We start from the raw sequence: 70,920 nt of genomic DNA, 5'->3' as shown, positions 1-70,920 counted from the left end.
ATAAAACTAGTAGCCAATTTCAAAGCATTAGAATCACATGAAATGTGTTCTTAATAACCACAGAAAAGTTAAAATGGAAATCAACAACAATAAGATATCTATTACCGAACCAAAATTTGGGTCCACTTGCCTACACACAGGAAAGCCAGTCTGCTGACACCAGGTTGTGATGAAGCAAATTGCAGCATGTATTGTAAGGTGCCATATAAGGAACCCTGGAGGAGGAAATGGCAACCCACTCCAGCATTCTTGCTTGGAGAATCCCCATAGACAAAGGAGCCTGGCGGGCTACAGTCCATGGGGTCACAGAGTTGTACATGACTGAAGCAATCTAATTAGCATGCATGCATATAAGGAACCCAGGAATAGTGCTCAAAAAGCCTAACCTCCCTGATGGGTTTCAGCAATGTAATTTTAAAGACAAGGTGAGGGAGTGGCAACCCATCGTAAATGACCAGCCCCTGCAGAATTCTCTGATTGGCTGATGGTGAGATAACAGGGTGGTGTCACAGGGGTTAACATTATCAATCCGTAGGCCCCAGTAGGTCTACAGGTTACAGGCTTATGGTCATCAAGTTAATTTCTTCCATTTGGTGGGAGTTTTAGCATCTGTAAAGCAACTTAGGAAACGTGTGTCAGATATAATTATCTAAATACTTCAGAGGAGCTAAAACAGAGGATATGAGGAAGGGGGTTGTCAGGAGAATGACCCATAGGGTCCTGCTTGGTTACATATCTAGAAAATCCCAAATCATCTGGAAATTAAGTAACTTACTTCTAAATAACTCATCCATCAAAGATGAAATTACAATAGAAATTATAGAATATTTTGGAAGTAACAGTAATGAAAATACAACATCAAAATTTGTGAAATGTGGCTGCAGTAGTTCTTTAATGGAAACTTGATGAATTAATGATCTCAACAAGCAAAAAGAGGATAAAAAGAAAATCAGAAATTAATGAAACAGAAAACAGATATAAAATAGAAAAAATCAATGAAGGCAAAAGATTGTTCTTTAAAAACATTAATAAGATTTAATGACAGAATTAATAAGGAAAAGAGTGAGAGGGAAAACAGATATACCTAATATCAAAAATGACAAGGCCATGACCCACCTCCTAGAGTAATGGAAATAAAAACAAAAATAAACAATTGGAACCTAATTAAATTAAAAGCTTTTGCACAATGAAGGAAACTATAAGCAAGGTGAAAAGGCAGCCATCAGAGTGGGAGAAAATAATAGCAAATGAAACAATTGACGAAGAATTAATCTCCAAAATATACAAGCAGCTCATGCAGCTCAATACCAGAAAAATGAACGACCCCATCAAAGAGTGGGCCAAAGAACTAAACAGACATTTCTCCAAAGAAGACATATAGGTGGCTAATCAACACATGAAAAGATGCTCAACATCACTCATTATCAGATAAATGCAAATCAAAACCACAATGAGGTACCATCTCACGCAGGTCAGGATGGCTGCCATTAAAAAGCAAACAATAAATGCTGGAGAGGGTGTGGAGAAAAGGCAACCCTCTTACACTGTTGGTGGGAATACAAACTAGTACAACCACTATGGAGAACAGTGCGGAGAGTCCTTAAAAAACTGGAAATAGAACTGCCATACAACCCAGCAATCCCACTACTGGGCATATACCCTGAGGAAACCAGAATTGAAAGAGACACATGTACCCCAGTGTTCATTGCAGCACTGTTTACAATAGCTAGGACATGGAAGCAATCTAGATGTCCATCAGCAGAAGAGTGGATGAGGAAGTTGTGGTACATATATCCAATGAAATATTCAGTTCAGCTCAGTTCAGTTCAGTCTCTCAGTCGTATCCAACTCTTTGCGACCCCATGAATCGCAGCATGCGAGCCTCCCTGTCCATCACCAACTCCCAGAGTTCACTCAGACTCACGTCCATCGAGTCAGCGATGCCATCCAGCCATCTCATCCTGGGTCGTCCCCTTCTCCTCCTGCCCCCAATCCCTCCCAGCATCAAAGTCTTTTCCAATGAGTCAACTCTTCGCATAAGGTGGCCAAAGTACTGAAGTTTCAGCTTTAGCATCATTCCTTCCAAAGAAATCCCAGGGTTGATCTCCTTCAGAATGGACTGGTTTATTCAGCTATAAAAAAGAACTCGTTTGAGTCAGTTCTGATGAGGTGTATGAAATTGGAGCCTATTATATAGACTGAAGTAAGTCAGAAAGAGAAACATCAATACAGTATATTAATGCATATATATGGAATTTAGAAAGATGGTAATGATGACCCTATATGCAAGAGAGCAAGAGAGACACAGATGTAAAGAACAAACTTTTGGACTCTGTGGGAGAAGGCAAGGGTGGGATGACTTGAGAGAATAGCACTGAAACATGTATATTATCATATGTAAAATAGATGACCAGTGCAAGTTCAATGCATGAAGTAGGGACCCAAAGCCAGTGCTTTGGGACAACCCAGAAGGATGGGGTGGGAAGACAGGTGGGAGGAGGGTTAGGAAGGGGGGACACATGTACACCTGTGGTTGATTCATGTCAATGTATGGCAAAAACCACCACAATATTGTAAAGTAATTAGCCTCCAATTAAAGTAAATTAATTAATTTCTTTTAAAAAGGAATGATAGAGGCAATATCACTATAGATGCTGCATACATTAAAAAATTATATGAGGATTCATGAATAACTTTATGTTAATAAATCTGACAACCTAGATGAAATGGGAAACTTTCTAGAAAAATACAACTTACAAAAATTTTGAATAATCCTGTAACTTTTAATGAATTAAGTCCATAATTTGTAACATTCCATTAACAAAAATGTCAGATCCAAATGGTTACACTGGTAAATGCTACCAAACTTTAAGGAAAGTGATGAACAATTCTAGAAAAAATCTTTCAGAGAAGCCAACAAACCTTAATGCCAAAGACCTACCAAAGACATTACAAGAAAAAAATTACAGACTAATATCCCTGGAGACTTCCTGGTGGTTCAATAGTTAAAAATCCGCCTTACAATGCAGAAGACATCAGAGATGTGGGTTGTATCCCTCAGTCAGGAAGATCCCCTGGAGAAAGGCACTGGCAACCCACTTCAGTATTCTCGCCTGGAGAATCCCATAGACAGAGGAGCCTGGTGGGCTGCTGTCTATGGGGTCACACAGAGTCAGACATGACTGAAGCTACTTAGCACACACACAAGGAGAAATAAAATCCCATCTGTCTTGAGGCAAGTAAGCCAGTGAGCTGCAACTACTGACTCATACGACCCAGCATGCACTCTGTAGCCCAAGCACCAAACCTAGAGAAGCCCTTGCACCACACTGAAGACCCAGCATGGCCAAACTAAAAAAGAAAGAAACAAAGAATATAGATGGAAAAAAATTCCAAATGAAATACTAACAAATCAAATACAGTGTTATGTAAGAATGATACATATCATGGTTTTGTGAGTTTATTCTAGAAAGACATAACTGGCTTAACACTTAAAAAAATCATTCAATATAATTTTAACAATGTGATCATCTTAAAAGATATGCAAAAGGACTTTCCTGGTGGTCCAGTGGTTAAAAATCTGCCTGCCAATGAAGGGGACATGGGTTTGACTCCTGGTCCAGAAAGAGTTCACATGCTGCAGAGCAACTAAGTCCATGTGCCATAACCACATTGCTCACATGCCACAACTTTTGAAGCCCCTGTACCCTAGAGCCTGTGCTCTGCAACAAGAGAAGCCACCAGAATGAGAAGCCCATGCACCACAATCAGATTAGCCCCTGCTGGATGAAACTAGAGAAAGCCCACATGGCAATGAAGACCCAGTGCAGTCAAAATAAAAATAAATTAATTAGTTAAAATTTAACAACAACCAAAAATGATAAAGAAAAAGCATTTTATAAAATTTTACACCCATTCATAATAAAAACTATTAGCTGACTAAAAATAGAAGGAAACTTTCTCAATTTGATAAAAATGATTTACCTAAAACTTACAAATAACATCACAATGGTGAAATAGTGGATGTTTCCCTCTAACAAGACAAGGTTATCTGTTATCACCACTTCTATTCAACACTGTATTGGAATTCCTGTCAGTGTAATAGGAGAGAAAAAAATTTAATTGCAAAGGAAATAGTAAAACTGTACTCATAAATGACATGATCGTGTACATAGAATATCCAAGGAACTTGCAAACTACTAGAATAAGTGAATTTAGCAAGGCCATGTGATACAAAGTCAATATACAAATATTAATAGTATTTCTTTATACTTGTAACAAACAACTGAAATATGAAAATGTAAAAATAATACCATTTACAATGGGATATGAGTTCCATCCCTGTCAGGAATGCAACCTGGTCAGTTCCATCCCTGCCCACATGTTGCAGAGCAACTAAGCCCATGTACCACAACTGCTGAGCCTGGGCATCACAGCTACTGAAGCCTGCATGTCCTAGAGTGTTGTCCACAACAAGAGAAGCCACCGCTATGAGAAGCCTGTGTGCCACAACTAGAGAGTAACCTCTACTCACGGAAACAAGAGAAAGCCCACGTGCAGAAATGAAGACTCAGCACAGCCAAAAAAAAATAATAATAATTGACTATTTTTAAAAAGAAAGTAAAAAGTTAAGTCACAGACTGGAAGAAAAAATTTGAAATACATATATCTGCAAAGGATTTGAAACCAGATTGCACAAAGAATTCTTACAACTCAATTCTAAAACCACTGAGCTTTTTTAAAATGGGCAAAAGATTTTCACAAACACTTTGCAAAGAAGATATATAAATGGCCAAGAAATTAAGTGGAAAGAGGTTCAATATTATCAGTCATCAGGGAAATTCCAATTAAAAACACCATAAGATAATACCACATGCCCACAAGTATGGGTAACAGTACAAAGTGTTGAGAGGCTATGGAGCTACTAGAATTTTTATATATTGCTAGTGAGTGTGTAAATGGCACAACCTTTTTGGAAAACTTTTTGGCAGTGTCAACTAAAGTTAAACATTATACCTACCTATTACCTATAAAATTAAACATTATTCCTACCTATGACTCAGCAATTCCACTTGGGCACACAAGAAAACTGAGACTAGAAATTCAAAAAGAAAAAAAGACTTGTTTAAGAATAAAACACCTTTTTCATTACACCAAAAAGCGGAAATAATCCAAATATTCATCAATAAGAGAATGGATAAAACTTAAAAACACTACATTGTGTAATGATTCCAAGCACAGAAAGTATATATTGTACAATTTATATGACGTTCAAGAACAAATTAAAGTATCAGATGTTCTCCAGACTTATTGTGGTGATCATTTCACCATTTCACCATATACAAATATATTCAGATGTATAAATTCTGTACACCAGAAACTAAATATATGTCTATTACACCTCAGTAATAAAAAAACAAACAAAAATGAAAGGAATCTATGGTGATAAGAGAAAACAATGCCTGCTTCTAGAGGTGGGTATTGGCTGGGAACATTCACAAGAAAACTCTGTACAACTCCTCTGCTCCACATCCATCTTGACGGCCATTCTACCTCTGAACCGTTCCTAGAATCATCTACTTCTCATGATCTGCACTGTCCCTACCCTAGACCACATCTCAACAGTCTCTGATGTGCAGGTCAGCAGGACCCTGTGTCTGAGGAATGAACGGAAAGACAAGAGCCCCATAGGCTCATCTGATACGACTGTTGTTCTTCTCTATGTGAATGAGCCATTACCACAAAATTTCCATTCCCTACTGATCCAGAATTTTAACTTTCTTTTGTGCCTCAGTTGGTTTTCACAACATTTCCAGGGCCTTAACCATGGGAAAAGATATTGTTTCTATGGGGAAATGTATTCCGATTTTCAACAATTTATTAAAATTGCTTAACTTTACAGAACCCAGCCATTTCTTCATTGGCGACGTTCCACCTGCTTTTTTCTTAATGGTATTTTTAAGTATCTTTAAATCTTTTTGATGGGTTTATAGTCCGTGTTTCCAATCGTCTCTGAAAATCACAAAGGGAAGGTCTTCCACTGCTTGTTTTTGTGCACAAGAGCATGGCATGCCGCACTGGATGCATAGGAAACACAGTTGAAACAGGACACCCCAGCATGTCCTCTGCCTGCCCTTCACCTGTAGAAAGACTTTAGTCAAAGCTGAGCATATATATGTGCTGTGCTGTCGCTTAGTCATGTTGGACTCTTTGTGATGCCATGGACTGTAGCCTGCCAGGCTCCTCTGTCCATGGGGATTCTTCAGGCAAGAATACTGGAGTGGTTTATCATGACCTCCTCCAGGAGATCTTCCCAACCCAGAGATCGAACCGGGGTCTCCTGCATTGCAGGCAGCTTCTTTACCAGCCGAGCTACCAGGGAAATCTGAGTTTGTATATACTCACTTGCAAATTTGCAGTTAGCCCAAATAGAGAGAAAATTTGAGTTAAGGTTTAAAACGTTTCACAAGAATTTAAAAACGACATCCATGCCAAGTTTGAAAGTAATTAATTACAAGATGGTGAAAGTAGTAGAGCATTAAAATAAAATTACATTTTAAAATACTAACTTTTAAAGGTAATTCTTGTATTATTCTGAAATGGTAAAACTGATTCAGTAGGGAGAGAGTACCATTCAGTTTATAAACATATTCATCAGTTTTCCTATAACTAGAAATCTCTAGTAAATTCAAATTTATCCAATTTATAAATAAGTTAATTTTAGGTTACACTCCCGGTATATAAAATGGTTGCATTAAAACACTTTTTAGAATTTTATGTTTAAAAGTACCTATTGTAAGTTCACATTTATAACTGAAAACTTTTATGAATGATATCAGTCTTTAAAAAGCTACAGGTCCAAAAAAATATTGATGCTAAGATTAACTGTAAAAGTTAATTGTTGTAAAAAGTTGTAAAAGCAGTTTTAAAAAGCAAAATTGAAAATTCAACAGCACAAATAAAATAGCAATTTATTTATCTCTTATATAACTGACCAAGATTAATAGATCAAATTAGGAGATCCAGTCATTTAGAGCCTCAATCTGATGATGGACCTACTTCAATACATAGTTTCCAAAGGTCTCTCTAGTTATCAATATTCTAGGCCACAGGTAAGAAAATAGCTCAGAAGTTCAGGGCAAACCAGGGCAAACTAGTGCCTTTTAAATAGGCTGGACAGAACTTGCCTAGTCACCTCTTTTCACATTCCTAAGTGAGGACTTGGTCATACTTAGACAAGTAGCTGCAAGGGAAACTGGGAAATACAGTTGTTATTTGGGTAGCCCCATCCCACCTACAGTCCTATAATGCTATAATACGAGAAAAACAGATTTCAATGAAGAGTTAGCAGTCTGACACCCCTCTAGTCACTAAAATTCTTTCTTCCTTCTGTTCTGCTCATCCCCACCCCAAGGGAGACAACTCCAAATTCCATCCAGGTGCCAAATCCATCTCAAATTCAGGGATCTCTGGGCAACTTGTAATTACCTCCCTCAGACATGGGTTGGTCTTGTGGTTGAGCACCTCACTGATGCAAAGGAAGTCACTTGCTTCTCCAATACCCAATAAATCATGGTCTAGTAGAAGAGACAGGATGATTATATCAGAACTTCTTGTTCTTTAGTATTCAGTGGCCCTTCCACCACCATAAATTTTGGGCAGTGATAAGATGAGAGGTTAATATTTTGAAATCTCAATGAAGATGCGTTTAGGTAACTGAAAAAAATAAAAGACCCTGCTTTTTCTTTCTAGGAGAAAGTAGCGTTAGACAGAAGAAAAGATATTTGGTGACAAAAGGCATTCTATTTTGTGGTATTTGATGGTGAGCACACTAGTTAAATACAATATTGTAAAGTAAAAAAAAAAAATCTACAAACGATAAAAAAAAGATTTCTGAAGCAAAGTGAGAAAAGAATCCAGAACAGTAGTTAATAGTGGCTTTTTTAGAAAAATGAGAAATTTTTGACTAGCTTATCTTAATATCACTCTTGAGAGATAAATGGTATTTTGATAAATAAGAACCATATCAAAAAAGACAGAACCACATAAAAAAACCCACTTTTTAAAATTACTGAGAATTTAAACTCTATCCTTAAACTCCTTTCCCTTTATTCTCCCATTAGGCTATGTTGATGCCATGTGTTTCCCACTGTGCATGTATGTGTCTGTGTGTTCATATAATTCAGACCATATTGTGGGCAGAAGTCTTTCTGACAAAGCCAAATGATTTCCCAAACCAAAGGTCTATTTTTAAACATATTTTAAAGTAGTCAAAATAAGACAAGCTATGATCAGCTAGGAGAAGGCAATGGCAACCCATTCCAGTACTCTTGCCTGGAAAATCCCATGGACAGAGGAGCCTGGTAGGCTGCGGTCCATGGGGTCACTAAGAGTTGGACACGACTGGGCGACTTCACTCTCGTTTTTCACTTTCATGCATTGAAGAAGGCAATGGCAACCCACTCCAGCACTCTTGCCTGGAGAATCCCAGGGACGGCAGAGGCTGGTGGGCTGCTGTCTATGGGTTCGCACAGAGTTGGACACGACTAGAGTGACTTAGCAGCATGATCAGCTAAAAGCAGTTCAATGAAAGTATAAACTGTAAAGGCAGGATTTAGGCAAAGAAAAGAGAGATGAGAAATGGAAGGACTTGTGACTAAATTAGAAGTAAAAAATATCCTCATAAAGGAGAATTATATATGGTGATTGACACCTAGGCCCAAAGCCAGACTGCCAGTGTACTCCCCTGCATTTTCACTTCCAAAACACACACATTATGAAGTTGCTCAGAGGATTACATGCGTCCATTCCCAATTACATCTGTTGCACCATACAAGGTAAACCCTTGAAAAATAACCATTGGTCTGGGAAGGATACTTTTGGGGTGAGGTAAGTCAAAACCCAGTGTTGGTATTATTGGCATCAAATCATCTTCAGTAAAGTTGACTCAGGCAGTAGTACAGGGTGCACAAAGATGCATGGTATCAGCCATAACCTACCTCTCCCAGAACCCCTTACACCTGTCAAAACAGACTCCTGGGTTGAATGGACCCTGATTCTGACCCATTGTGTGAAGTCCTATATCATTACATTGGTCTTTTCTGCATGATTTGAAAAAATCTGTTACTTTTTAAAAGTGGATATTTTGTGTTTTTAATTGCACAGGTAACTGTGTGAGAAAAAGAGCCTTTTAAAAGTATTTTTAGTTTTTTGAAATTATGTTTGTGTATTGTCCTCCCTACTAAACTCTGCTGCTGCTGCTGCTGCTGCTGCTGCTCAGTCGCTTCAGTCGTGTCCGACTCTGCGCGACCCCATAGATGGCAGCCCACCAGGCTCCCCCATCCCTGGGATTCTCCAGGCAAGAACACTGGAGTGGGTTGCCATGTCCTTCTCCAATGCATGAAAGTGAAAAGTGAAAGTGAAATCGCTCAGTCGTGTCTGACTCTTTGCGACCCCATGGACTGCAGCCTACCAGGCTCCTCTGTCCATGGGATTTTCCAGGCAAGAGTACTGGAGTGGGGTGCCATTGCTTTCTCCACTACTAAACTCTAAGCTCCTCTAAGTAGAAAACAATCCACTCACTCCTCACTGTACCCCAGCACCCAGGTCAGTGCATGGATATTTTAAAGAAAATTTCTATCAGTAGCATAGAACCATTTGAAGTGAAGTGAAAGTTGCTCAGTTGTGTCAGGCTCTTTACAAATTGATGGACTGTAGCCGGCCAAGCTCCTCTGCCCAAGAGATTCTCCAGGCAAGAATACTGGAGTGGGGCAGCAGGGGGGGGGGGGGGGGGGAGGGGTAAGGATACTGGAGTGGGTTGCCATTTCCTTCTCCAGGGGATCTTCCCAACCCAGGGATTGAAGCCAGGTCTCCTGCATTGCAGGCAGATTCTTTAGCCGCTGAGCCATGAGGGAAGCCCAAATAGCAGAGGGGGCATCCCTGGGTGGGCACAAAGAATTGATGCTTTTGAACTGTGGTGCTGGAGAAGACTCTTGAGAGTCCTGTGGACTGCAAGGAGATCAAATCAGTTAGCCCTAAAGGAAATCAACCTGATTATTAATTTGGAAGGACTGATGCTGAAGCTGAAGCTCCAATACTTTGGTCACCTGATGCAAAGAGCCAACTCATCAGAAAAGACCCTGATGCTGGGAAAGATTGAAGGAAAGAGGAGAAGGAGATGACAGAGGGTGAGATGGTTGGATGGCATCACCAACTCAATGGACATGAGTTTGAGCAAGCTTTGGGAGATAGTGAAAGACAGGGAAACCTGGGGTCCTTAAGTCCATGGGGTAGCAGAGAGTCAGATACGACTGAATGACTGAATAACAAGCACAGAACCAAAGATCCAGTTTTGGGTGTTGAGGCCAAAAGGTGGACGAGGGGGTCCCAAAGTGGTTTATCAGATCTCCCGACAGCCAGATGTTCTCCACTTAAGCTTTTGGAGCAAGACTTGCTTGGTGGTGGTGTTGACAATTTCCCTTCACCAGGAGGCGTCTGTCACTTTAAGATAAACACCAGGAAGTTCAAAGTGAATGGGAGAGGCGAACGACGGAAGACGGAAATTCCGGCTGCTTGGATCTCCCCCTGAGAGTATTTGAGAGTTCGAGCATCTGTAGCTGAAAAACCGAGAGGCTGTAGGGTTAATCCTTTCTGCTTAAACTGGGTTGGCCCACTTTTTATTCCGTCAGCTGGGGAAAAGGTTGCGGCTGAGTGGGCGGGGTGTTGGCTGAGAAGTGTGGAGCCGAACAGCCCTCCCCATTGGCTATTGCTGATGTTGGTATTTTGTTGCTTTATATATCTTTGAAAAGAGCCAGACTTGCAGTGTGCTCCAGATCGCAGCTGTAGGATCTGCTGGTGTTGAGGCAAAGGCATTGAGTTCAGGTACCATAGCCGACCTCTCAGCTCTGGGTCTCAGATCTGGGTCTTGCAGCCGCAGGGCTCTCCCATCCAAGGTGTAGTAATTCCCTGTGGCTAGGAGGACACTGGTATCTGGTTTCCTCAAAGGTATCTGCTGTTTCAGCCTTTATTAATGCCATGTCCAAGTCTTACTGAAAGATGTTAATTGATGTGTGTTTTCTATCTTTTGTCATCCTTTCTTTTGGACAGGTTCCACTGACCCAGCCCTGTGAAGATCTCTGGAGACCATGGCCAAGAAAAGAATTGCTGTGATTGGGGCAGGTGTGAGTGGGCTCACGTCTATCAAGTGCTGCCTGGAAGAAGGCTTGGAGCCCCTCTGCTTTGAAAGGTCTCATGACATCGGAGGGCTGTGGCGGTTCCAGGTAAATCTCCTGGTTCCTTAATACTTGGAACTCTGGCTGTAACTAGGTGCAAAAGATACTTTATCTTGTGTCAGGAAATATGATGGGCTTCATAGTGATTCAGCCTGCTAGACTTCAGTTTGCTGATCCCTTCTCAGCAACCATCACCTCAGGTTCTATGCAAGCTCCTCTTTCCCAAGCCTGGCAGCAAAAATGGGACAGAGATATCACTTTTTTTTTCCCCTTTACTGATGACTATGAAAATGGCACAGAGATCATTTTCATTTACAGATCTTCTTTGATTGACAATGAAATTATATCTTGATAAGCCCATCATAAATTGAAAATATCCTTTGCTTAAAATACATTTAATACACCTAACTTGGTAAAGAACCTGCCTGCTATGCAGGAGACTGCCTACAATGCAAGAGCCCACCTGCAATGCAGGAGAGGCAGGATTAATCCTTGGGTTAGGAAGATCCCCTGGAGAAAGAAATGGCAATCCACTCTAGTACTCTTGCCTGGGAAATCCCATGGACAGAGGATACTGGTGGGCTACAGTCCCTGGGGTTGCAAGAGTTGGACACGATTTAGTGACTAAACCACCCCCTAACACCATAGCTGCACCTAACCTACCTTAAATGCGCTCAAAGCACTCATCTTAGCCTACACAGGCAAAATCATCTCACACAAAGCCTATTTTGTAATAAAGTGTTGAATATTTTATAATTTGTTGAATACTGTACTGAGCATGAAAACCAGAATGGTTGTAAACTGATCAGTTGTTTACCCTCCTGATCTGTGACTTGGGGGAAGCTGCCACTGCCCAGCAGCACCAGAGTATGGCACAAAGTATTGCTAACCCAGGAAAAGATTAAAATTCAAAATTTGAAATATGGTGTCTATTGAATGAATATTGCTTTAAAACTATTGTAAAGTCAAAAAAAATCACAAGTTGAATCATGGTAAGTTGGGGAGTGTCTGTAATAAGTTTTGCTGCTATCTGGAAGAGGGCAACAATCTCTGTAGTGGCAGGGTGTAACAAAATGACAATATGTGAAGTGGCTAGAAAATTTAGAGTGGTTACTCTTGGTCTGCATTAATCAGTAATTGATCTAGAATATAGGTTACAGCTCCTTCCAGTAATTCCTCTTTTGAGTCTTTTCTAATCTTACTGTTTTGTTTGTTTGTTTGTTTATTCCTTCCTTCCTTCCTTTTAAAAAATTCTAGTAACTTTAAACAATTCTATAATAATTCCAGTCCCTGAATAGGATATAAAATCTGGCTTGAAAGAATCAAAAAATTCTTTGAACTTTTTCTTTGCTTGAGAAGTCAAATCAGTAGTCATATCTTCAGAGGAGGCCAGAGGGTGCATGCAACTACATTTTCTTGTCCTGCACAGATAAAGTTGTTGTTTTAATATGCACACCCAGCCCTGCAACTAACATAATAAGGTATCATCTAACTTAAATGATAGTTAAGCTTACTATATGTTAAAGAATATTAACCTCCTTAACTACCTCCAAAGCAACATCCATTGGGTTTGCTTTTCAGCTCATTTTTTAGAGCCAGTGAATGGTATTAAGGTGTCCAGCTTTGTTTCCTGTTTCATAAAGACAAACATAGTGTTTGCCAGTTACTTTAAAGTGGTTTCACAGTATTCCTTAGTTGAACAACAGCGCCGCTGTTTTGCATCTTGGCTCTGTCTTGGTGACTAGCTCTGACAGTAGTTCTCATTCAGATCCAGGGTGAATACCCCTTAGCACACCACCATGCCTCGGTCATAATCAGTCTTGCACGTGGGCTGAAAAGACTGTTAATTAATATTTTGTAATCAATAGAAAATTTTACTTTAGAAACCCAGCCACAACATAGTGTAGAGTTTAAGAGCACAGTCTGAGTTCAAATCCTGTGTCTGCACCTACTAGCATTACTGTGACTTCGGGGAAAATCATTAAACCTCTCTGTACCTCTATGTTATCATCTTTAAGAAGGAGATACCCCCTTCACAGAGATATTGTAGGAGGTTAAGTGAATAATTATGTCATCACTAGTAACAGTGGCACAATAAGTGCTACACATCAGTTGTTATTCAGTAGGCCAAATGTGGGGCCCACACATTTGATGTCTGATAAGCATCCTAAGCAACTACTGATTGGGTAAGAAATCGGTTGAAGGTTCACCATCCTACCTGATTATCAGGTTTATAGCTTTTATCTCCAAAGTGGCTTAAACTTCTCTGTTAAAAACTCAACTTGAAGTTTGTTCTGATGATACTCTTGGCAAAATTTCAACACCTTATAAACTGCTTACTTGAAAATAAATAAGCTATATTTCATCGTAATGCTCTGACTTCTGTTAAGACAGACCACATCTATGTCTATTATATATAACACATATTTTTACATATATTATATGCACACACATACACACCACTATAATTCTAGAGCCAAAGGCCATGCATGCCTGGCATGTATTAGGCACCAAACATTTGCATTTTATAAATGAATCCTTGAGATGGAAAATTTCTTGGGTGGCTGCTTAGACTGCTTGTGGAAATAGACCTTCATTTTCACATATTCCAGTTACACAGTTGTGAAGTCTGAGGTATTATAAACATTTGTTAATTGCAGATTAAGCATGTTTCACATGTTGATGCTGGTTTCCTCAAACATTCCTTTGAGATCTGCTTTTCTTTCACCTCCTTGCTTGTTATTTGGAGCCTTTTCTCCCACCCTACGCCTCTCACATTTTTATAATTTCATTGGAGGTTTCATATATAAGATCATCCCAAGCACGTTGGAATTCCACTGTTGCTACGAGGTGTCCAGTAAGTCACTGGGGACTCAGGGCTTCCATTTTCTTTCTTGTAATAGGTCTCAGGGATTCAGTATGCATGCCTTTCTTCTTGACCTCTTCATTAATGTTAGGTCAGACTGAGTGTGAAACATAGGTAGTGACGTGAGACATATCGCTTTAACGTTCATTACTACAGTATTACTTTATAAACAAAGTGGCTTAAAATGATAAATTGCTTGGGAAATGTTGAGGTTTTAATAAGTATGCAATGCTGTAGAATAATTTTTAATTTTAAATTTAGTTTAATTTTAGTTAAATTTTAAAAATCTCAATGCATACCATAGCAGTGCTTCTCAAACTTGAAAATGAAAATGAATCACTGGAGATTTTGCTAAAATGTACATTCTGATTCATTAATCTGGGGGTGGTGCTTAGATGCTATATTTCAAATAAGCCCCCAAGTGTTGTTGCTCCTGCTGATAATTACATTTTGAGTAGTAAAGTTCTAAAGTGTATATGTTATACAAAGGTACCATATTGATACAATATAATGTAAAATAAGGCATATTTAATACATTTTGATTTAAAATATAAAATTAAGTAATAACCACTCTTAGATGGATAGATCTTTTAATTTCTTAAATATATCTCCCTCTAAAAAAGACAACTGAATGGATACAAAGTTAGAAGGTTAACTATAGAGCAGTGGCTGTTAACTTTGGCTGCACACTGAACAGTCACCTGGGAACTTGAATAAACTTTAGCAAATACTGCTATCAGCCCATCCAGATTCTGGCTTTATTGGCCTGGAGTGCCAATAAAATTCTCCACTAGTTATTTCTAATGCACAACCAACATGGAAACCTTTGACCTTCAGCCTTTACTCCTGCTTTCCCGTGTGATAAATGAGGATGACATTGCATCTTTAAAACAAAATCAATAATGGTTTATTGGATAAACATTTCTGGACCTCAGACTATATTAGATGATGAGGAAACAGAGTTATATAACCTCTTGCCTCTGCCCTTAGATATTTTGCAATTTAGCTAAGAATGTGTGGAGAAAGGACTTCTGAGGTGGATGGGATAAACTCTGGTTCCCTGAGCCTTCTAGGGCCAGCACATGACCTCTTATCAGTACATTTCAACCTTATCTATATATTGCTGCTGCTGCTGCTGCTGAGTCGCTTCAGTCATGTCCGACTCTGTGCGACCCCATAGATGGCAGCCCACCAGGCTCCCCGCCCCTGGGATTCTCCAGGCAAGAACACTGAAGTGGGTTGCCATGTCCTTCTCCAATGCACGAAAGTGAAAAGTGAAAGTGAAGTTGCTCAGTCGTATCCGACTTCACCACCCCATGGACTGCAGCCCACCAGGCTCCTCTGCCCATGGGATTTTCCAGGCAAGAGTACTGGAGTGGGGTGCCATCGCCTTCTCCATAGACAGGGAGTAATTAAAACAGGGTCTCTGGTACAGATGTATAGAACGGACTTTTAGACTCTGTGGGAGAGGGAGAGGGTGGGATGATTTGGGAGAATGGCATTGAAACATGTATACTATCAGGTAAGAAACGAATCACCAGTTTATGTTTGATACAGGATACAGGTTGCTTGGGGCTGGTGCATGGGGATGATCCAGAGAAATGATATGGGGTGGGAGGTGGGAGGGAGGTTCAGGATTGGGAACTCATGTATACCCGTGGCTGATTCATGTCAATGTATGGCAAAACCAATACAGTATTGCAAAGCAAAATAAAGTAAAAATAAAAATTGAAAAATAAATAAATAAAAATAAAACAGGGTCTCTGGGAGAAGGGACCAGGCATTAGTATTTTAGAGTTCCCCATGTGATCCCTGTGTGAAGACAACATTGAGAACAGTCCTAAGACAACTGGGGTCCAATGGGATTCTGAGAGTCTGTCAAAGGAACAGAAGGTCCACACTGTTTTCATTCCTCCCACTGAAGGTGAGTCATTTTTCTCCATTCTTCTGCCCTTACTATTGCCTCTGATCCCTTCAGTTTAAATTACACTACCCTATGTCCCCATTATTTTTTTTTCACATGAATTTCCTATTCAATGCAAGTCATGTGCTTAGGCAGGAAGTATGATCAAAGTATGTCTGTATAGGGAAGATTATTCACTGACGGTAGAAAATACTAAAATGCAGGAGTGGAAGCTCCTTTTTCTACTCACTGACCTGATACTGCTCTGCCCACACTTATAAAGTAGTGAGCTGACAGTAATAAGCACTACCAATGGGGTGTTTAGAAGGGCTTGAAGGTTTTTGTGGAGATACAATATTTCATTGTCTTAATTATTTGAAAATTAATACAAATATATTGTCAAATATAAAGGGTAAGATCTGTGATTCATTTAGCTCAGTGACCCCCAACAGACCTGCTGTGGAAAGCATCAGTCTACTCCTTCTATTTGGAAACTTCGAACCTTTGGAAAACAAGACAGAGTGTATTTTTTAGCATTAAGATCATGAGGTTTTTTGTTTTGTTTTGTTTTGTTTTATTTTGGCAGTGCTGGGTCTTGGTTGCAGCATGCAGGATCTTTAGTTGCAGCATGAGAACTATTCGATGTGGCATGTCAGATCTAGTTTCCTAACCAGGGATCGAATCCACGGCCTCTACTTTGGTACAGTGTGGAGTTTTAGCCACTGGACCACCAGGGAAGTCCCTGCGGCTGCTGCTGCTGCTGCTAAGTCGCTTCAGTTGTATCTGACTCTGTACAACCCCATAGACGGCAGCCCACCAGGCTCCCCTGTTCCTGGGATTCTCCAGGCAAAAACTCTGGAGTGGGTTGCCATTTCCTTCTCCAGTGCATGAAAGTGAAAGTGAAGTCGCTCAGTCGTGTCCGACTCTTAGCGACCCCATGGACTGCAGCCTACCAGGCTCCTCCATCCATGGTATTGGAGTGGGTTGCCATTGTCTTCTCCGAGGGAAGTCCTTAATATAGTGTTTTTATTACTTTAGAAATATCTGCTGAATGAATGAAGTCAAATTTAATAGTTAAGAATATTTCTACCCCTGCCCTCACAAACACCTTGTTTTCAAAAGGACCTAACCACTAATTAATTTTTTAATGTGCTATTACAAATAATGTGTTTAAACAAACTTTAATTTTAGAACTGTGTTAGGTTTACAGAATTATTAGGAAAATAGTAGAGTTCCCATATACCTCATGCCCAGATATTATTAACATCTTACATTAGTGTGATAACATTTGTTGTAATTAATGGACCAATATTGATACCTTATTATTAACTGAAGTCCATGCTTTATTCAGATTTATTTAGGTTTATTTTTCCTAATGACCTTTTCCTGTTCCAGCTGTCATGTCTCCTTAGGCTCCTCATGGCTGTGTCAGTTTCTTAGCCTTTCATTGTTTTTGATAACCTTGACAGTTTTGAGAATCACTGGTTAGATATTTTATAGAAAATCCCTCAGTTGGGATTTGTCTGATGTTTTCATCGTGGTTAGACTGGGGTTATGAATTTTGGGGAGGAAGACCTTAGAGGTAGAGTGCCATTCTCATCACATCATATCAATGTTACACTCTATCACACTTATCACACTGATTGATGTTAATCTTGATGACCTGGCTTGAAATGGTGTTTATCAGGGTTTGTCACTGTGAAGTTTCTCTTTTTTTCTCCCATGTCATACTGTACTCTTTGGAAGAAAGTCACTATGCACAGTCCACACTTAAGGGCAAAGTTGGCTATTCTAGGCTTTTTGTCTTTCCACATAAATTTTAGAATCAGTTTGTCAACATCTACAAAATAGCTAGCTGGGAGACTGACTAAAACTCAGCATGTTGCATAATCCTAATCCACTTTATTATCTTCATTTATTGTTCTCCTCAGTTAACTTCAAGCTTCTGAGGCCTTAAATTGTTTTTGAAACATTCTAGACTCTTTTACAACTTTAAACTTTTGTAATACTACTTCTTCTTCATTTGGAAAATTCTTATCAGTCATTCAAGAGTCCCATCAAATGTGACTTCTTGGGAGAAGTATTTCTTGTTCTCTCCACTGAGTTAAATGCTCCCATTCAATCTCCAAACTGCCAAAACTCTCTGCTCATATTGCCATCAAGGCGACTTAGAATACACAGTAGTCTACATTTGTTACTATCACTGTGAGATACCCAAAAGTAGAGTTTGTGTCTTATTTTTTGCATTTCTGATGTGTGTGTGTGTGTGTGTGTGTGCACTCAGTCGTGTCTGACTCTTTGCAACCGCATGGACTGTAGCCCACCAGGCTCCTCTGACAATGGAATTTTCCAGAATACTGAAGTAGGTTGCCCTTTCCTACTCCAGAAAGTATATATCTTCCCAACCTGGTATATAGTGGATGCTTAATAAATGATTTGAAATGAATTAATGAGTGAATTATAGAGATTGAATTTGAAGACACTTAAAAATGGATTTTGAAATCTGTAAAGGAACACTGAAAATAGCCTATGCTATAACTTTAAGTGGAAAAAGTAATATACAAAATTAAATTTACATTGCAATCATCAAATATAATATTATGTATGCCTGGGACAACTATGCCTGTGTCTACCCATGTTTACATAGTTACACATTGTATAATCTCTACCCTGTTATATGCGTATACTTTATTTATTATAAATCAATAAAACTTGAAGGTAGGAAAAACAAATTGGTTTATTAAGGAGGTAGGATTTTTCTTTTATTTTTGTAGAAATATTTATATCACACCTTCACGATAAAACCCTTCAGCAAATTAGGAATAGGAGGAAACACCTTCAATTTGATAAAGAACATCTACAAAATACTTACAGGTAACATTATACTTTGAAGAAGGGAATGGCAACCCACTTCAGTATTCTTGGCTGGAGAATCCCATGAACTGAGGAGTCTGGTGGGCTACCATCCATGGGGTCGCAAAGAGTTGGACATGACTGAGCGACTAACACAACATTATACTTAATACTGAGAAAATGAACAATTTACCCATAAAACTGAGAACAAAGCAAGGACAGCCTCTCTTAACACTTCTATTAAACACTGTATTAGAAATCCTAACTAATGTAATAAGGTAAGAAATGGCAATAAAGGTATACATATTGGGTAGGAATAAGTAAAATGATTTTTATTTGAAGATGATATGACTGTCTGTCTATGTAGAAAATTCCAAAGAATTTTTTAAAATCCTTGGAACTAATAAGCAATTATAGCAGGGCTGCAGGCTACAGAGGTAATATACAAAAGCCAACTGCTTTCCTATATACCAGAAATGAAAAATTGGACTTTGAAATGAAAAACCATACCATTTATAATAATATTCCCCAAATCAAATGCTTACCTAAAAATCTAACTGAGGAGAACAATAAATGAAGATAATAAAGTAGATTAAGATTATGCAACATGCTGAGTTTTAGAATAAGAAATCTGGTTTCCCACATGGAATCAGTAGAAGCCAGTAAGCAGTGGGCTGACAGGATCTGCTTTGAATTTATCAGGATACTTAAGAAGTGGTGTGGAAGATAAATTCTACATCATACTGAGATCATAATTTATTAAACCATTTGCCTATTGGAGGAGGGGCCATTTAAGTGATTTCTAATTAATAGCTATTTTAAATAATATAAATTGAATATCTTCATGCATCTGATTTTATATTACTTTGCAATTTTCCTTACAACAAATTTTATAAGATAAAAATATCTTATTCAACTCTTTTTGAAATGAATTTGATGTATTTCATTAGTTTGTTATGCATTATGTGAAAGTTACTTCTTTTTTCTATATGTACTTTTCTCAATGTAATTCACCATACATCTATTAAATATCTACTAAGTGCTAGTTATAATTTTATATACTGTGGGAAAGATCATAAATATAAGTCAAGGGGTTTACAATCAAATTGGGGAGATAAAGAATATATAAACTATAAGACATCATGGAGGTCTCTGAATCCTAAACTGAAAAACAAACTATAGAAAATGGAGCAGCATCTAAAAGTTTAATTAGAGAAGAGGTACAACCATACACTAGAAAGAACACTTTGGTTGAAATTTGTAGGATAGGTTAGAAGAGACTTGAAAAGAGACTTGTGAAAACATTATTAGCAGCCAACAAGAATGAGATCCTGAAGTATAGGGCAAAGAAATGGGAATGATCAATCCAGGATTCTGAAATTCAAAAATTCTTCTCTAAAAACCAGGGGAAAATCATCTCTAATGTGGGCAAAGCCAATGAACACTCTCCTTTATGGCCATTGAATGCTCAGTAATACCCAACATCCAAATATCTGTTTGTTGATGGACAAAAGGGAAGACTGTCTCTGCATGATAAACAACCATTTGTTGTTTAGTCTTTAAGTTATGTGGACTCTTTTGCAACCCCATGAACTGTGGTCTGTTAGGCTCCTCTGTCCGTGTGATTTCCCAGGCAAGACTGCTAGGGTAGATTGCTATTTCCTTCTCCAGGGGATCTTCCAACCCAGATTTGAACCTGTGTTTTCTTCATTGGTAGGCAGATTCTCTACCACTGAGCCAGCAGAAAAGCCCTAAAAAGGAAGTGCATGGGTGCGTGCTCAGTTGTGTTGGAATCTTTGTGATTCCATGGACTTTAACCCACCAGGATCCTCTGTCCATGGGATTTTCCAGGCAAGAATACTGGAGTGGGTTGCCATCTCCTATTCCAAGAGATCTTTCCCACCCAGGGATCGAACCCACATCTCTTGCATTGGCAGGCAGATTCTTACCACTGGGCCACCTGCAGAGCCCAGAAAGGGAAAAGGGGGTACAAATTGGTTAAGGTAATTGTCCATAATCAAAACAATTTTAAAAACAGTTAAAAAATCATCGTTTGTGATGTTTCAGTTAAAGCTAATATAGCAGTCTGGATAGATACTGTGCTATTTTATGTGGTCAGTACAACACCCCTGTTTGTGTGTGCTAAGTCACTTCAGTCATGTTCAACCCTTTGCAACCCTATGGACTGTAGCCCACCATGCTCCTCTGTCCATGGGATTATCCAGGCAAGAATACAGGTATGGGTTGCTATGCCCTCCTCCATGGCATCTTCCCAACCCAGAGTTTGAACCTGTGTCTCTTGCGCCTCCTGCATTGGCAGGCAGATTCTTTACCACTGAGCTACCTGGGAGAATCTTGAGGATTTTGCTAGAAAGGCAGGTTCCAATTCAGTAGGTCGGGGTGGGGCCTGAGATTCTGCATTTCTAACAGTCTCCCAAGAGATATCTCTGCCTGCTAGTTCTTCAGGTAGCAAGGATCTAGAGTAGTGATTCTCAAATACAGTGTATTTGTTGGGCATTAAATGGTTCTGAGACCAAAGCAAGTGTGTGTGGGTGTGTATGTGCATGGGTGGGGGATGGTCCCCAGACATCAACAAACAACATTCAGATACTAGCAAGATATCCAAGAATTAAACTCAATTCTATTTACCCAGAGATAGTTTCAGACTCCACAAATTGAGAGCTCAGTCCTATAAGACTGCCCCCTCTGCCCTACTGTAGACACCAAGTCATAAACTCAGGTTATTACCAGTGCTTCTGACCAACTGGCTACAGTTTGAAGATTCCAATGGCCCCTCCTTGGACTTTGGACTTCAGATGCCAGTCATTACCAGGTTGTTACCTATACTTCTGACCAACTGACTATAAGTCAGAAATTCCCATGACCCTTTCCTTGGGTTTGCTTAATTTGCTAGAGCAGCTCACAGAACACAGAAAACCCATTTACTCACTCAATTACCAGTTTCTTATAAAAGTATGTAGCTTGGGAACAGCCAAAGAGAGAGATGTACAGGGAAAGGACACTGAGCTTCCATGCCCTCTCTAGGCACGCTGCTCTCCTGATCTTCTCAGGTTCACCAACCTGGAAGCTCCCTAAATCCTACTCTTTTGGGTTTTTATGGCGGCTTCATGACATAGGAATGATTAATTAAATCACTGGGCATTGGCTACTGATTCAACTTCCAGTCCCTCTCCCCTCCCCAGAAGTCAGAAGGGGGCAACTGAAAGTTACAACCCACAGGGTTTGCTCCATTGGTAACCAGGCCCACTATTATTTGCCTTCTAAGAGTCACCATACTAACACAACAAAAGACTTTGATCACTCTCAACACTTGGGAAATTACAAGAGTTTTGGGAGCTCTGAGCCAGGAACTGTGGTAGAAAGACCAAATATATATGAGAAATATATTTTGACCATCTGGATGACCAAATATATATTTCTTATAAATCACACTATCACAGACATTTAACTTATTTCATTTTTATATTACAAATAATGCTATCAACATACATTAACATAAATTTTTGTCTGAATACTAAATCTTTCTTTAAATGGCCAAGTGTCAAGGGTTTTCATGTTCTTGCCACATTACTCTCCAGAAAACATTGTACTGAGATTTCATTTTTGCTAACACTGAATAATTGTCTTTTAAATTAGTGAAAATAAGGTAAAACAGGAACACATAGTGGACAGAATTATAAATTAGTACAGTGTTTCCTGGAGAACGGTTGTTCCAAGTACACGAAAAACCTTGAAACTAGTACTCAGATGGGCAGTTCTCACTTGGAGTCTCTTGTCATTTTAGTCTAAGACTGGACACATACTATGACCTCTTTGTTTCCATGTTTAGAACATCAGCTGGGATAACTAGGACTTCTGGGGGCTGGCTGCACATCTCTCTATCACAAACATGCTCTTCATGTGGATAGCTTGGGCTTCCTCACAGGATGATGGTCTCAGGGTAGCTGGACTTGTTACACAGCTGCTGACTTCTATGAGAGGAAGCTTTCTAAGAAACCCAGGTGGAAGCGGCAAGACTACTTACCACTTAGTCTTGGAAGCCATCCAGTATCATTCTAACTGCATGCTGTTGGTCAAAATCAAGTCATAAAGACAACTCAGATTCAAGGGGAAGAGACAGCATGAGGGTGCAAATCCTGGGAGATATAAAGGGATGTGTGTGTATAACTTTTTTTAAAAATTGGCATTTCAGATAACTTTTCAAATGTTAATTGGCTGTTTATAAACCACGACCTTAATTCTCAAGCTGTTATGAATGCTTTTTATTTACTGCAGGAAGAACCTGAAGAAGGAAGGGCAAGTATTTACAAGTCAGTGATCATCAACACTTCTAAGGAGATGATGTGCTTCAGTGACTATCCCATCCCAGATCATTACCCTAACTTCATGCACAACTCCCAGGTCCTGGAGTATTTCAGGATGTATGCCAAAGAATTTGACCTTCTAAAGTACATTCGATTTAAGGTAGGGAATTTTGTGGGTATCTCTGTGTTTGAAGTTGTTTGCAAAGTAAATGAATAATGTTTCATTTAGCGGTGCTTATGTGTAGCTTGGTTTGGTATGCTCATGTATCTATCCAATAGACTCTACACTGAGTCTTCTCTCTGACTGAAAAGTATCAATAGGAAAGTCCCTCTTCTATATATTTTGACTACAGATCCAGGAAGCAACCTTCATTTCATTGCCTTCATTCTGTATCATTTGATTACAATAAACAAATGAGAACTGACAGGTTTAGGCACTTTGAAAACTTCTGGTGCCACAACTTGTTCCACAACTTGCCACTTAGCCTTTTATGCTTTCTGAGGTGCTTTCCAATGCATTTTTTATGTGACGACAACAACCCCATGTATTAGTTATTGAACAGTTATGAGAAAGCAAATAAGTCAACTCTGGTGTAGAGGAAAGAACACTGAATTGGGAAAAAAAAATCTTAAATTCTAGTCTTTGTTCTGCTGCTAATCTACTTGTGACTTCAGGCAAGTAAGTTCCTCAACTTTGACGTGTCTTAGTTTTATTTGTAAAACAAGATGATTGTAGTATATCACCTCCTTGGTTCCTTCCTGCTGTAAAATCTTCCATGATATTTCTATTATTTTAAGCCATGACCACAAAAGAACCAGTATTTCTGACAGCTGGCAAAAAGCCCTAATCTTCTACTTTCTGATCATTCTACTAAATCATGCCTTTTTCTATTTAACAACAAAATTAAAATGGCAATATCCAGTGACGACTTCCAAAGTCAGTCATTTATAGTCTAGTGATGCTTCTCTTCACTTTTTAAAAACACTTAGGTTTGTTACCACACTAATCAGTGAAGAAACACCCAAAAAAACAAAACAAAACAAAAAAACAGTGATTTAACAGTCTAGTTAGGAGCCAGAAAAATGAAAATTTCATTGTAAGCATAATTAATAAAAATACAGAGTTACAGGGTGATAAATGCCCTGAGATCTATACATTGCAGCTCAGAGGTGGGACACTTAATCCCTTAGAGCTTGAATTATCAGGTACCCTTGGACTTCCCTGCTCAGATGGTAAAGTGTCTGTCTACAGTGCGAGAGACCCAGGTTCAATCCCTGGGTTGGGAAGATCCCCTGCAGAAGGAAATGGCAATCCACTCCAGTATATTGCCTGGAAAATCCCATGGACAGAGGAGCCTGGAAGGCTACAGTCCATGGGGTCGCAAAGAGTCGGACACGACTGAGCGACTTCACTTCACTAAGGATGTTTTCTTAGAGGAGATTATACCAAACTAAATGTTGAAGGGTGAGTATCTCCAAATGAGGAAAGCATAAAAGGATGGTCCAGGCAGAAGCACTGGCGTGTGTACAAGTAAGAACATGATAGAGAGGAACTATAAATAATATAGGATCACTTGGGTATATAAGAGTGTTATTAGTCCACCAAGACATTATGGTCATAAATCCTAGAAGCACATAGGACATACTCTTAATGTTTCCTTAGACTAGGTAGAGTAACCTGTATTTGTTTTTAAAGCTAAAAACTATACCACTGACTATCCCATCTTTTATCTTCTTTCTTTCTAGTTATTTGTAAAATGGGCATTTATGGGAGTCAAAGAAGTTCATTTACACAAAACATGAGTCACTGAGATGTTTTTCTACTCTATTAGGAAAGGGAGCCTTATTAGCTCAGTCACACATTTAAGACTAGACAGTGAGAACGGAACTTGAGATAAGAAGGCATCGGAAGATCTCAGGATGTCTGGGAGTATGGGGAGGAATAGGCATTTAGTGCATCAAGTGTCTTAGAAACACAAGGGAAGCCCACATCTTATTTAAGTATCATATTGCCCTAGGGTATGGTCCAGGGCATATGGTACAAGAAGGGCTTCCCAGGTGGCGCAGTGGTGAAGAATCCACCTGCCAATGCAGGAGACACAGCAGACTTTGATCCCTGTGTCAGGAATATCCCCTGGAGGAGGAAATGGCAACCCACTCCAGTATTCTTGCCTGGAAAATCCTGTGGACAGAGGAGCCTGGTGGGCTACAGTCCAGGGGATTGCAAAGAGTCAGACATGATTGAGTGACTGAGCATACACACACGCGTGACCTAATAAAACTAGTAATTTGCACTTTTCTAGAAGAGGACAGTGCAACATTAATTTGCCAACTCATTTGAACTAGGTTGCCTCATGAAAGTTTTCTCACTCTGACCACGGTGGTGGTGGTTGTGATGGTTTAGTTGCTAAGTTGTGTCCTACTCTTGTGATCCCATGGACTGTAGCCTGCCAGGCTCCTTTGTCCCTGGGATTTTCCCAGGAAAGAATACTGCAGTTGGTTGCCATTTCCTTCTCCAGGGGATTCTTTCCGACCCAGGGATCAAACCCTGGTCTCCTGCATTGCAGGCAGAATCTTTACCAACTGAGGCATGGCCCAAGAAAAGTAGTCATTTGTACGTTTCTAGAAGGAGAGGATAGTGCAACATTAGTCTGCCAACTCTGTTTTATTTAGCTTCCCTCGTGAAAGTTTTCTCACTCTGACCATAGCCCCAAACAAAAAAAAGTTTTTATTTGTAGAGTATGAAAATCAAATATCCCTGCCTTAGCCCTCTTATGTGGTATCAGCCCTTTGTGTAAGCCCCTGCAAAGACAGACCTGTCAGGGAAGATGACCACTGCATAGGCTGTGGCTACAGTCCCCTGTGGTGATCCCTTTTCTTCTTAGACCACTGTGTGCAGTGTGAAGAAGCAGCCTGATTTCCCCACTTCAGGCCAATGGGAGGTGGTCACGGAATCTGAAGGGAAAAAGGAGGTGTATGTCTTCGACGGAGTTATGGTTTGCACTGGCCATCACACCTATGCTCACTTACCCTTGGAAAGCTTCCCTGGTAAGTAGCCTACTAAGCAAGAAGACCCTTGAACCATGCCTGTGACCTGGTCCCTAAAGAATGGTCTGAGTGATTCCTACCTTGGGATGAAATAAGGCTTATCCTAATTCTGCATATTCTACTGAAAAATGTTGCAGTAACTTGTATTAATAATATTGGGGAGGTAGAAATAACAGTAACATGGGGGACTAGAGGAAAATTAGAAAGCTTTATATTTAGTTTCACGATGATTATAGTTTTTCTAAGGATAAAAAGAGTTGATCTGCATTAGACTGAACAAAGGCTTTAAAAAATTTTTATTGGAGTATAGTTGATTTAAATATTGTGTTTTGAAACATTTCTGCTATATAGCAAAGTGAATCATATGTCCACTCTTTTTAAGATTCTTTTGCCACACAGGTCATTACAGAGTATTGAAAAGAGTTCCCTTGCTATACAGCAGGTCCTTATTATTGCTGTTTTGCCAGGGTCCAGACCCGGTGGATCCAGGGAATTCGAAGGTGGGGATGGTGTTGGCGTCCTTGGAAAAATACATATTTAATTACAGAGATATAGAGAAATTAGAAATGGATAGTGTAGTAGAAAAATTAGTGGAGAAAAAGAGGCTGAATAACTTGGAATTCAGCCAGAGAAATGGGGAGCAAGAAAGAAGCGACATGGGGCTATCAGTCTTTCCAGAAACTGATCGGATTTCTTTATTTTTGGGTTTGCTTATATTGGGTATATTGCTTATTTGGGTTTGTTACATATAGGGATGAATATAAAGTCACGCGGGGGTCAGTAGTCCTGACCTTTATCAAAATCAGGTGCGTCACATAAATGTATTAAAAAAAGGTCTTAGGGATATTGCATCATCTTCTGGCCATGAGTGAGACCTGCTGACATTTTATGATCCTTTCTTTCTGATAACCAAAAAACTTATTTCTTCCAAGGGTGTTTTTTCTTAAACCACGCACCACCCTCCAAATAAAGTTACATTCCTATAGGGTGAGGGTGTAGTGAGTTACAATCAAGAAAGGAATTTATTTAACCCAAGGTTAACATGATTAATCTTAAAGGTTAATATTTATTTCTCCTATATGCTTAAAGGTTAATACTTATTTCTCCTATATGCTAGTTATATTCATTATAAGGGCAGGGAACATGGAGATTTAGCAGCAAACATCAACCCAACAAATGAAAATCCTTTCACTAATGTTCCCCTTAAGATCTATTTAGTCTTAAGATAGTGATGAAGTTACATTTTTACATAGCAAGGACACAGTGATTTATAACAAAGTACAGTGATCTATTACAAAAGAGAAAATTCATTAACTAAAAAAGTCTAGTATTGCTAACCTTAAAACTATTATATTTCCCTTTCTATATTCCAAATACATTGATTAATATATTCCCAGGTGCCTAAGGATATGGAGGCCTGGCGGCAATCATTGACTCAATAATGAGAAAAGCCCTATGCTAATTAAGACTCTCAAAATACTCCAAAACTCTCTGTGCTTATACTTATTAAGTATTAAGTATATAGGTAGTAAACAATCATGTGCGTAGTGGCAGGAGTATGGATAATCCTGTCACACAAGCTAGTCTGTCAGCAGAGAGGTTTGACCTAAGACACCCTTGTCACACTCAGGGCAGGGAATTAGCAGCAATTATTGGCACAACAAATGAAAAACCCTTCACCAATATAATTCCTAACCAAACCACTATACTAATAATTTCCAAATCCCCAAAAGAATTTGCCTTTAGTAAGTCTAAAACATCTCATGCCTCTCAGATTGGGAGGCTGTAAATAATCACATGTGGCCGGACGAATATACAGGTGGGCTAGATAACCTTCAGAGGAGTCCGTAAGCTGAAACACTCTTGTCATGCCCAGGAGTTTTTATTGCCTTGAAGCTGCACGTTTACTCCTTCTCCGAGAGAAATGGTTATGGGGGAGAGCCTAAAACAGACTCTGGTTTTGGGGTAGATGCTCGGAAACAGGGGGTTTCCTGAGGCTTGATCACGCCTTTGCGTATGCCAAGCCTCCTTCCTCATGACCTTTGCCATGGGCAGAGTTCCTCACTCGGGCCCCCGGCACTGTTTAGTTGTCAAGTTATGTCAGACTCTTTTGCGACCCCATAGACTATAGCCCACCAGGATCCTTTATCCATGGGATTTCCCAGGCAAGAATACTGAAGTCAGTTGCCATTTCCTTCTCCAGGGCATCCTTTCACCCAAGGAATTGAACCCATGTTTCCTGCATTGGCAGGTGAATTCTTTACCACTGAGCCACCAGAGACCCCTTCTTACAGTAGTGTGTATATGCCAATCCCCGTGTCCCAGTTTATCCCTCCCCCACTTTTCCTCCCTATAGAAAAGTTTGTTTTCTATAACTCTTTCTGTTTTGTAAATAAGTTCATCTGTGCAATTGTTTTAGACTCCACATATAAGAGATACCATATGATATTTGTCTTTCTCTGACTTACTTCACTCACTTTGACAACCTTTAGGGGCATCCCTGTTGCTGCAAATGACATGATTTTGTTCTCTTTCATGATTGAGTAATATTTCATTGTATAAATATACCACATCGCTTTATCCTGAATGAAGGCTTTTTTTTTTTAGCAACGGAGGAAACAAACAGAAATACTGAGTTTCTAAGCAAGAAAATAAAGCTTAAAGAAAGAGTTAAATTACAGTCTTTGGCCTGGATTTTCATTTTGAGGGAAAAAAAATACTATGTATGTGCTCAGTTGCTCAGTTTTCAACTCTTTGTGTTACCACTGGAGTGGGTTGCCACTTCTTCCTCCAGGAGATCTTCCCAACCTAGGGATTGAATCCATGTCTTCCTGCATTGCACATGGATTCTATGTATACTCTAGAGTATATAAAAACACGTATACTACAATTGAAATGGAAGTAGGTATTTACAGAAGATGAAGAGAGGGTGGGGTGGGCAAATAGGTAAAGGGGATTAAGAAATACAAACTACTAATTATAAAATCAGTCACAAGTAATATAATAAACAGCACAAAGAACGTAGTCAAAATACTATAATATTATTAGAGAAGGAAATGGTAACCCACTCCAGGGTTGTTGCCCAGGGAATCCAATGGACAGAGGAGCCTGGTAGGCTGCTCTTGGAGGGTCACAAGGAGTCTGACACAACTGAGCATCTAAACCACTATAATATTGTAATAAGTTTGAATGTTGCCTAATCTATAAAAGATTGTTACTATGTTATACATCTGGAACTGATGTAAGTCAACTACAAAAAAAAAAAAAAAAGGGAAGAAGAAGATGAAAAGACAAGAGAATGTTTTCTGAAGTAGTTTGGATTTGTGAGTCCACAGGCCCAAAGTACAAACAGATCCTGAGTTAAGCAGACTACTTATGATAAGGAAATCACAAGGTTTGACTCTGGGGCTATGGGAAAAGAAACCAGGCAAAAATATTAAAAAGGTGACAGTGCACTTGAATAAAAGGAGAACACATGGAGGATGTGCACACTGCAAAAAAATTCAATGACCATTACCCAGTAATTATTTTTCCTTCTCTTGTAGGAATTGAGAAGTTCAAAGGACAATACTTCCATAGTCGAGATTATAAGAATCCAGACAGTCTCACTGGAAAGAGGGTCATTATAATTGGCATTGGGAATTCTGGAGGAGACCTGGCAGTGGAAATTAGCCACAGGGCCAAACAGGTTTGAATTAGTAAAATTATTTACTTTGCTTCACTAAGGAAGCTGCAGGACCCAACGGAGTGTATATAACTGCTCACAGCCCATCAGTGCCAATGGCAAATATAGGGATTGGTTTTGTTGCCTCAGTTGGCAACATCATGATTGATGATGTGACTGAGCCAGGTTACAAGTTAAGATTTCCATCATTTATCTGGCCTCACTCTAAGGAATTTAGTTATGACCAAGGACTGTGCCCATAATCTCTCTCAGCTGTCTCTTTGGAGGGTGCCTCTGGCTTTGAAGAAGACCAAGTGATTGCTGGGAGAGCCTGTTAGAATGCAGCATCCACAGTGCGGACCACTTGTTGGCCAGCAGAAATGCCATGCTCTTATTTTGAAGGAAAGTGTACTGGGTCATTGAAAGCTTTTCACTCATAGGCTGGTAGGGGAATTTTCCCCTTCACTCTTCTTCACTCCCCAAATGAAAAAGAAAAAAGAAAAAAGAAAAAAAAAGCAGTCTAATCCTCTGAAGATAACATGGACATCAGTATGAAAAGCATCCACATTGTAGCACATGCAAGCAGCTCTCCCCAGCTTCTGAGTACAATTAGTTAACATAGAATATCATCCACAGTAAAGCCATTTCTATGTCCTTGAGGGTTTTTTGGTTGTTTTGTTGTTGTTGTTTTTGTATCATAGATTTTGAACTGGGAAGAAAGTATCTTCATTATAAATTCCTAGAAAAAGACATCATCTTTCTGGAATCATAACTTTTTTGGCATAGTTAAATGGTTGTTCTTCAGTAACTTTAATTAAACATACATTTTAAATTACTTTTAAAAAAGGAAGTTTAATGCCACAACTTTGTTAAATAACCTTTACCCAGAAACTCCATTCAATAACACTTCTTCTCAGGTTTATCCTCATCTATTACCACAAAACTGATTTCACATGTTACTCCATGAATTAATTCAATAAGCATTTATTAGGAAACAGTTAGGTAAATAATAAAGGGTAAAAATGTATGTGGGTGATGTATTAAAAGAATGTTCAAAGTATGTGGTAGGGACCCAAGGCATGAGCTATCTTTAATACCATTGGCTTGTTAAATTGTCAGCCATAGAGAAGCTTGGCCTTACAAGCACTCAGTTCAGTTCAGTTCAGTCGCTCCGTCGTGTCTGACTATTTGTGACCCCATGAATTGCAGCACGCCAGGCCTCGCTGTCCATCACCAACTCCTGGAGTTCATGCAAACTCATGTCCATCGAGTCGGTGATGCCATCCAGCCACCTCATCCTCTGTTGTCCCCTTCTCCTCCTGCCCCCAATCCCTCCCAGCATCAGAGCCTTTTCCAATGAGTCAATCTTTGCATGAGGTGGCCAAAGTATTGGAGTTTCAGCTTTAGCATCAGTCCTTCCAATGAACACCCAGGACTGATCTCCTTTAAAATGGACTGGTTGAATCTCCTTGCAGTCCAAGGGACTCTCAAGAGTCTACTCCAACACCACAGTTCAAAAGCATCAATTCTTCGGTGCTCAGCTTTCTTCACAGTCCAACTCTCACATCCATACATGACTACAGGAAAAACCATAGCCTTGACTAGATGAACCTTTGTTGGCAAAGTAATGTCTCTGCTTTTTAATATACTATGTATGTTGGTCATAACTTTCCTTCCAAGGAGTAAGCGTCTTTTAATTTCATGGCTGCAGTCACCATCTGCAGTGATTTTGGAGCCCCCAAAATAAAGTCTGACACTGTTTCCACTGTTTCCCCATCTATTTCCCATGAAGTGATGGGACCAGATGCCATGATCTTCGTTTTTTGAATGTTGAGCTTTAAGCCAACTTTTTCACTCTCCTCTTTCACTTTCATCAAGAGACTTTTTATTTCCTCTTCACTTTCTGCCATAAGGGTGGTGTCATCTGCATATCTGAGGTTATTGATATTTCTCCCTGCAGTCTTAATTCCAGCTTGTGCTTCTTCCAGCCCAGCGTTTCTCATGATGTAATCTGCATAGAAGTTAAATAAGCAGGGTGACAATATACAGCCTTGACGTACTCCTTTTCCTATTTGAAACCACTCTGTTGTTCCGTGTCCAGTTCTAACTGTTGCTTCCTGCATATAGGTTTCTCAAGAGGCAGGTCAGGTGGTCTGGTATTCCCATCTCTTTCAGAATTTTCCACAGTTGATTGTGATCTACGCAGTTAAAGGCTTTGGCATAGTCAATGAAGCAGAAATAGATGTTTTTCTGGAACTCTCTTGCTTTTTCGATGATCCAGCAGATGTTGGCAATTTGATCTCTGGTTCCTCTGCCTTTTCTAAAACCAGCTTGAACATCAGGAAGTTCACAGTTCACGTATTGCTGAAGCCTGGCTTGAAGAATTTTGAGTATTACTTTACTAGCATGTGAGATGAGTACAATTGTGCAGTAGTTTGAGCATTCTTTGGCATTGGAATAAAAACTGACTTTTTCCAATCCTATGGCCACTGCTGAGTTTTCCCAATGTGCTGGCATATTGAGTGCAGCACTTTCACAGCATCATCTTTCCGGATTTGAAATAGCTCCACTGGAATTCCATCACCTCCACTAGCATTGTTCATAATGATGCTTTCTAAGGTCCACTTGACTTCACATTCCAGGATGTCTGGTTCTAGGTGAGTGATCACACCATCATGATTATCTGGGTCATGCAGATCTTTTTTGTACAGTTCTTCCGGGTATTCTTGCCACCTCTTCTTAATATCTTCTGCTTCTGTTAGGTCCATACCATTTCTGTCCTTTATTGAGCCCATCTTTGCAAGAAATGTTCCCTTGGTATCTCTAATTTTCTTGAAGAGATCTCTAGTCTTTCCCATTCTGTTGTTTTCCTCTATTTCTGTACAAGCACTGAGGAACCATAATTTGCCAAAGAACAGGGCAGCAAGAGTGGGTGGAGGTAAGGTGGATATGTTTCTGATAAAGGTTTGTGACATATGTATTATTGTCACTATTTTATATAGAGAGAACTTTTTACTATTTTTTAAATGGAAGATAATTGCTTTATAATGTATTGGTTGAGAACTTTTTAACTGCAGTTCTGAGCATTTACATTACTTATAACCTATATTGTTAAAGTTATATAGATTGTACACAAAATAATTTGATTCCTAAGACCATGCATGCTCTTTCAACTGTGACACATAAAAGTAGTTAATTATGATAGTGCTTAAGGTCACCATTGGTGAGAATACATGTATGAAGTATATGATCATCCCTCTGTAGACAGGTCACCTTTTAACGGAGGACTTAAACAAAAAACCATAAAACAAGGACTTCCCTGGCAGTACAGTGGTTAAGACTCCAGTGCAGAGGGTGTGTGTTCAGTCCCTGGTTGGGGAACTAAGATCCCACTTGCTGCAGGGCATGAACCAAAAAAAAAAAAAAAAAGAAAAGAAAAGAAAACCCACGAAACAATGTACTTAAATAGCTTGCTGCTGCTACTGCTGCTGCTGCGTCACTTCAGTCATGTCCGACTCTGTGTGACCCCATAGACGGCAGCCCACCAGGCTCCCCCATCTCCAGGATTCTCCATGCAAGAACACTGGAGTGGGTTGCCATTTCCTTCTCTAATGCATGAAAGTGAAAAGTGAAAGTGAAGTCACTCAGTCATGTCCAACTCTTAGCGACCGCATGGACTGTAGCCCACCAGGCTCCTCCATTCATGGGATTTTCTAGGTAAGAGTACTGGAGTGGGGTGCTATTGCCTTCTCCGCTTAAATAGCTTACAACCCTGGAAACTATCTCTAGAGAGTGTTATAACATAGACAAAGTGATGCTTTTGCCAAGTAGCCAAATACCAAACTTTTATTAGCTCTGGTGGACTTGAGCCAGCAGATGACACAGAAAGAGTGACCAGCTCCTCTGTTGCTCTACTTGCAATTTTCAGTTTTTCCCTTAAATAACTGAAACATTTCTTAAGCACAAGCTTTGGCGTAGGTAAGACTTAGGTTAGAAATTCAGCTCTACCACTTAGTAGCTATATGAGTTCAGGCAAATTATTCATCTTCTCCATGTTTCTCATCCATCAAATGGACATAATATTACCTACCTCAAGAGGTATTTATTTATTGATCAAATAAAAATACAGATAAAGGACCTAATACAGTGACTTACAGGTTACAATTCTCAATAAATGGACATGTTGATGATGGTATGTTGGGAACTTAAAGATGTATCTGATATACCCTTCCACCTTGGAGAAAATACATTAGGAAAGACAAAAATCAGAATATACAATGTTAAATATCAGTATAATTGATGTTTTTTTTTTTGTAATAACGCAAACAATGTCAAAGGCCAAGAATAGATTGAAGGTTTTAAATTAAATGATGTCCACTTCCTGTCAGCTTTACTGTTCCCTGATTTTAAATGAGTTGAACAGGTGATAGAGAAGTTCAGAAAATGGAGAGAAAATTATCAGCCAGAATGATCAGTGGTATCTTATGGAGGAGAGAGACTTGATTCTGGATCTTATAAAGGAATAAGCTTTAGAGAATCTAGGGAATAGGGGGCCTTTCAGGGAGGCATAATGACATTAAACAGAAATGCAGTGGTAGCTTACAGCAAGATATATTCTTGTTCAGTGAATATACCAATTTAATTGTAAGCTTAGTGTTTGAGAAGAAAATGGCAGGAAATTTAAATAAATAAAGAGATAGGCAGGGAATAAAAAGCCAGATTAATGAGTTTGAACTTCATCTTGAAAAAAATGGGCTCCCATTTCTTCAGAGAATGGCAAAAGCAAAAATTATTTTTTCCCCATCCCTCAGGTTTTCCTCAGCACCAGAAAAGGGGCTTGGATCCTCAATCGTGTAGGAGACTGTGGATATCCTTTTGATACAATTTTGTCATCTCGATTTAATCATTTGCTGAAGAAGATTACTGGTGAATCAGCAGCAAATGCATATTTGGAAAAAAAGATTAACCAAAGGTTTAATCATGAAATGTTTGGCCTGAAGCCTAAACACAGGTATGTTCCAAGGCTTGGAGTTGGCAGTGATGGCCAAGGCAAAGTATAAGGGCTGTGCCCACAGGCTAACAGTAGAGCTTACCTCTACCTGTACATGAAACAGATGCACAGAATCAGAAATCAGATTTCTACCTTGCCCCACAGAAGTCCAAGATCTACTGGTCTGTAATTTTCCGTCTAGAATTCTCCTTGGCATTAATCATTTTATTATTCTCCAAGGTACGAGTTCTTTTTACGTGATGCCCAACAGCGACAATAAAATGGTAGTAGAGGGCAGTGCATCCTTCATTCATCTAACAAACAACTGAGCATCTGAGCCAAGCATTAAACTGGCTTGAGAATACTGAGACTCAAGACCTAATAGTAGTACTAACATCTTACCTTTTTGAAGACTTAATATAAGACAGACACGGTGCTAAATGTGTTACTGCATGATCTCATTTAGTCCTCACAGTAGCCCTATAGGTTGGTACTATTTTGATCTCCATTTTGCAAATATAAAAATTGACAATTAGAGAAACTAACTTGCCCAAGATCACGTAAGCAATAAATGAGAAATGGCTAGTTCTTTAAATACTCTAACAAGAAGACAGGCGGTAGAATATGATGTTATAAAAGAAATGCATGGAGATTATGAAGAACAGAAGTCTTCACACAGAAGTGGACTGTGATAGCATTTCCAGATTTTAAATGCTTTTTACTCCCTCCAACTTTTAATTTTTTTAATGTTTAGATTTACTTGCTATAAAATAGTAAGTGCAATGAACACCCATATACCCTTCATTTAGACTGACCTATTATTAACAGTTCACTATATTTCCTTTCTCTCTCTTTCTGGAGGTATATAGATCCATACATATATAGTATCTTTATATCCATGCATGCATTCATACATTTTTTCCCTGAACTATTTGAGAGTAACTACTTGTAGTCAATAGGACATTTTACCCTACATTCTTTAGCATACATTGCCTAAGAAAAAGGGCATTCTTCTACATAAACATAATATAATTACCACACTTAAGCAAACTGAACATTGACAAAGTACCATTATCTATTGCTAATATATTGCATATTCAAATTTCCCAAATTGTCTCAATAATATTTGTAGCTTTTTATTTTGGGGCCACACTGCATGGCTTAAAGTGCAGAGTCCTAATCACTGGACCACAAGGGAATTCTTTGTAGCTTTTTTTATTTTTAAAATCTAGGATCCTGTCAGATAATACACCATTGCATTCAGTTGTCATCTCTCTTTTATCTCTCTTAATCTGAAATTATTCTCTATTTTTTTACATGTTTTTTTTTTTTTTTTAAGAATTGAAGCCATTTGTTTTGCAGGAAGTCTCTAAATTTGGACTTTCATAGTTGTTCTTCCTCTATTATATTTAGATTAAATGGTTCTGGTGCAAATGCTCATAGGTTATGTTGTGCCTTCTTGGTGGGTCACATCAGGAACCAAATGATAGCAGTTTATTGCATATTAATGATGTTAAATTTGATCACATGGATTTGGTAGTAGCTACCAGGTTTCTCTTCTGTAAAGATATTTTTTTCCTTTGAAAGTAATCAATGGGGTGATACTTGGAGAGTGTGTTTCCCAACAAACTTTCAGCCATTCATTTGACCCAGTTATGGAAACTGTAGCATCCAAAACTTTGGGAATCACAAAAATAAACTGAGTCTTTATGAAATAATAGGAGATAGTCAAACAAATAGAGTAAGGAAGTAGCATTCTAATTATACATACAAGGTCTTAGAATAGCAAAAAATACATTATGCTGTAAGACCTGCACATAGTTTCGTTGGGCTGGCCTATTAGGCAGAGATAGAAGAGTGCCTGAGTACATCTCCAGGTTCGCTGGAGATAAATAAAACGAAAAGTTTAGAATGAAGACAGTCCAGAGCCATCATCAAGAGGTTTTAAGTGAGTGACATCATAATAATAAATACATTTTTGAACAATCACTCCCAGAATAATGTAGAACATAGATTGAGGGGGGATGGAGCAGGAGACCCTAAAGACAACTATAACAGTTCAGGTGAAACAGAGAATGAGTAAAACAATTCTGAAGCTGTTTAAAGGAGAAAGGGTGGCCTTGGTAACCAGATGTAAGACTCACAGTTTTGTGATTTGGGCAACAGTGTGGAATTGTGGTACTGTTAGTGAAAAGGAGTAAGTTTGGAGAGAAAGATGAAATGATGAGGTTGGAGTGAGAACAGAATCACAAACCTAAAGATTTGAGTCAAGGAATTACTAAATGCAACAAGCCGGTAATACTGTTTAAACAGACCAGTTCCTGAGAAGAGGCCAGCTCTGTCCGAACATGGCAGGCTGAGGATTCTCAGTCTGTTAACACAGTATCCAAGGGTTCAGACTGTTTTTAGAAAGGTCCAAATTCTGCAAATCTGTCATTTTTTTGTCACCTTATCCTATGCTATTTCTAGGAAACACTACTTACCATGCCCAGAGGATCTCAAGGGAGTTCATGAAAAACCATTTTGATATAAATCCTGAAGTCCTAGGCTGCAGGACCTTAGGCAAGCCACTTAACTTCTTTAGTCCTCAGTTTCCTCATCTATAAAACCTGGATAATGGTAACTGTCCTGCCTTCTTCATTAGGTTTATGTTAATGTATGTAAAATCAATTTATAAATATAAATTACTATGCACACGTAGTTCATTATACAGTTTGGAAAATGATGGTTCAAGTCTACCTCGTGGGCCTTTGAAACTAAAATGAGGCTCAATAGGATGCTGATAATACAGTTCTGCAGACTTTCTGGCATATGGATAGAAACCATGAGACTGTGGCCTTATTAGGTCACCAAGAGCATTATTATTCCTTGAGAAACCATACATCTACTTTTCAAATAAGACCATTCTTCCCTTACTTCTCCAACATCTTCCCTTTCAATGCCTTCCACAGTCCAACATCTACTCTGAGATCATCCTTATCTTTATCAAGCTGGTATATATTAGACCCTTCCCAAATGTCATGAATAGAGGGAGACTATTGGCATATTGATTAACCACCTCAATCAAAGCAGAATTTTACTTACATGTTAATGATTTCTCTCTCTCTCTCTCATGATCTCTCTCCTTTCTCCTTCTTTATCATCATTCACAGAGTTTTCAGCCAGCATCCAACAGTGAATGATGACCTGCCAAACCGTATAATTTCTGGCTTTGTGAAGGTGAAAACAAATGTGAAGGAGTTCACAGAGACAGCAGCCATATTTGAGGACGGCTCCAGGGAGGATGACATTGATGTTGTTATCTTTGCTACAGGCTATAGCTTTGCATTTCCTTTTCTTGAAGATTCTGTCAAAGTAGTCAAAAACAAGATATCCCTGTATAAAAAGGTCTTCCCTCCTAACCTTGAAAAGCCAACTCTTGCAATCATAGGCTTGATCCAGCCCTTGGGTGCCATTATGCCCATTTCAGAGCTGCAAGGACGCTGGGCCACTCAAGTATTTAAAGGTAAGTGACCATGTAAGATGATTACCTAATTACTTAGCAGTGTGTTTAATTATGTTTATGTTCTTGCTTGTAAATAGCCAGATAGTATATATGATTATAACAGTGCCTGGCACAAAGTTAGTGCTCAAAAATTAATTGTTGAGGGAATATAAAGTAGTAATTTATAACCATGGACCTACAGCAAAATGTCCTGGGAAATTTTCCCAAAATAGGCTTGTTTTGCTGGTGGTATTTAATTAATAAGTCCGAGATGGAGCTGATATAAAATCATTGAGAAAATTGTTCTCCAGATGATTATAATGTGCACTCCAGATTAAAATCCACTCTTTTAGATTTTAGAAAATGGATACATATTTGTGAAGCAGTCTTCTTTTATTATAGTTAGAGAAAGTCAAATATAGAAGTGCTGTGACTTGATTTCAGCAAAAAATTAAGACCTGGTAAAGACTAGTCCAGAATATAGAATATTCAGCCACTCAAATTCTCAATTTTCCCCCTTTATATTCCCTTTTTCAGAAAATTTTGGCTATGAGAACATGAGAAAAAACTTTAGGGTTTGGGATAGTAGGTTCAGTATGAATTAGCAGAATAATGTGGCTTCTAAAGATTTAATTATACCTGACATCATTAAAAAACTATAATATCCTGGAATTTACAACATTCTTCTCTAAGTCAGACCACACTGTGGTCAGACCACACCTAAAGATATTTTAAAAGTGAAACTGGAGTACATTAAAAGGAGAGAGATAAAAATGGTTACGGGATTTGAAAATGTGCCATTTGAAGTACTAAAAAGGAGCTGACATATAGATTCAGGGATCAGATCTGATAGACAGAGAAGAAGAACTATGGATGAAGGTTCATAACATTGTATAGGAAGCAGTAATCAAAACCATCCCTAAGAAAAAGAAATGCAAAAAGGCAAAATGGTTGTCTCAGGAGGCCCTAAAAATAGCTGAGAAAAGAAGTGAAAGGCAAAGGAGAAAAGGAAAGATATACCCATCTGTATGCAGAGTTCCAAAGAATAGCAAGGAGAGATAAGAAAGCCATCCTAAGTGAACAATGCAAAGAAATAGAGGAAAATAATAGAATGGGAAAGACTAGAGATCTCTTCAAGAAGATTAGAGATACCAAAAGCACATTTCATGCAAAGATGGGCATAATAAAGGACAGAAATGTTATGGACCTAACAGAAGCAGAAGATATTAAGAAGAGGTGGCAAGAATACACAGGAAAACTATACAAAAAAGATCTTAATGACCTAGACAACCACGATGGTGTTTTCACTCACCTAGAGCCAGACATCCTGGAGTGTGAAGTCAAGTGGGCCTTAAGAAGCATCACTACAAATAAGGATAGTGGAGGTGATGGAATTCCAGCTGAGCTATTTCAAATTCTAAAAGATGGTGCTGTGAAAGTGCTGCACTCAAAATGCCAGCAAATTTGGAAAACTCAGCAGTGGCCACAGGACTGAAAAAGTTCAGTTTTCATTCCAGTTCCAAAGAAGAAAAATGCCAAAGAATGTTCAAACTACCACACAATTGCACTTATTTCACATGCTAGGTAGGTAACGCTCAAAATCCTTCAAGCTAGGCTTCAACAGTGTGTGAACCAAGAAATTCCAGATGTACGAGCTGGATTTAGCAAAGGCAGAGAAACCAGAGATCAAATTGCCAACATCTGTTGGGTCACAGAAAGAGCAAAAAAATTCCAGAAAAACATACTTCTGCTTTATTGACTATGCAAAAGCCTTTGACTGTGTGAAAAGTGAAAGTTGCTCAGTTGTGTCCGACTCTTTGTGACCCTATGGAATTCTCCAGGCCAGAATACTGGAGTGGGTAGCCTTTTCCTTCTCCAGGGGATCTTCCTAACCCAGGGATCGAAGCTAGCTCTCCAGCATTGCAGGTGGATTCTTTACCAGCTGAGCCACCAGGGAAGCCCCTTTGACTGTGTGGTTCACAAAAAACTGTGAAAAATTCTTAAAGAGATGGGAATACCAGACCACCTCACCTGCCTCCTGAGAAATCTGTAGGCAGGTCAAGAAGCAACTATGAGAACCAGACATGGAACAACGGACTGGTTCCAAATTGGGAAAGGAGTATTTCAAGGCTGTATATTGTCATCCTGCTTATTTAACTTATATGCAGAGTACATCATGTAAAATGCTGGGCTGGATGAAGCACAAGCTGGAATCAAGATTGCTGGGAGAAATATCAGTAACTTCAGATATACAGATGACACTGCCCCAATGGCAGAAAGTGAAGAACTAAAGAGTCTCTTGATGAAAGTGAAAGAGGAGAGTGAAAAAGTTGGCTTAAAACTCAACATTCAAAAAACTAAGATCATGGCATCCGGTCCCATCACTTCATGGCAAATAGATGGGGAAACAATGGAAACAGTGACAAACTTTATTTTCTTGGGCTCCAAAATCACTGCAGATGGTGACTGCAGCAATGAAATTAAAAGATGCTTGCTCCATGGAAGAAAAGATATGACAAACCTAGATGGCATATTAAAAAGCAGAGACATTACTTTGCTGACAAAGGTCCATCTAGTTGAAGCTATGGTTTTTCCAGTAGTTATGTATGATTGTGAGAGACCATAAAGAAGGCTGAGTGCCGAAGAATAGTTACTTTTTAACTTTGGTGTTGGAGAAGACTGTTGAGAGTCCCTTGGACTGCAAGGAGATCCAACCAGTCCATCCTAGGGGAAATCAGTCCTGAATATTTGTTGGAAGGACTGATGCTGATGCTGAAGCTGAAGTTCCAATACTTTGGCCACCTGATGTGAAGAAGTGACTCACTGGAAAAGAGCTTGATACTGCATTGAAGACAGATTGAAGACAGGGGGAGAAGGGGATAACAGAGGATGAGATGGTTGGATGGCATCACTGACTCAGCGGACATGAGTTTGAGTAAGCTCCGGGAGTTGGTGATGGACAGGGGAGCCTGGCATGCTGCAGTTCATGGAGTCACCAAGATCAGACATGACTGAGTGACTAAACTGAATGGAGTCACAGTTCTTATAAAATATTTCAGCTTCTTCCCTAGTGAAGACTTCATGGTAGTAGAGAAAAATAAACAATGGTGATAATTGGCAGTGAAAACTAGTACAGCCACTACGGAGAACAGTGTAGAGATTCCTTAAAAAACTGGAAATAGAACTGCCATATGACCCAGCAATCCCACTGCTGGGCATACACACTGAGGAAGCCAGAAGTGAAAGAGACACATGTACCCCAATGTTCATTGCAGCACTGTTTACAATAGCTAGGACATGGAAGCAACCTAGATGTCCATTGGTAGAAGAAGGGTTAAGGAAGCTGTGGTACATATACACAGTGAAATATTACTCAGCTATAAAAAAGAATGCATTTGAATCAGTTCTGATGAGGTGGATGAAACTGGAGCCTATTATACAGAGTGAAGTAAGCCAGAAAGAGAAATACCAATACTGTATATTAATGCATATATATGGAGTTTAGAAAGACAGTAAGTTCAGTTCAGTTCAGTTGCTCAGTCGTGTCCGACTCTTTGCGACCCCTTGAATCACAGCACGCCAGGCCTCCCTGTTCATCACCATCTCCCGGAGTTCACTCAGACTCACGTCCATCGAGTCAGTGATGCCATCCAGCCATCTCATCCTCGGTCGTCCCCTTCTCCTCCTGCCCCCAATCCCTCCCAATCAGAGTCTTTTCCAATGAGTCAGCTCTTCTTGTGAGGTGGCCAAAGTACTGGAGTTTGAGCTTCAGCATCAATAAAGATGACCCTATATGCAAGACAGTAAATGAGACATCGATGCAAAGATCAGACTTTTGGACTAAGTGGGAGAAGGAAAGGGTGGGACGATATGAGAGAATAGCATTGAAAATGTATATTACCATATGTAAAATAGATGACTAGTGCAAGTTCAATGCATGAAGCAGGGCACTCAAAGCTGGTGCTCTGGGACAATCCAGAGGGATGGGTGGGAGGGAGGCGGGAGTGGAGTTCAGGATGGTGGGACACAGGTACACCCATGGCTGATTCATGACAATGTATGGCAAAAACCACCACAATATTGTAAAATAATTAGCCTCCAATTTAAATAAATAAATTTTAAAAAGATTAACCACATACACACAAAAAAGCTTTTCCAGATTTCCCCAAAGTTCTTTCATTTCTTTTCTTTTTCTTTTAATTTTTTGGCCATACCACGGGGCACATAGGATCATAGTTCCCAGCCAGGGATCAAACCTGTGCCCCCTGCATTGGAAGCATGGAGTCCTAACCACAGGGACTACCAGGGACGTCCCAGAGTTCTTTCATTTCTTAATTCTTTAATTCTATCCAGTAGATTGTGTACTCCTTGAGCGCTGGACCAGCAATCCAATGCAAGTAACCCATTAAGTTGGCTAATTCCAGTCATATTAAGTGGATCTTTTAAGTGGTCAATTAAGTAAGAGGAAAAAGTTGCATTACAATAGGCCACAGCACCTTAATATACTTTGAACAAACAACTGAGACTCTTCCAGAACAAGTGAACTATTGAGAGGATTAGGGAAAAAGCATTTGGAAGAGTCTGCATTATGGCTGTGGGATTAGGGGACTTTAGGGGAATTGTATAAAAAGCCCAGTTTTCTATGCTAGCAGAGCTTAGTGCTAATTCCTCCAGCTTTCTTTTAACACTCGGAAGAAAGGAATCATCAGAGAATCCCTATAAATTTATCAAACTTCCAAAAAGAACCCTGAGTTTTTTCTAATATTCATACCCCTACACTCTACTTACCAAACTCTTGCCTTTCTCATCTCTGAATTCTACCCTCACTGTGCTGATTTAAAGCCTTTAGAATCAGTTAATTTCACACATGCCCAGCTCAGCCTTGTCTTCTTGCCTCGTGTGTTCTTTCCTACCAAGTCCCATTTCCCTTCTTCCTTTGTTCTCTAGAATTTCTGTTCTCTTGTTAAGGAAATATTACACCCTTTTGTAGAACACTGAGTCTTCTTGCTTGCCTTGACCAAAATCTAGTTTTATTTTATCTTTGTCTCTTTTGTAACCTCTCAAGAGCCCTTGCAAGGATTCTACTCTCATTTAGTAACTTTCTTCCCTTGCAAACCATATGAAATGATACAACTCTCTGGATCACAAGGAGGCATTATGTCATAGCATGGCATTCAAGTTCCTTCACAAATTGGATACAGGCTGCTTTTTCATGCCTATCTTTCACTACTTTTCCCATATATGCTATCATCTTCTAGATCTTCTAGCTGACTTACCCACTAAGCAGCAAACACAGCAGGTAATATGTTGAAAGCTCTTTGTTTTCCTGGCTGCAAGCTGAGTCCTTGCAGGGCACAGGCTTCTCTAGTTGTGGTGCGAGGGCTTAGCTGCTCTGCTGCATGTGGGTTCTGAGTTCCCTAACCAGGGACTGAACCCACATGCCCTGCATTGGAAGACAGATTCTGAACCACTAGACCACCAAGTCAGTCCCCTGAAAGTTCTTTAAATAAAAGAATCAAGTTTATTTGCCTTTGTCTTCCAAGACTAGACCAATGCCTAGCACATGAGAGGCAGCTAATAAATCTCTATTCAATGAATGCAAGTTCAGCTTTGGTGGTTTTCTAAACTCTACAGTTGTTCCGTCCCTAAGTCATGTCTGACTCTTTGCAACCCCATGGATTGTGTAGCACACTGGGCTCCACTTTAGAGTTGGATTTAGAGTTGCGTACAACCAAGGGAGGAAATGAACAGACTTTTTCTACACAAATAAGGAGTAAAGGGGAAGGCATACAAGACAGAGAAAACAGCAGAAGCAAAGGCATAAGGTATGAGTACCTTTAGAGTTGGCTCAAATTTTCCATATGGCATAGTGCCTATAAATTCCTGGTATAAAGCTAATCATTGAAATTGAGAGTTTCCATGTTAAGTACTATCCTACCTTTGTCTAGCCATGTCCTTGGTGTTGGTGTTAAATTCCTGCTACTGGAACTCTTTGTGCAATGGTGCATAAATTTATTTGTTAAGACTGGGTATTATGAGTTGCCTTTGACCTTGCCCCTCACTCTCACCAAATAAAAAAGTTTATAAGGTAAGGTTTAGTTCCCAAAGGACTTAAGGCATAAAATAGATTGACAGTTTATTTTTACTTCCTTCTTTCTGTGGTATAAAGCCTCTTTGTGATTGAGTACAAGTACCGATGTGTTTCCCATCATCCTCCCACCCTTTTACTTTGAACCTAATTTTTCATATACCTTTTATCATTTTCTCATGTCCATATCTCATTTCCCAGGTGAAAGACTATTTTAGGGAGGAGGAAGATATTGGTTGGGAAGCAGATTAGGAGCAATTTCCTCCAAAGACAAAGTGGGAAACATTAAGCTACCGAAGTTAATGTGGTTATATTCTGGTGGTGGAAGGGTAAGGTGATCAAAACTGCATGTGTAACTTCCTTGGTACAGAAAACTAGCCTGTATTCCTTTGAATTCTCCATAGCATGGTAATTGTTAATAGGATTATTATTCACACTGAGGTAATTTTACACTTAAATTTTTTTTTTTCTCTTTAGGGTTAAAGACATTGCCCCCACAAAGTGAAATGATGACAGAAATAGCTAAGGTTCAAGAGGATATGGCAAAACAGTAAGAATTCTCCCAATTTTTCCCACTCAATTCTTAATAAGAGCAATGTTGTACTATATTTATTTTCCTTGTGTTCATTTAAGGATTTAGATATTTTGAAGGAAAGGAAATAATAGTTTGTGACAACAGAATAGAGAAATACCACCAAATGATTTGAGTATGGATGGGAAAGGAGAGAAGAGCTTAAGAAAATCCTATGTGTAAGGTCTAAAAGAAAAGTCAAGTAGGAAAAAGCACATGGAGGGAAAACCAGGTATGCTATTTTGGCAAGAATTACTTGAAGGGCTGTTAGAGCTGCCAGAGAAAGGAGGGGCAGTGATGAATTAATGAAGGGTAGATATGGTCAAATTACAAATCTGTAGGTAGACTTGCAGTTCTGCAGAGGTCATTTGCTGGCTGGCCTGTGACAGCATACTCAGGCCACAGTAGCTCTTGGGATGAACAGTCTATATGATCTGGGAAGGTGGTACCATCAGCTAGCTGCTTAGTGCTTATTTAGCAATCTGAATTTCAGAATTTAAACTTATTCACTGGGGGATTTTTATTTGAACAAAGTTGATGTTGATCAAGTCCTAAAAGTCAGAGGCACAATCACCCCATGCCCAAAGATGTGGTTATATGATTATACCAGTGTAACTCTCCCTTCTGGGAGGAAGAGAAAGTTTTTATTTAACCCTGATATACTTTCTAGGTGCCCTCCTGTTTTCCTCCTTCCTTTCACTGCCAAACTTCAACAGTATAAACATTCTGTATCACATGCTCTAAATTGACACCCTTTTCTCCCTCCATTGTAACTTCCATCCTTATTCCTGCAATTGCTGTCTTAAGAGTCATCCATGAACAACTTAATTTTTCTTTCACTACTGAGTTTGGTGCTTTTTAACACCTCTTCCTTCTTGGAGTGCTTTCTTTCCCTGGCACTATTTATTATTTTTATTATTAATTATATTATTATTGGGCTTCCTAGGTGGCTCAGATGGTGAAGAATCTGCCTGCAGTGCAGGAGACTTGAGTTCCATCCCTGGGTTGGAAAGATCCCCTCGAGAAGGGAATGGCCACCCACCCCAGTATTTTTGCCTGGAGAATTCCATAGATAGAGGAGCCTGGTGGGCTATAGTCCATGGGGTCACAATATTATATTATTTAAATAATTTATTATATTTATTATTTAGTATGTATTTATTATCAATTATTATATTTATATCATGTATTATATTTATTATATTATTTAAATATATTTATTATTACCCCATTTCAATTTTCCTCCTTTCTTTCCTTTGACTTACCTTCCGACTGTGAGTTCCTAAGGATAATATTTAACTTTTATTGAGGGTCAACTTTGTGCAAATACTAAGTGTTTTACATGTATGAGTTTATTTAATTCTCGAAACAATCCTACAAAGCAGGTACTAGTGTAATCTCTGTGACATCCTCCTGAATACTACAGCTGTTAACCCACTACATGCCTGTAAACCCATGAGCTAACATAACACCCATAAGGGAAAGCTCTCAAATTATTTCCTGTCTTACCTTCTTCTCTTCTAAACTTTAGTCCCATTTCATAAATTCCTTTGCCTATCTATCAGTTCCTCAGGAATTCTATCTTACCAGTTCTATTTCAAATTTATTTTCTATCATTTTTCCTGCCCTGTTTTTTATAGTTTCTTTTGGCGTTTCTATTTTTATTTTTTAAAAAAGTTTTTTGGCTGTACAGCATGTGGGATCTTAGTTCCCTGACCAGGGATTGAACCCATACTCTCCTTCCCCCTTCTCTCCTCCCCCTGCATTGGAAGTGCAGAGTTTTAACCGCTGGGCTGCCAGGGAAGTCCCTTTTCCTGTCCTTTTTGGATTTCTAGTAAGCCCATCTAATCGCAGTTAACCTGACTTGACTTTTCTCTTATTTCTTTTCTGCCCCACTGTTCTTTCTTTCTTTTTTTTTTTATAGAAAGTAAAAAGAGAAAGTCATCAATTAGCTCTTTAAATCCCACTGGCTTCCCCAATGGTACTAGTGGTAAAGAACCCACCTGCCAATGCAGGAGATGTAAGAGACGTGGGTTCAATCCCTGGGTTGAGAAGATCCCCTGGAGGAGGGCATGGCAACCCACTCCTGTATTCTTGCCTGGAGAACCCCATGGACAGAGGAGCCTGGAGGGCTACAGTCCCTAGGGTCGCAAAGAGTCGGACACGACTGAAGCGATTTAGCATGCACTTTTCACATATTGTACTGTTACCACATTTTCTCTCCCAAAAGCCCATTTTGCTCTTCAAATCCGCACTTGCTGTAATCATTCCATCTGGTTCCATTTGGAGGAACCTTGTAGGATAAGTCATCCTCCCCCTCCTTTCAGGATTCCAAATTAATGTTGGTCCTGGGAAGTCCTGCCCTTTGGACTGTACTACCACCTCCCTCATGAAACAATTGAGGATCCCAAACTTGAGGATTTTTGTGGTGGGTTCTTTCTGACAACATCAGAGTCCTCTGTATCTCGATCTGCTGTTTGCTTCCATACATCCACCCTTATTTTCTCCATTCTTCCTCTGCTGTAGGTAGGGCCCACGAATATTCTGTGCTCACATTCTATACTCATTCTTGCTTTCTCCCTTTACTGTGCCATTCCCTTGACTTGTAATGCTCTCCTCTTTGTTCTCACTTGATCTATTTCTTCCACATCCTTCAAAACCTTATCATAGCTCTGTTTCAACTACCCTCCTCTACATTTCTATATTTATCAGCCTAAAACCACATGATTTAACCAAGTCTTAAATTCTTCTCTGTTTCATGTGTACCTATCTACTCCAGTAGATTATAAGGTCCTTAAGGATAGAGACCCTCTTTCTTCTCTGTTTTCTATAGTTCCTACCCCAATATTGAGCCAATAGCAGATACTCAGAAAGCACTGATTGATTGAATTGTTAATAGGCCATGGTTTCTGTCTTCTCTGCTTCAGGTATGTGGAAAGCCAACGCCATACCATTCAGGGAGACTATATAGGTACCATGGATGAGCTTGCTGATCTGGTGGGCGTCAAGCCCAATCTTCTGTCCCTGGCCTTCACTGACCCCAAACTGGCATTCCAGTTATTTTGGGGACCCTGTACTCCAATCCAGTATCGTCTACAGGGTCCTGGAAAGTGGGATGGAGCTCGAAAAGTGATCCTCACGACACAAGATCGTATCAAGAAGCCACTAATGACAAGAATAGTTGAAACCGACAATTCTAACACTTCGACAATAACAATGGCCAAGTTTATGTTGGCTGTTGTTTTCTTTGCCATAGTTATGACCTATCTGTAGCTGTTCCATTGTCATGTTTTTCCCAGTTTTTTTCGAAAACTGAATCTACAGATGCCTTTGGAGCCTGACGAGATTGAACAACGTTCATTGCCCAAAAAGAGATATTTCATATTGCCCAGAAATCTACTTTTCTTTCTCTTTCCAAAGCATTCATTCTTTTTCCTCTTTTCCCTTCAGTGAAATCTCAGCATTTCATTTGTATTGACTTACTTCCCTCACTCTTATGACTCATTACTTTTTCCTTCCAGTAATTCCTGGACCATGAGCTTAGATACTCTTTTAGTCATCTTTGTTTCTCTTTAGCAGAATTCCTGGCATGTGGCAGGTACTTAATAAATGTGTGCTGTCATTTATCAAATATTATGGTGGGGAATATAAGCCAATATCTACATAAGAAATGGGGACTCCATGTAACTGTGCTTCTAACAGTATTTTCTACTAGAAGCTGAATCTTTTGTTGTTTTTAATATATAACTAAATGTATTTTTCCTGAGAGATAAGAGAAAAAATTGTCTTTTAATTGTTGTATACACCTAAGATAAGATATATAGATACTTAAACATTTTGTTTCACTATCTATTCACTAGTATATCTGATACCTGGTCTTTTTTATTCTTTTCCCCTAAGTAACACATCTCTATTTTCTCAATGAGAACTACCTTCAACTGTCTAAGCTCACGGATCATTCTAACAATCTAGCAGCTGCCAACAGGTTCAACCTGACTGGAAAAACTGAGATTTTAAATTAGTGGTCCAGTCCTTTTTGATCTCTCAGTTCTCATATTAGTATACAAGACTTTATCTTAGGAACAGTGATAAGTAGCCATCAACTGCTATAGTATGACGTACAAATGTGACTGGATTTCCTCCCCCATCCCCCAACTCCCACTTTCTCCCCTCCATACCCTCCCACACACAGCAAGTCAAGGTAATTCAAAGAGGTCAGTTATGTAATAAATTAAAATTGATGATAACTAAATATAGGGGTATCCTACTTTTAACAGTTATGTCAGAAATTGTAAGTTGTGAAAAACAAAGCAAATGAAATGAAAACCAGGGACTCCAGTTTATGTCCAAGAGCTGCTGTTGATTCTGTTTTCTCATCCATAGAAGAGTTGCTCTGTTTTTGTGCCTCAGAGAAGTTAACTAAGTGTTAATTGTTGGGCACACAGAATTTCATGAAGAAAGGTATTGGATGTACCAATCAGATGTGTGTTCATAAAGATGCTGTTGTGTAATACATTTTGGGATTGCTATTACTTAACAAAAGAATAAGTTTGAACAACTGAAGAAACAACATTAGAAATTATTTTCTTTCCCAATATAAATAAGAGAACCAGAAATGTGAGAACTAAAACTTCTTCTTAATTGTATAACTATTAATATTTGTACAATTCCCTGCTATTTTGCCTGTGGAAAAACTTTTTAAGAATGAGAAGGCCTTTTGCCTTCCGTAATTCTTGTGATACTTGGGATTTATCCTCTATTAAAATGGACCTAGTATCTTTTTTTTAAATTGGAGTAGTTGCTTTACAATGTTTTGTTAGTTTCTACTGTATAGCAAAGTGAATCAGCTATATGTATACATATATCCCCTCTGTTTTTGGATTTTCTTCCCTATTTAGGTCACCACAGAGCACTGAATAGAGTTCTTTTTGCTATACAGTAAGTTCTCTAAAATGGACCTAGCATTTTCTAATCTGTAGACTATTCTAGTGCAAGAGTAAATAAAAATCCACTTCTTTTTCATTTCCTTCTTTTAACATATACATTTTCCTCTTTTAGCATGTAAGTTTGTTGAATTAATAGTCCTTTGACAACATAATTCCTAGTTATCAGTAATAAATACTCCACTTTCCTGTTTAAATAAAAAGCATGTAATTTTAAGTTGATTGATTCTCTCACTTTATGTATAATATGAAAGTTTACCAAAAAAAAACACCCCATCATCGTAAACCAAGCTAAAAGTCAGATGTGAATAGGAAAGTGAACTCAAAACAAACTCAAGATACAAAGCCCTAGTTACTGATTTTGTTGTCGTTGTTAGTCACTAAGTCATGTCCAACTCTTTTGACCCTATGGACTGTAGCCCACCAGGCTTCTCTGTCCATGGGATTTCCCAGGCAAGAATACTGGAGTGGGTTGCCATTTCCTTCTCCAGGGGATCTTCCCACCAGGGATCAAATCCACATCTCCAGTGTCTCCTGGATTGCGGGTGAATTCTTTATTGCTGAGTTATCTGGGAAGCTACAGTTACTGATTCAGTTCAGTTCAGTTCAGTTCAGTCGCTCAGTCGTGTCCAACTCTTTGCGACCCCATGAATCGCAGCATGCCAGGCCTCCCTGTCCATCACCATCTCCCGGAGTTCACCCAAACTCATGTCCATCGAGTCGGTGATGCCATCCAGCCATCTCATCCTCTGTCGTCCCCTTCTCCTCCTGCCCCCAATCCCTCCCAGCATCAGAGTCTTTTCCAATGAGTCAACTCTTCGCATGAGGTGGCCAAAGTACTGGAGTTTCAGCTTTAGCATCATTCCTTCCAAAGAACACCCAGGGCTGATCTTCTTTAGAATGGACTGGTTGGATCTCCTTACAGTCCAGGAGACTCTCAAGAGTCTCCTCCAACACCACAGTTCAAAAGCATCAATTCTTCGGTGCTTAGCCTTCTTCACAATCCAACCCTCACATCCATACATGACCACTGGAAAAACCACAGCCTTGACTAGACGGATCTTTGTTGGCAAAGTAATGTCTCTGCTTTTCAATATGCTATCTAGGTTGGTCATAACTTTCCTTCTAAGGAGTAAGCGTCTTTTAATTTCATGGTTACAGTCACCATCTGCAATTTACCACATCTTTCTTTTGTAATAATATTAAAAAGTAATATCATTTTCCTAATTATATTATACAAAAAAAGAGAGAGAGAGAGAAAGCTTTTTTGTAGTACCAGAAAGTAAGGAAGTGCTCAAAAAGCAAACTGGTGGGAGTATGTCATAGGGACACGGGAACCAACTGAAAATGGTCCCAGTGGCCAAAGCTGAATAACAGTATAAATAATCTAGCAATCTTGAGTGGCCTAGGCCTGCAGCAGCTTGAAATGCGGTTTTGGTTCCCAGCCAGAGACTGAAGCTGGATCATGATGTTGAAAGCACCAAATCCTAGCCACTAGGCCAGTTGTCAGTGACAAGGCCCCGGCTCTTCAGCTTTGCAGAAAAGAATTCCCACAAAGAGAGAAAGTAGTGAAACCAGTAAAGTATTTATTAGGAAGAAAAAGAGTACCATATGTGTGGATAAATACATGGACACACTCAGAGAGACAGTCCCTAAGTTGTGCCTTCGTGGCAATTTGAATTATGTTTATGGGGCATTTCTTTCAGTTTCTTTTGGCCATTCATTTTGATTTGCCTGGATCGGTGTCAATATTTGGTATATCTCAGATCCTCCCATGTGTGCCAAGATGGATTCTATGGAAAAGGCCTATGGGTAAAGCATCCCTTAGCACTCCCCTTCAAGGGGACATTCTGTGAATGTGTGGTCAGGAAGGTCTCCTGACTTCAAGAATGAGAAACACAGGGCCTGGGCAGGGCTCAGCCTCCAAAGAAGATCCTTGACAAGATATTCTTGTTTTGGTGTTTCGGTCCACAGGGAATAAATCTCCAATCACTTCATTGGGTGGGGCGGGGGTGTGGTAATCTATCTCCTGCCTCAGTAGAAGTGGATTACAATATAAAGTATAAAAAAATGCCCATGAGTCCATACTGATATAAATAAGTGATTGAGTAGTAAATAGGGCAGAATAGATAAAACTCCCATAGGAAGAATTTCAAACATTTACATAACTACACTACCCTCAAGGAGTTGAATCATAATTCCCCACTCCTTAAGTATAGGCTCTTCCTTCCAAAGAGAACAATATGGAAAGGGGGAGAATTAACTTTGCAGTGGAGAAATCAGACCAACACTACCTCAACTGGGTGATCAAGATTAACACCAACAGTGAAGTCATGTTGACAGTATGATGTGATGAGAAAGGTACTTTACATCTATGGTCTTCCTCCCTAAAACCATAACCCAGTCTACCCATGAGAAAAACATCAGACAAACCCAAGTTCAAGAATATCTTACAAAATACCCGACCATCTCAAAACTGTCAAGCTCATAAAAGAAAAAGGAAGGTCTGAAACTGCTGTAGTATAGAGGAGCCTAAGGGGACCTGATGTCTAAATGTAATGTATCTTGGATGGGTCTTGGAAAATAAAAAGGACAAGTAACAGAAAACGGAAGAAGTGTTAATAAACTATGGATTTTGTTTAATAACAGTGTACTGATTGGTTTATTGGTTGTGACAAATGTACCACAGTAATATAAAATGTTAACAATAAAATAAATTGGATGTGGGATATACAGGAACCCTATACTATCTTCCCAAGTTTTTCTTAAAACTATTCTAAAAATTTTAAATTATTAAATAAAAAAGAAACATATTCCTTTGGTTCAGGATTTGATCCAGAGCCATAATCTAGTGAAATTTTCTCAGGGGAGAAGTTATATTGGACAGTACCATTCATTTAAATTACTATCTTTTCCCTTGATTAGTCTACAAATTAAGCTGTTTTAATAAAGCACACTATAACTTACTATAGCAATTGTTTTCCTTTGCTGAGTAAGTATAGGCTACAGTTGTAGAGAGGAGAAAATGGTAATATAAGGTCAAAGGACACATTTTCTTAAAATACTCAGTTAATTTCTTTCTTGTAGCTGAGTATATTAAGACAGTCATCTCCACTAGCAAATTGTATGATATATTAATGACAAGTGCATTCATGAATGAGATAATTTTACTCAATATTGGATCTCTGCATTGTTAATTTTATCAATAGTAATATAAAATACACTATATCAACATCCTCCAGACTGCCTATTGGAATTTACCAAAGTGCTGTGTTTTTACCATGCTTCCATATACATTCTCATGCTGTACCCTCCTCTTGTTACATGTTCCAGCCTACTTCATATTTCACCTTCAAGATTCACTTTATCTGTTATCTCTTCCAGAAATCTCTTGATTTCCAGGAGGAAACTGGTGACTGCACCACACTTGGTATATCGCTCAATTATACATGATGAATATCACAGTCACACTACATAATATCAATTGTTTATCTCACCAAGTTCTTCTTTGAACTAGTAAATTCCTTCCAGGAAGATACTTTATAATTAATTTGTATGTTCCTATGGCAACCCATTCCAGTACTCTTGCCTGGGAAACCCCATGGACGGAGGGGCCTGGTGGGCTATAGTCCATGGGGTTTCTAGGAGTCGGACACAACTGAGTGACTTCACTTTCACTTTTCACTTTCATGCATTGGAGAAGAAAATGGCAACCCAGTCCAGTGTTCTTGCCTGGAGAATCCCAGGGACAGGGGAGCCTGGTGGGCTGCTGTCTATGCGGTCACACAGAGTCAGACACGACTGAAGTGACATAGCTTAGCAATGCCCAATATAGTGTCTGATACATGGTAAGACCTCAGTAAATTAGTGTAGTTAATTAAATAAACTCAACATGGGAGATAACAGTATGAGTTTTTTTAAAAGTAAATAAAATAGTGAATAATACTTTACCATTTTATTAAAAAGTGATCAGGAGATTAAGGGGTTCTTAACACTTTGAAATGTTTGTGGGCCAAGCACGTTCTTCCAGAACATATTCTTGAATAAATCTTTGATCTGAGTCAGTAGGTCATCTCTAATATTCCATTTGGTTCGAAACACAAGTGATATGTCTTATCTATAACTTATTTCCTTGATTAAACGCAGGGTTTAAAAAGTCAGTCTCAGCACAGGAAAGAAGATGGGGGACATGTCTTCTTTGATCCTGCTTGCTGTCCTGGTCCTCACTACTGTTTCTTCATGTTTTGTCACATTCCCCACCTTCTTCAAAGTACCCACTATCTCTTCTGTTTAAAGTTATTTAGAGACCTCCTGTTTACTCTTCATTCAGGGAAGATTTGGGCACCAAGCTTTCCACCTTTCTCTATATATAATTACTCCCGTAGTTGATTTTTTCAGCATTTTTTTAACCTCAATTTTTTATTGATATATAACTGACATGCATTATGTTAGTTTCAAATGTACAATATAATGATTTATGCATATGTTATTAAGTGATCACCACAGTTAGTATAGTTAAGATCTACCACCACAAATAGTTACCAAAATTTTTTTCTTGTGATGAGAACTTTGAAGATCTACTCTGTTAGCAACTTTCAAACGTACAACAGAATATTGTTAATTATAGTCACAATGGTGTACATTATATCCCCAGGACTTATTTTACAACTGGAAGTAGTTACCTTTAGGGGCTTCCCTGATGGCTCAGGCAGTAAAGAATCCACCATGATTCCCATGCCTGGAGAATCCCCATGGACAGAGGAGCCTGGCAGGCTATACAGTCCATGAGGCTGCAAAGAGTCAGACATGCCTGAGCCACTAAGCATGACACACTTAACTTTAGACCTCCTTCACCCATTTTTCCCATGTCCTGCCTCTGCCAACCACCAATCTTCTCTGTACATCTGTGAGTTTGTTTTATTTTCTAGATTCCACATATAACTGAGATCATATGCAATTTCTCTCTTTGTCTTACTTATTTCATTTAGCATAATGCCTTCAAGGTCCATCCACGTTGTCGCAGAGGCAGGATTTCCTTTATTTTTATTGCTAAATACTATACCATTGTGTATATATACCACATATTCTTTATTTCTCCACGAATGGACAGTTTGGTTGTTTCCATGTTTTGGCTATTGTAAATAATGCTGCTATGGACATGGATGTGTAACCTTATTCTGTAGTTGATTTCCACAATTATGTAAGTAACACTTTCACCCATCCAATGTATTAGTAAGGATTAGTAACAGTAATCCAAATTAACAGTGGGTTAAACAAAGTTAAGGTTTATTTCCCTCTCATGTTAAACAGTCTGGAGGAAGATAGTCCTGAAACGGTACAGCAGGTCCACAGCATCTCTTTCTTCTGCTCCACTATCAGCATATGGCTCTGTCTTATGGTCCAAGATGGCTGCTGGAGCTCCAGCCATTATATGGACATTCTACACAAAAGGAAAGAAAACTATAGTTGCCTTTTCTCTTAAGGCAACTTCCTAGGAGAACATTGCCTTCCACAGAACATTGCCACTTGGATCTCATTGGGAGAATTTAGTCACATATATCTAGCTACCAGAGAGGCTAGGAAATGTGTCCTTATACAGAAAGGCAATGTGCCCAGGTAAAAATCAAGATTCTGTTATTAAGGAGGAAGGGAGAATGAGTGTTAAGGTAGACCTTTACCACCTGGCCTCTCAGTTCAATGACCGTCTCACCCCAATGATCTTATAATCTACCTATGTCATCATCATCAAAATCTAGATTTCAAGCATCTTACTCTCCGAAAACATCTCTTATCTTTCCAGGACACTCACTCCAGTACTCTAACTCCAACAGTTTTTTGACTCCCCTGTGTGCCCTCCATCAACGTCCTCTTTTTTGGGGGGTGGGGGTGTGTTGTGCTGGGTCTTTGTTGCTTTGTGTGGGCTTTTTTGTCTCTAGTTGCTTCAGGGCAGGGCTGGGCTTCTCTTGGTTTCCGTGCGCAAGCCTCTCACTGCAATGGCTTCTTTTGTTGCAGAGCACAGGCTCTAGGCCCGCAGGCTTCAGCAGGTGTGGCCCATGGGCTCAGCTGCTCGGGGACATGTGGGATATTCCCATACCAGGGGCTGAACCCATGTCCCCTGCATTAGCAGGCAGATTCTTAACCATTGGACCAGCAGGGAAGCTCCATCAACCTGTTCTATCTTCACTTCTTAACCCACCTGGTCTAAAACCCATGGTCCAAAATTAAATCCATACCCTACCACGCACTCTCGATTCCTTTGCCCTTTCCCCCATACTTGCTTGAGTAGTACCTTAGTTATGTGTCTTCACTAAAACACTCAAATATGGTGAGAGAAAAATACCACCTGACATCTTAAATTCATGACTACTAAACCTTGCTTCTTTTTTCTCTAAGATAGAAGCAATCAGAAGATTTTCACATCTTTCTACTCAGTGCCTGAGGTTTGTAATGAGGGCTAGTTATATAGGCACCCTCTGCCTAGCATATATCAAAATTCCAGGCTCCCAAAAGGAAAGCAGGTGTTCAATATAAAACACATGGTTAGACTTCAGTGGTTAAGAATCCACTTGATAATGAAGGGGACATAGGTTCGATTCCTGGTCTGGGAAGATTCCACATGCCATGGGGCAACTAAACCCATGCAACACAACTGCTGAGCCTGCACTCAAGAACCCATGCTCTGCAGCAAGAGAAGCCACCATAATGAGAAGCCCGCGCCCCGCAACTTGAGAGAAGTCCCCCCCACCATAACTAAAGAAAGCCTGGACATGGCAGTAAAGACCCAGCACAGTCAAAAACAAAAATAAATAAATATAAGATAATAGATTCCATAATTTACAGGAAATGGACAAATTCCTTTACAAGCATAATTTTTAAAAAAAATAAACCACATGGTTATACAGTTTAATCTCAGGGAGCTACTCTTATCAGGGTGGTAAGAACCCTCCCAAAATCCAAATTCTCAGGCACCAGACATGGGTTAAGGATGCAAGCTGGCCTTCCTGAGGATAAACAGTCTCAGGCCTGGAGTCATGCCCTCCTTGAGAGGGCAATACATACATAAGTTATTTGGAATTTTTCTGTACAGAAGATTTGTTCCCCATATTCTGGTTGGTTTTAATTCTTTATTTTGGGGGATATGGGAAGCACTATCATGGTTACAAGAGTCAGCTAACCCTTACCTGCATATTGCCTTTTATTAGGAGTCCCCAACACTGGTCTCCAGACTCTTGCCTGGCCTAGTGTTTCTCAAAATTTGGCTCTTGAGCCAGAAACATCAGCATCATCTGGAATGTGACAGAAATTCTCAAATCCCACCCCAGGCTTACTGAATCAGAAATTTTAGTAAGCCCTCCTGCTGCATGGTAAATTTTAAGAACCACTGGTTTAGCCAGATAGTGAGGAAGACCTGTATCTACTTTTTCTGTCGGGCTTCAAACTGATCCTGAGGTCTCCACTATCTGCCAGAACCAACAGATGAAAGTGGGTTAGGATGGGAGTGGTGTGGAGTCAGGGTATATTCAAACTAGCATCTTCCCTTCCTTGTGGATTATAAATAAACTTATTTTAAAGCTCTCTTCAGAGCATTCTTTTTCTCTATTTCTTTGGGGGCAAATTCTCTCATTTGAAGAGTCTTCTTATGAAAGATCATAGTACTGGACATCTGTGTTTTACTATTTGGATTGCTTTAGTAACTTTTTACATTTTTGGGGGGGGGACAGATGTCATTCTTTCATAAAAGTTGAAAAACTAAAACAAAGATTTCTTACATAACTTTTGCCCAAATTCCCTAAAGGCAAGAATTTACATACCAACAAAGGAACAAGGAAATTAACATTCACATAACATTGTTAACTAAACTGCTTATTCAACGGTCACCACTTTTCCCACCAATTTCTTTTTTTTTTGTTCCAGGATCCTATATTATTTAGTAGTTATGTATCCTTAATCTCCTCTAATCTTTGTCAACTCTTCAATGTTTTGTTGTCTTTCAGGACCTTGACAATTTGAAAGACCTAAGTTCCATATTTTATTTCTGATTTATTTACTTTGTACCTAATGTTGTTTTTCGATCGCAGGATCCCACTTAGAATATCACATCCCCTTTATTATTAGGCTGCTTTAGACTGTGACAGTCTCTTACACGTTCCTTGTTTTCGATGATCTTGACAGTTTTGAGGAGTACTAGTTAAGTATCTTATAGCTGCTGCTGCTGCTAAGTCACTTCAGTCGTGTCCGACTCTGCGACCCCATAGACAGCAGACCACCAGGTTCCCCCGTCCCCGGGATTCTCCAGGCAAGAACACTGGAGTGGGGTGCCATTTCCTTCTCCAATGTATGAAAATGAAAAGTGAAAGTGAATTTGCTCAATTGTGTCTGACTCTTCACGACCCCATGGACTGCAGCCCACCAGGCTCCTCGGTCCATGAGAGTTTCCAGGCAAGAGTACTGGAGTGGGGTGCCATTGCCTTCTCTGAGTATTTTGTAGACTATCCCTTAATTTATGATTGTCTGATATTTTCCCCTCATGATTAGGCTAGGGTTTTGCATTGTCAGGAGGGAAACTACAGAGGTGAAGTGCTATTCTCATCACATCATACCAAGGGTACTATTAATCACTTACCTCTAATGATGTTAACCTGCTGAGCTTGTGTTTGTTAAGTTTCTCCACTGTAAAGTTATTCTTTTTTCCTTTTTTTCCAAACTGTATTCTTTGGAAGGAAGTTACTAGGGCTCTGCCCATACTTAAGGGTTGAAGAGTTATGATCCATGTCCTTGAGGGCAGAGTATCTACATAAATTTTTTATAGTTCTTCTGTATGGGAAGAATCCTCTCCCATGTATTTGTTTATTCAATTATTTATATCAGTATGGATTCATGGATATTTATTTCATAACATGGGTTATAATCCAATACTACATTATTTATTCCATTGCTCAAATTATTCCAGCTTTAGCCATTTGGAGCTGTTGCACTGCTGCCTCTGACATACCCTCATTAGTTTTTTTTAAAGCACTTCTTCACTTTCTGGCACTACAAGATGCTCCAAACTCATCTTGTACATTCCCTGTCCCAGTTTTAGGAACAGCCATTTCTCTCAGGAGTCCTGGTTACTCTCACTAGAGAATGGTATTAGAAATCAAAAACTTTGTGCTAAGTGGGCTCATTGCTACTGGGGTATCATTGCTTCCAGGCCCTTTAGTGGACAGAGCTTGGAAATACGTGTATACTAACTCATGAATACACAATTATTTCTATACTTATCCATCTATGTCTACACTAAGCTAAATATGACTTCATTCTAATGAGAGAGTTAGAGCTTATGCAGACTGTTAGGGAGTCCAAGGCCCCTTGAGGAGGAGGCAAGCATTCTTTCAGATATTCTTTTGCCTTAGTCACGTAGGGTATGTTTCCCTTAAGCCCTATATAAATATTGCAATAATATATCTTACTCATGGGAATGCTTTTCTCAGGCTCTGAGTTAATGACTGTAATTATAACAATATATCTTGACTGGGATTTTGTTCTTTCTCAAGACTGGCACTACTGAAGCCCAGAGACATGTTGCCTGGAACATGTTCCTCCTGGCTAATCTTTTGCTGATGTTGTCTCAAGATGTATGTTGTGGGAGAAGGGGCTGGTAAAACTTTTACAGACTTGAAGTATTCTTTTTATCTATTCTCAGCAGCCAATTGAAAAGTATATAATGCTCAGCTCATACTAGCAAAATGGGTACTCTTCTACCTCCCTTCCAGTTCCTTATGAAAGGAAGCTTTCCCTATCCTTTCACTTTAACAAAATCTCTGCTGCACAAAGCTGAGTGACTGAGACTGTGTCTTTGGTCCCAGAGTGAAATTTTCTCCTTCGGAGGCCACGAACCTGACACCGACCACCATAAGTGAAAGTGAAAGTGAAGTCACTCAGTAGTGTCTGACTCTTTGCGACCCCATGGACTGTAGCCTACCACACTCCTCTGTCCATGGGATTTTCCAGGCAAGAGTACTGGAGAGGGTTGCCATTTCCTTCTCCAACCACCTAAGCTATCACTAATGTCTTCAAGTCTAATCTAGGATTTAGTGAGCCCATGCCTAATCTTCTTACTTTATATAGGAGAAAATTTACAACTAGAAAGATAGAGATACTTCTCCTAGTCAAACAACTTGCAGTTAGCAGTCTACTTGCATCAAATCAATACTTACGTGGTGATGCTGTGTATATGCTGCTGCTGCTAAGTCGCTTCAGTCGTGTCCGACACTGTGAGACCCCACAGACAGCCCACTGGGTTCCCCCGTCCCTGGCATTCTCCAGGCAAGAACACTGGAGTGGCTTGCCATTTCCTTCTCCAATGCATGAAAGTGAAAAGTGAAAGTGAAGTCACTTAGTCATGTCTGACTCTTTGTGACCCCATGGACTGCAGCCTACCAGGCTCCTCTGTCCATGAGATTTTCCAAACAAGAGTACTGGAGTAGGGTGCCATTGCCTTCTCCAAATGCTGTGTATATGCTAGGTGCTAAATCAATGCATTTTAATTAAGATGCTAATTAAGATACTAATTCTTCCAATAATATAAGTCTATATTATATTTGGAGGACATTTTCAGTGAACATTTAAATCGTATGTGTCATTAGAGACATTTATGGGTTTATAAGCGTCAGATTAGGAATCATATCTATTTGGGGTCATAGTGGTTTCTATGGAGATTTCAAGATTGCGAGTAGGTCCAGAGCAAGGGCCTTTAGCTAAGACCAGCAAGTACTAGGCCACTTATAAAGGTTTGTTAAAATAACAGACTATACGTATCATTTCAGGAAATAACTGGCCAAGTAGTTAACCTGAACCTCTTTTATACAATGACCACCTAGATATTCTACCTACCCTCACAAGTGGTTTCGAGGATCATACGACACAATCCATATGGAAATCCTTTGAAGCCTGAAAGAATTATGATAATATGTGGGGAAAATTCTGGACCCTTGAATTTGGTCCTTCTTCCTGCTGGTAGACAGAATTCTCAGCCTGTATAAAATTATTACAAATAAAATAAAAAAAGAATGAATCCCCTGGCGGTCCAGTGGTTAGACTCAGTGCTCTCACTGCCATGGGCCCAGGTTCAACCTCTGGTCAGGGAACTAAGATCCAACAAACTGTGCAGTGTGGCCAAAATGAATAAAATAAAAATAAGAAGTCACAAAGACTCAGTAGCCAAAGAAATCTTGAGAAAGAGGAACAAAACTGGAGGTATTATACTTCCTGATTTTAAATAATAATAGTCAAAACGGTATGGAACTGGCATTAAAAAAAAAAAGACACATAGACTAATGGAAGAGGATAGATAGCACAGAAATAAACACACATATATACAATCAACAAATCTTTGACAAAGGCACCAAGAATGCAAAATGGGGAGAGTCTCTTTCGTAAGAGATTGGGAAAACTGAATATCCACGTGCAAAAGAATGAAACCGAATTCCTATCTTATCTACCTGAAGATGGTGTCAGATCTCACAAGTTAAGGGCTCAGTCCTACAAGACTGTCCTACCCCCCACTATAAAAACATGCACTTCAGACACCAACCACAAGTCCAGCTTGTCATCTGAGCTTCTGAGAGATGGGCTATAGATCAGTTTCCCAGATCTCTTCCTCAGGTTTTATTAATTTGCTAGAGTACCTCACAGAACTCTGGAAACCCACTTACTATCTAGATTATTGGTTTATTATAAAAGTATATTACTCGGGAATAAGAAGGAAGAGATGCATAAGGCAAGGTATGGTGAAAGGACTCAGAGTTTCCAGGCCCTCTCCAAGTAAGCCACTCTCTGTGAATGTCCATGTATTCACCAGTCTGGAAGCTCTCCAAATCCCGGTCCTTTTGGGGTTTTTATGAAAGCCTCAGTACGTAATTGTAACTGACTAAAGCACTGGCCATTGACCACTGTCTCAACCTCCAGCTCCTCACCTTTCCCCAGAGGTCAGGGGTATGGGACTGAAAGTTCAACCCTCTAAATAGTGTTTGGTTTTCCTGGCAACCAGCCCCATCCTTAGGTTCAGTCCAAAAGTCACATCATCAAGAGACACCTTTAATGTTCTCATCACTTAGAAAATGCCAAGGATTTTGAGAGCTCTGTGCCAGAAATAGAGACAAAGGCCAAATACATGTTTCCTGTTATAAATCATGACATCACAGACCTGAATAGGCATTTCTCCAAAGAAAGTATACAAAAGGCCAACAGATACATGAAAAGGCACTCAACACTGCTAATCATCAGGGAAATGTAAATCAAAACTACAATGAGATATTATCACCTCATCTGTTAGAATGGCTATTATCAAAAAGATAAGCGACTAAGTGTTGGCAAGGACACAGAGGAAAGGGAATACTTGTATGCTGTTGGTGGGAATGTAAATTGGTACAGCCACTATGGAAAACAGTATGGCGATTGCTCAAAAATTAAAAACAGAACTACCAGATGATCCAGTAATCCTACTTACATGTATATATCTGAAGGAAATGAAATCAGGATCTTGAAAATATATTTGCACTCCCATGTTCACTGCAGTATTATTCCCAATAGCCAAGGCATGGAAACAACCTAAGTGTCTGTCTAAAGATGAATGGATAAAGAAGACGTAGCATACATACACACAATGGAATACTACTTAGCTATGAGAAAAAAGAAAATCCTGCCATGTCCAACATCATAGACAGACCTTGAGGGCATTATACAAAGTGAAATAAATTAGTCAGAGAACCACAAATACTGTATTGAATCACTTATACCTGGAATCTTAAAAAAAATGTTAAACTCAGAGAAATAGAGGGCAGAATGATGGTTGCCAGGGGTTGGGAGGTAGAGGAAATGGGAAGATGTTGGTCAAAAGGTATAAGCTTTCAGTTATAAGATGAATAAGAACAGCATGATGACTACAGTTAATAACACTGTGTTGTATTCTTGAAATTTGTTAAGAGAGTAAATCTTTAGCATTTTCCCACACAAACATATAAAATGTGAAGTGATAGGTATGAATTACCTTTACTGTGGGAATCATTTCACAGTGCATACATAGATCAAATCATTACACTGAATACTTTAAGTATATATAATATAGTTATACCTCAATAAAATTAGAAAACATTAATATTGATGTTATTTCTAAAAATAGTTTCCACAGTGGTTGAGTAGTCTCTTTTATGTATAAATTTGTATCTTTCCTCTTCCTAAAGCTGATTTTAAATAGAATTAAATTGTTTTTATTTTTATTGTGGCATAATGTTCATACAATAAGTCACCTTTTTTAGTCTGGTTCTGTAAATTTCGACAGATACATTACATTCAAGATACAGTAGTATTCTATAATGTAAACTTATTCTATGACTCTAAGTTTCTCAGTCATGTTTGTAAACCCCTCTTCCCGCCTTCAGCTCCTAGAAAGTACTGATCTGTTTTCCAACCCTAAGTCTTGCTTTCTCTGATCATAAATAGGGATGCAACCTGGGGAGTGGAGACAGTAAAGCTTCAGATGCAGAGTCTAACCTGTCGTCTAGTTCCATAAAATCAACAGATTTTTTTCCCCATCCTCACTTCTCAGAGGAAGCAGGATACATTTAGCAACACATATAAAAGCTATGAAGTCTCCCAAGCTCTCCTTTATTCTCCTCAGTTTATTAGGCAGAATGGCTTATCTGAGGAGAACAGTGGCAATGACATCTGAGATACAGTAATATCAAGAGAACCTCCACTAATTATTTTGCCTATTACCACCTTCTTTTCCTTCCGTCTAGAAGGAAAGATAGGACACTGGGGCAACCGTATTAAGTCTAAAGAGATAAAATTATACTAGCATCAGTTAGCAGGCTTCCCTGGTGGCTCAGAGGTTAAAGCGTCTGCCTCCAATGCGGGAAACCCAGGTTCGATCCCTGGGTCGGGAAGATCCCCTGGAAAAGGAAATGGCAACCCACTCCAGTATTCTTACCTGGAGAATCCCATGGACAGAGGAGCTTGGTAGGCTACAGTCCACGGGGTCACAAAGAGTCGGATATGACTGAGTTAAGAGGTCATGTTTCTTTACCTAGTCATTCCTGAGTAGAAGGAAAAAACAAACAGACATGAGACTGGGGATAAGAAGATAATCCTTCCTGCAATGTGAAATTATTTTTGTCCTATGTCTAAAATATGCAATTATGCAAAGTTGACTCTTATTATTAACTACTGACTGATTTGTAAATGCTATTAGAGCAGAACGGTGACATGGATAATCCTCCAAACCAGATTTATCTCATCTATGGTGATCTGATGCTTATAAAGAAATACAGACAAGGGACAAATTATTTGGTGTGCAGAAACCACCCTGGGTTAGAAAGCTGAATAGTAAATAAATTAAGATTTAACATATTAGTCCTTCAAGGCCCTTACTTCAGAGTCCTATAGAAAAATTGAAAGGAACTCGGAATAAAAGGGAGGTGGGGAGGCGGAAGTGGGGGTGGTATAAGGTTATCCAAGTAGCAGGTAACTAGACAGCAAAGATTTTGGAGGGGTAAGCAAAAGGTTGAAGTAAAATATGTAATTTTTTCTTCTTGAAAACTGTCTTTGGTGAGGAGCCACAGAATAACTGAATTTCTTAGGAGCAGAGTAAAAACATAAATGGAAGCAGTGGATTTGTTGGACTTAAGTGGTTGGATATCCAACTTAATATAAAAATGAACTTTTCAACTAAAAGGTTGAACTTTTCAACCTTTCTGCTCATTCAGAAAGGGTGGCCTTGTGTGACTTGGGTTCCCCCATGACTGTCTGTATTTAAGACTAAGTGGAATTTCTGCATGGTTGCTAAGTTATGTCTGACTCTTTGCAACCCTATGAACTATAGCCCAGCAGGCTCCTTTATCCATGAGATTTTCCAGACAAGAGTATTGGAGCAGGTTGCCATTTCCTCCTCCAAGGGAATCTTCCCACCCCAGGGGTCCAACCTGAGTCTCCTGCTTTTCCTGTACTGGCAGGTGGATTCTTTACCACTGAGCCACCAAGTGGAAGTATCCTGTTACAAATGTAGTAAGCAGAATTCATGTACCCTTCATTCTGCAAATTTTTATTAAAAGTTTACTCTGTACAGGGGCATGCAAGACTATGAAAAAGAATCAAACCTAGTTTTTCTCTCTGCCTATTGTCACTGCAGTGGTTCTTATACTTTCAGGTGTATTCACATTCCCTTCGGGGATCTTGTTAAAATGCAGAATCTGCTTTTGAGATGGCAGAGGTGGGTTCGATTCCTGGGTCAGGAAGATCCCCTGGAGAAGGAAATGGCCACCCATTCCAGTATTCTTGCCAGGACAGAGGAGCCTGGCAGACTACTGTCTATGGGGTCGCAAAGAGTGTCTATGGGGTTGCAAAGAGTTGGACAGGGCTAAGCATGCATGCACAGAGAGAGAACAGAGGATGGGGCCTCTGATTCAGCATTTGTAACAAGCTCCCAGATGATGGCAATGCTGCTGGTCACTGTAACACACACTGAGCAACAAGGGTTTCTAGTAGGTCATTAGACATGCATATAATCATAATACAGAGTAAGAATTAGCAAATACCACATATATCCCATTAATTATCAGTAGAAAGCTGAATTTATCCCAACCTAAGGGCTGTTGTTGTGCTTTTCTGCCTTAAGTGTTCCTTCTGATGTTTCTGTTGCTTTCTTACTTGAATTTTATTTCTTCTGAGGTTGCTCACTGCAAATACCGTTTCTTAGCCTAGAATAGTTTTCTCCTAATTTTGACAATCTGTCAAGATTTGTCTAAATATTCCCTCTTCCCTGGGGCCCCACTCTGACTGCTAAGTACTCCCCATAACACTTAGTTTTAACCCCAAGCAATTACCATTATTTCCTTAGCTTTCAATTGCAAGTCCTTATTCTTATTTCTTATTCCTTACAGGAACTCACCTCTCTGGGAAGCTTGTCGAAAAGATGCTACAAAATGAAGACATTTGGCAAACCTGAGACCAGGTGAGGAGGCCGAGAAGAAACCAACACAGCTCCTCCTGGTACGGTGCACCAGAGCCCGGGAAGGGACCCCAAGTATCTTTTGGGAACCATCCTTTCCCCATGGCAGGTCTTTGGGCTCAACCAACCTCTTGATGAAAGTGAAAGAGGAGAGTGAAAAAGTTGGCTTAAAGCTCAACATTCAGAAAACAAAGATCATGGCATCCAGTCCCATCAGTTCATGGCAAATAGATGGAGAAACAGTGGAAACAGTGTCAGACTTTATTTTGGGGGGCTCCAAAATCACTGCATGGTTACTGCAACCATGATATTAAAAGACGCTTACTCCTTGGAAGAAAAGTTATGACTAACCTAGACAGCATATTAAAAAGCAGAGACATTACTTTGCCAACAAAGGTCCGTCTAGTCAAGGCTATGGTTTTTCCAGTAGTCATATATGGATGTGAGAGTTGGACTACAAAGAGAGCTGAGCGCAGAATTGATGCTTTTGAACTGTGATGTTGGAGAAGACTCTTGAGAGTCCCTTGGACCGCAAGGAGATCCAACCAGTCCATTCTAAAGGAGATCAGTCCTGGGTGTTCATTGAAAGGACTGATGTTGAAGCTGAAACTCCAATACTTTGGCCCCCTGATGGGAAGGGAAGAGCTGACTCATTGAAACGAGCCTGATGCTGGGAAAGATTGAAGGCGAGAGAAGGGGACGACAGAGGATGAGATGGTTGGATGGCATCACAGACTCAATGGACATGAGTTTGAGTAAACTCCGGGAGTTGGTGATGGACAGGGAGGCCTGGCGTGCTGCAGTCCATGGGGTTGCAGAGTAGGACACGACTGAGCGACTGAACTGAACTAAAATAAACCTAAGATTCCGGCGCAGGCTTGCCAGGGAAGCGGTCCTGGCCCCGCACTTCGCTGACTGCGGCACAGGCGCCCCCGCCTGGCGCTGGAGGCTGCGCGCGGCGGCCCACCACCGAGCCGGCGGTGGCTAGAGAGGCCGGCTGGCCCCGGGCGCCGTCGCGGCGCGCCCGCAGGGAACGCGCGCGGGGCGGGCCCCACGCCACTGATCTTGTAGCCATTTTAGGAGGAAACCCGGCTCGCTAGCCCGCGGCGAGGCTTCAATTTCGATAACTTTATTGGTGGCTTTATCCGCAGAACAGCCATCTCACCATTGATCCCGGGAGGAGGGAGAGCATCGCGGGAGGTGATTGGGGTGGGGGCGCCCCTGGACCGTGAGCGCGGGGGATGCGGGGGAGTTCCCGAAAGGGGGTTTCTTGAGCAGCGGGCCTCTAGAGGGTTTGGGGGTTCCGGGTGTTCTTGGAGGCCAGGGAGGAAGAGGTCCCCCCAGGCACGGCTTCCCTGGGGCGGGGATTCCCTCGCCCGGTTCCCCAGACGCAGGGGCGGGGCCGGGGGCTCCCCTGACAAGACTGCCGGGGTGTCCCTTGCCCCATGCTGTTCCCTACGGCAGGTGGCCCCCGACTCGAGCTGCACAGCAATGGGAAACACCAGCGATCGAGTGGCCGGGGAGCGCCACGGCGCCAAGGCTGCGCGCGCCGAGGGCGCCGGCGGCCATGCTCCGGGTAAGGAACATAAGATCATGGTGGGGAGCACCGACGACCCCAGCGTCTTCAGCCTGCCGGACTCCAAGGTGAGTGTCCCTACGCCCCTAGTTGGTGGCGGTCCTGCAGCAGGCTGGGTGTCAGGGCTCCTCCTCCCTCTTTTGTTTTTTCCTTACCACACTGACCCGAATTAAGGCTTTTAGAATTAAAGGGTTTTTTCTGGGGACGGAGATACTGGGTGGTAATTCTTTTTGCGGTGCTGCCTCAAAATAGGCTAGAGGCGGAGTTCCTGTTACTGGACTCCTGTGTTTGCCACATTTTTAGGATGAGGCCAACACCCCCCCCCCCCTCCGCCCCCCTCCACCCTTGGTTCTCCTGGATGCCTCTTCTAGAGTATTGATGAATTTGTAGGTTGTGAAAAACTTCAGACTGTAGGTTACCTGAGTTGCTGACCACAGGCGGCAGTTTCTCACATTTGCCCTAAGGTAGGTAAGTGACTTTTCCCTGAACACTTCTACTTCTTTGTATTAGTCTCATTTTTGCCCTTCTAAGAGATCAGCACTTCAGATCCTCTTCCTCTTTGGCATGACTGTGAGCAGCAACCCCTTGCTTATATGAATACTTTTTCCTAGTCCTGGGGATCAATAAAGGACATTATTTGGTTGACTGCTTAGTTTTCATCTCATACTTTATAGTTATGGCTGAGGTGCTTTTTTTCATGTCCAGCTACTTCTTAAGTGGGAGAGCAAATAAGTTGAGGATTTCTTCACTTCCTGGTAGTACTTCATAATATTACCAAACTGAAAAAGGACAACCCACAGTTTCCCTGAAGACCTGGCTGTCAGTCTAGGACTTTCAGGAAAGTGGCAACTTGTGTTCACCCTACAGGAAGGATAGATGGAGCTGACAGCAATAAAATTACATCCGAATGTTTCTAATCACTTTTAGAGCTGTCTGCATTAAATACAGTAATTCCACCTGGTAGTCTGACTGGGATGAAGTAGAAAAATGGAGGGATTGAGGAGATTGGGGTGTGTTTGATGTTATCACTCATCCCTTGCCACATATCTGAGGTTTTATTTTATTTACTCTTGTAAATGTGTGTGTGTGTGTGTTAGTCATTCAGTCGTCTCCGACTCTTTGCAACCCCATATCCATGGGATTCTCCAGACAAGAATACTGAAGTGGGTTGCCATTCCCTTTCCAGGGGATTTTCCCCATCCAGGGATTGAACCTGGGTCTTCTGAATTGCAGGCAGATGCCTTACCGTCTGAACGACCAGGGTAAATAGAGAGTAATTTTGCTGGGTTGGTAACACATGAAATGTGGATTCTGTTTATTTTCTTGGATCCCAATTGAAAACATAATCACAAAGAGAAGTGAAGGTGATTTCTTGGGGTTTCTTCTCTGTTCCTTTCTTGCTTCTTCCACTTCAGGACTTCTTCCTCAACTCTTGGGCTATCTCCCCAGCCATCTGAATTTACTTCTTCAAAGCTTTCTCAAGGTGATTGTATTTTTATCCATTTCCTACACTGATGACTCAGGATTTAAGTACTGTGTACTTGTCAAACTGTGGCTGCAGTAATCGGTGTCCTGAATAAAAGCCAGGTTGCTCTATCTGAAATGGAGCCTATTTTGGATCATTCTTTCCCTTACCTCAGTCTTGCCATTTGTGAACTAAGATTGGTTCAAATAATTCCCAAGGTCATTTCCAAATCTGAGAGTTTACAGTTGCTCAGTCTATTCTATTTCTTTCCTCAGTGTTTCACTTAAACAGTTTTCAATTGTAATTCTAGTTGTTTTGCCTCTTTTCCTGATGATTTTGCTGACTATTTAACTTGGAGTAAACAATCTCTCTCCTTGTCAGCTGCACTGATGCCTACCACAGAAATGTCATATCATACGTGGAAGGGCTTTCTTCCAAAGCTAGGCATATTAATAGTTTGTAGCTTTCAAATTCTAAAATAATAAAGCATACAAGTAAATGATAGAAACAGTGGCAGAAGGGCCTATATTGCTTCAAATGCCACCCTTCAGTGGACTAGTTCAGTGATTTTCAATCCTATTTGCACATTAGACTTACTGGGATTTATTTAAACACTTCATGGAAAATCTGAAACATTTTCCATGTTTCAAAGTCAGGAGAGCAGTGTAATGAATCCTATATAACTGTCATCCAGTTTAAACAATGATCAAATCATGAATGAATTCATATCATCTATACCCCAATCCACTCTACCCCCACCAATTATTTTTAAGCAAATCCCAGACCATCATATCAAATATTACTTTACCTATAAGTATTTTAGGATGTATCTCTAATGATGAGATTTCTTTCTTTATTTTCAACATTAAATTTTAGGATTATTGTCTGGGAAGCTTCTTAAAAATAGAGTCCCAGGTCCTATATCTGAATCAGAATCTGAGGCATATATAATTGTTAGGAATGTAAAAATTTCTATAATTCTAATCCAGACTGTCAAATGAGTTCATTGCTTTGAGAAAATGGAGATCAAGTTTTTCTCTTAAGTCACTTCCTTATATAATGTGAAAGTTCCTTCAGTTCTCATTGTTTACTAAGGATTTTGTTGCCACTAACGTCTTATACTGTAGTTTTGAGGAATATTCAGACAGTATGGAAGGTTGACTGCCTCAGCCATTTTGAAAGTAAAGCGCAAGTGAATAGTCTTTTTTTTTTATCCCACATTATTTTATTTGGTATTAATAATATTTTGGCTTGATACCATAAAGACTTATTTACCAAAGTCATTTAAGCCACTCTAAAGTGTGGGTCAACAAGCTTTTTCTGTAAAGGGCCAGATAGTAAATATTTTAGACTTTGTGGTAGACCATACAGTCTCTGTCACTGATATTCAGTTCTGCCATTGCAGCATGAAAGCAGCTATAGAAAATGAGAAAGTGAATGAGTGTGGCTATTTTCCAATGAAACTTATAAAAGCATCTGGCTCACTGGCCATAGTTTGCCAGTTTCTGTTCTGAAGGATGGTAATGAAAATAAACTTGACTAAGGAGTCAGTTTTCTTCTGCAGCCCTACATACCTCATTTGATATGGGAACCACTTTTTTAAAGGAAACTGTGTTTTTGATCCGATGCTTCTTGTAGCTCCACAATTTTCATCCCTACTCCTGAAAATTACTAGTATAAGCCTGACATGGATGAATAAGTAAGATTTCATAACTATTTCTCAAAATTTAGGAAACCAGTGATCTGATTTTTATATATTTAATGTCTTTTTATAACCTATTAACTAAAGAGGAAATTATGAATTATTTAAGAATTTTAGTATCTCTAATTTCTATTACAACTGATAATTGAGATGCTTATATTTACATATGAAAAATACATGGCTCAGGACTTCCTTGGTGGTCCAGTGATTAAAACTCTGTGCT

The 70,920-nt window shown here is 39.7% G+C and overlaps 2 protein-coding genes across 5 annotated transcripts in view; both read left to right on the top strand.

Moving 5' to 3' along the window:
* The first annotated feature begins 10,506 nt into the window (after positions 1–10,506).
* FMO5 (flavin containing dimethylaniline monoxygenase 5) lies at positions 10,507–50,183 on the top strand. 4 transcript variants are annotated; one of them, XM_069602504.1, is made up of 9 exons: positions 10,507–10,634; positions 11,107–11,279; positions 23,150–23,338; positions 26,064–26,226; positions 29,772–29,914; positions 34,702–34,901; positions 38,033–38,385; positions 44,930–45,002; positions 47,951–50,183. In XM_069602504.1, exons 2-9 carry the CDS (start codon positions 11,145–11,147, stop codon positions 48,294–48,296), a joined length of 1,602 nt encoding a protein of 533 aa, XP_069458605.1. In that variant the 5' UTR covers positions 10,507–10,634; positions 11,107–11,144; the 3' UTR covers positions 48,297–50,183. The 4 variants fall into 4 exon arrangements, with proteins under 4 accessions (XP_069458605.1, XP_069458600.1, XP_069458614.1 ...); XM_069602499.1 differs by having other exon boundaries at positions 10,521–10,881; XM_069602513.1 differs by having other exon boundaries at positions 10,526–10,663.
* Positions 50,184–67,000: 16,817 nt separating this feature from the next.
* Positions 67,001–70,920, top strand: part of PRKAB2 (protein kinase AMP-activated non-catalytic subunit beta 2) — a 12,129-nt gene continuing 8,209 nt past the window's right edge. Inside the window, exons 1-2 of the mRNA XM_069602497.1 lie at positions 67,001–67,154; positions 67,419–67,598. Of these exons, the coding sequence (XP_069458598.1) occupies positions 67,446–67,598 (153 nt within the window). The 5' untranslated portion in view covers positions 67,001–67,154; positions 67,419–67,445. The remainder of the gene's footprint in view (positions 67,155–67,418; positions 67,599–70,920) is intronic.

This window comes from Ovis canadensis, chromosome 1 (genome assembly GCF_042477335.2).
Source record: "Ovis canadensis isolate MfBH-ARS-UI-01 breed Bighorn chromosome 1, ARS-UI_OviCan_v2, whole genome shotgun sequence".
Classification (NCBI taxonomy): domain Eukaryota; kingdom Metazoa; phylum Chordata; class Mammalia; order Artiodactyla; family Bovidae; genus Ovis; species Ovis canadensis.
This window is presented reverse-complemented; position numbering and strand designations above follow the sequence as displayed.

Coding starts and splice junctions, on each gene's coding strand:
- FMO5 (XM_069602504.1), top strand. CDS start 11,145: ATGGCCAAGAAAAGAATTGCTGTGATTGGGGCAGGTGTGAGTGGGCTC. Junction 34,902..38,032: donor GGCCTGAAGCCTAAACACAG/GTATGTTCCAAG, acceptor CATCATTCACAG/AGTTTTCAGCCAGCATCCAA. Junction 38,386..44,929: donor GGCCACTCAAGTATTTAAAG/GTAAGTGACCAT, acceptor TTTTCTCTTTAG/GGTTAAAGACATTGCCCCCA.